At 46.0% G+C, this 72089-nt stretch overlaps 1 protein-coding gene across 1 annotated transcript; it reads right to left on the bottom strand.

Moving 5' to 3' along the window:
* Window positions 1-32389: 32389 nt before the first annotated feature.
* RDH10 (retinol dehydrogenase 10) lies at window positions 32390-48838 on the bottom strand. The gene is made up of 6 exons (XM_073679447.1): window positions 48223-48838; window positions 46781-47019; window positions 36759-36857; window positions 36227-36372; window positions 35632-35763; window positions 32390-34421 (listed from the first exon to the last, which is right to left on the bottom strand). Exons 1-6 carry the CDS (start codon window positions 48503-48505, stop codon window positions 34298-34300), a joined length of 1023 nt encoding a protein of 340 aa, XP_073535548.1. The 5' UTR covers window positions 48506-48838; the 3' UTR covers window positions 32390-34297.
* Window positions 48839-72089: the final 23251 nt, after the last annotated feature.

Genomic DNA, 72089 nt, shown 5'->3' with positions numbered 1-72089 from the left:
CATGCACTACACACTTTTAGGATTCTCCCTTGCACAAGTATGTGATTTGTATACTTCTGGCCACATTCCGACTAGACTTGTCCGGCCTCGCTCAATTCATTTTCATTGAGTGAGGCCATGCATGTCTATTCAGCATGTGACCGCATGTATGCAAATCACCGGAACGAGAGAATCCTGACCGCGTGCAGTGGGCACTGTGAGAATTCAGAAGTCTGCAGTTACATAGAATGACTGCAGGCTCATCACAAACCTGGACAACCCCTTTAATGCTCTTAACATAGATAAAAATATGAGAATTAGTATCACAAATTTTTTTTACATCCAGGTACCTGATGGATGATGTTGTCTCAGGAGTCATTCTCTTTCTTTTCTTCATCTTGTCCAGACACCATGATGACTTTTCTCATCCACAGGTTGTCTCTGCAGATTTCCATCTTCTCCGGTCTTCTGCAGCACATCCCCACACGATGCCCTTAAAGATAGCAGAGTCATTATAATGCTCCCGAGTAAAAATATCTGCCCTAAATCTGAATAAATAATTGCCCCTCACTATATTCCCTGCACAAAATATGACCCTCACACTGTCCCTCTTATGGTACATGCCCTTCATACTGCCCTCTCCTTTCCATACTGGGCCCCCTCTTCACACTGTCCTCTCACACTGTGTCCCCCACCTATAAGGCCCAGTCTCTATACTGTGCCCCCTTACCACCCACCCCCCCTTAGCTTATTATCCCTTCCTGGCTGTGCCCTTACACTGTCCCCCATGCTACCCCACCACACTACTCAGTCTCTATTCTGTGCCCACTCACACTTTTCTCCCCCATACTGTCTCCTCGCACTATTCCCCTCAATAGTCTCCTGACACGTTTCCCCCTCCCACTTTCCATACTGCCTGCTCACACATCCCCCCGACTCCGCATACTGTGTCCGCACCCATCCCCCCACTCACCATACTGTGTCTGCATCGATCCCCCCATACATGCCCCCCTCTCACCCCTTGTTCCTCATATTGTGTCTTCAAATTTCTTCTACTCCCCATATTGTGTATGCACCAGTCCCTTGCTCCCCAAACTTGTGTCCTCAAATTATCCCCTCCCCCGTTACACTAAATCACCCCCACACACACAGTAAATCTCCCCCAGTCCCGTTACACTAAATCTCCCCCACATAGTAAATACCCCCCAGCCCCATTACACTATATCTCCCCCACACAGTAAATACCCCCCACACAGTAAACACCACCACACACACAGTAAATACCCCCCCACACAGTAAATATTTCCCCCACACAGTAAATATTCCCCCCAAAGTGTATTTACCCCCCCATACAAAATTGATCACTAGACTCTGGGAGCCATCGCGCTGCAGCTTCTGTGAGCTGGCTGTCAACTTGACAGCCAGCTTAGAGAACTGCTGACTCCCAGTCCGGGGGGGGGCGGCAGAATGCAGCCGCCCAGGGAGACACTTCGGACTGCCGCATTAGGCGGTCCCCCTGCGCCCCCCTGCCGGCTGTTCTCCTTCAATACGCCTCTGCCTATGGATGTTGTGTGCCCTCATTTTTTGGTAATGTTGTGCAACTTGTTTTCGCTATAGGGAAATATGGAGCCCTAGCCTACAGATTTCTTTTGAAATAAGTACTCTTTACTGTTTTCGAATTTGGATGACACCTTCTTTCCTCTACACGTAGAGGATAACCCCTTGTCCGTGTCGCAGGTCTAAGTGTAAATAGATCATTAGAAAGTTCTCTGTACTGTCCCCTCATATATTTGTACATTATAATAAGATCACCCCTAAGCCTTCATTTTTCCAAACTGAATAACCACAAATTTATTAACCTATCTTGGTACGGCAGCCAACCCATTCCCTTAATAACCTTGGTCACTCTTCTCTGCACCCGCTCCATTTCATCTATTTCCTTCTTGTTACACTGGAGACCAAAATTATACACAGTATTTTAAGTATAGCTGCACTAGTGACTTGTATAGAGGCAAAACTGTGTTCTCATCATGAGCATCTATGCCTCTTTTAATGTATCCCATGATTTTTTTTTAGCCTTGACAGCAGCTGCCTGGCACTGATCACTAAAACAGAGTTTGCAGTCCACCCATACATCCAAGTGTTTTTCAGCGACAGTTTTACTTTGTGTTTTACAGTTTAGTACATAATTATACATTTTATTTCTTCTGCCCAAGTGCATAACCTTATATTTAACCACATTAAATTTCATTTGATATTTCTCAGCCCAAGCTTCCAGCTTCCATAAGTCCTTCTATAATACTAAATTATTCTTCTCTATATTGATTACCCTGCAGAGTTTAATGTTATCTGCAAATATTGTAATTCTGCTCTGTATGCCCTCTACAAGGTCATTAATAAATATGTTGAAAAGAAGAGGGCCCAATACTGACCCCTGTGGTACCCCACTGTTAACTGTAATCCAATCCGAGTGTGTTCCATTAATAACCACCCTTTTGTTTCCTATCACAGAGCCAGTTGTTAACCCAGTTACACATATTTTCCCCTAGTCCAATTTTTTTCATTTTATTTACCAACCTTTTATGTGGCACCATATCAAATGCCTTTGAGAAGTCCATATAGACACATTCAATGCATTTCCCTGGTCCAGTCTGGGACTTAGCTTCTCATAGAAGCTGATCAGATTAGTTTGACATGACCAATCCCTCATAAAACAATAAAACCATGTTGATGCTGGGTCAAGAGGTTATTCCTATTGAGATACTCCAGGATGGCATCTCTTAGGAAATCCTCAAGGATTTTACCCATAGTAGAGGTTAGATTTACCGGCCTATAATTTCCAGGCCCAGATTTTGTCCCCTTTTTGAATATTGGCACACATTTGCTATGCGCTAGTCCTGTGGTAAAGACCCTGTAATTATGGAATCTGTCAATATTAAAAATAACGGTCAGTCTATCACTGTACTTAATTCCTGCAGTAGCCGGGGTGTAATTGACTACATTACATTACCCATTCTGGGGGCACAGCTAGTGTTCTTCGGCTGAGCATGATGGATTTGTGTATTTTTCAAGATGCTATGTAACTAATTCTTAAGAGGTCTAAGAAGTTGGGTAGATCATGGCGTTCTGAATAGAACAGAGTTTGTTCTTTTTTATTTGTTGTGCTGGAATGTCTTGTACTCAGCATGTATTGTGCCTGTATAACGGACATGTCCAATAATGGGAGTCTGTTGTGGGTTATCGTAACGCATCGCTAATATTATATAGATGTAATAGGCTGGAAAAGGACAAATGTTCACACAAAGAACCTTGAAGTCACTTTCCTCCTGTGAATGTTACTGGATGATTTAGTATCTGGAGAATTACATATTGCTTATGGATTTAATTTCCTCACTTTCACCATGTTTTCCTGTGAGTTATTATTCATAATTACATAGTCGTTTATAATATCCAGCACACTCATCAACTGAACGCCATAAATATACTTCAAAAGACGTGACCGGCATAGAAGGAAACATGAAAGGAAATTGCTCTCATTCACAATTTAAATCTCTCCTAGCAAAGTGTGCGCCGCTCGCCTGAACACTTCTGAAGTCATAGATGGGAAATAGCATCTTAAATTTTCTGGGGTCAAGTTGCAAAAATTAGTAATCAGTAGTATAGAATTACAAAACCCAACGCTTTAGAGTAATATGATAGTGAATGAGATTTCTAAAATCTCATTCACATGATGGGTTTCAACTGCATTTTTTGCATTGAAATAAAAAATGGCTTAGCACCAAAAATGACATTAAAAATGCACACAAAATGAGTGTAATTTACGCTGCCATTTTCTCATCATAGCCTGCGTTTTTTATGCAGGAAGAAAAGCATAAAAAAGCTACATGTGAACCTTCCCTAAATGTTTCGCAACCTTCCTAGAACTATTTATCGCAATATTTATTATTACTTGTCAGTGGGAAAACCCAACCAGATTCCTAAATTCATCCAGACTCTATATCAGACTTCCAAAATTAATTCATCCCCTAGATTAGTCCCCTATGATTAAGTCAGAATCTAAACCAGACCCTAAATTCAGATCCTGGACCAAACACCTAAGCTTCATTTAGATCCCAAAGTCCAACAGTTGAGATTTGTAATTTCATATATTGGTTCTATATAGAGTAAAAAAACAACTTAAAATGATATGCCCTTTATTTCTTGAATAGGAGCTGTTCTGCAGCGCTCAGCAAGGGCTGCAACTGATTGAACGGAGCTGTTCAATGTTTATATCCAATCGCCAACAGCTGATCATGGAGATGTCGGGTGTCGGATCCCCACTGATCTGATATTAATGATCATCAATATCATATGCCAGACAACTCTATCAACTCTTTGCCCTTAAAGCTACTTTTTGCTATGCACCATTTAAATATCCTTTCCAGCTTGATGCCATCCACAGTATATAGTCCTTGTACTCTAGTTTATTACAGAAGTGCTTAAAGGGAATGTGTCATAAGAAAATGACCAGTTGTTTAAATCAAGTTTTAAAGAGAACCTTTCAGGTGATACATGCTGCCTGATGTAGGGGCAACATGTATTAGGCACTGGCGGTATGATCTCAGCCATGTCTGTTTGACTCTGAAATTTTGTGGCGTTATAGAGAAAAACATACCATATTTTTCGGACTTTAAGACACTTTTTCCCCAAAAATTTTGGAGGAAAATGGGGATGCGTCTTATAGTCCGAATGTAGCTTATTGGGGATGGGGCAGTAGAGCGGGGCGATACTGCGGGCTCTGGGCTGGGAGGAGGGGGAGTCACCGCGGTCCATGGCAGGAGCCATCGATCTCCTGGCGGTGGGTTTCAGGAAAATGTCGGCAGTGCGAGGCAGGAGCCATTAATCTCCCGGTGGTGGGCTTCAGGAAAATGTCGGCGGTGCGAGACAGGAGCGGATTCTCCGCTGCGCACATTGATCTCCCAGAGGTTGGCTCCAGGGAAACGGTGCTGGCTCATGCGCAGAATGAGATCTTGGTTCGCCAGTGAGTGTCAGCTCAGCCGTCCAGTCTGGGACAGGGGCAGGCTAAGCTTTCAGTATTGCAATAGACAGCTCAGCAGTCCAATCTGAGACTTGGGCATGCTGAGCTGTCAGTGAGGTGAGTGACAGTCCAGTCACCCAATCAGGGCCAGGGCGTGTTGGTTCCCCTACAGGTGTCTCCTGTTCGGAGTGATTCCCAGGTTATTTATCTGGCTGTATGCCTCTAATCTCTGCTAGTTGTAACTCTGCTCAAGTGGTGTGTAGGTCTGCACTGTGCTTTAAGTTCTAGAATTCTGATCTTTGTTGCCCGACCTTGTATTTGTCTTTGATTATCCGTTTGCCTAGCCCTTTCGTCTTCATCTGCTACTTTCTTGGAATTTTGACCCCAGATTGTGAGCTGACTACACCTTTGCCTCACCTCTCTGTTTATGACGTACTCTCCTGGCTTTCAACCTTGGACTCCTTGACTTCCCCACCTCTCAGCTTGTCCTGCTGCCGTCGCTGGCGAGAGTATAATATAAGAGCAAAAATTGCCCACTGTTGACCTGGTAATAGGTCCTCTGAATTAAACAATATTTCAGTTTCTGATTATAAATTCCCTTTAAAGATTCTCATTAAAAATGGTACATTCTGGTATGGAGAAAAAAAAACAAGACTGCTGTTTACAGGTCAAGAAGAGCCTAATTTGTTGTGGGCTCTGGGAAGTAAAGAGTTAAAACATTTTACCAATAAAGTCATCTTGCCATCTTATAGCTCTACCTGTCTGCAGGATGTAGAATTTTTTTTTAGAGGGAATATTGGTCAGTGTTATTTTGCCTTACGTATGCACTGTACATTTACACATTCCTGGTTTTCTCTGATAGTAGTAGACCTTTGGAGATTGATTAATAATACATCTGAATAAACTAAGGTAGTGAATTACACACACGGCAGGTTCACTGTCATTTCTTAGCTTCTGGGAAATGTGGTGTCTTTTTATTCCTGTGCGTCCTTTGATGTGAGAGCCAAGACTGTGGGGAGATTCATGTGGAACCGAAACTGGTAACCAGCACTTAAATGCAGGTACTCCACTGTAGTGTATAGGTTCCTGTACTCATTCTAGCCCTCTATACAAGGACATTCACTGCAGAGAGGACAGAGATGATATAAACTAAAACAAGTGACCCCCACAGCAAGCCTAAGGACTGATCCAAAGTCTTTAAAGACCTGGTTTTCTATATTAAAAGCTAAGTTTATGGACAGACGATGAAAATGTAAAAGGCTGAATTTTTACAAAACAATTTCATTGCGGTTTTGACTTATTACAGCTTTTCACGAGGCAGAAATGTGCAGAAAATCTGTATATTGTAAAAAGCGATGCATTTTATGATCTCCCACTGTGTTACATTTTATTTTATGAATGTTATAAATATTTTTTTTTTTATTTCTCATCTTTTTCCTCTTATCTACCGGCCATGCACCTGTTAAAGGCTTATTCCCAGAATCACATTATATTTCACAAGGCACAGTACATGCATACTTATTGTTACTATATAGACTAAGCCCAACAGAATGCTTCTTTCTTGTCCATTTGTGCCTCTTTTCATCTCTATCTGCCCCTCGGTGCATCCAGCTCCACATAGCTGAATGGGCATCCAGTTTTTATCTGCTAAAACTATATTTCTCAGCGGAACTTGCTTCTCCTCCGTTCTGCAGACCCCTTCCCTCTCTCTTTTGTGTTCCCGACTATCCCTATCCTGAGTTGACATCAAGCTAATCTAAGTGTACAATTCTCCTTACGCTTCTGGGCACCCTCTGCTCCTGTACAGTCCCGGACTGCATATATCTTCTTCCATCTACAACAGTATAGCTGCTTGTGTTTTCACATCATTACTTGGTTCTAGGAGAGCCCTACTCTCCTGCAGTTCTCAGCAAATTTGCAGTGCTGAAATGTTACCTGCTGCTGACAGATTAGTTTCATGTTGCAATCTGTTTCCTGTTGATGCATATGTAGCACCCCGAGGACTCGGCTGCTACAGGGGTATTGCACCTCGAACCAGAGGTGTGGTATTCCACTCCCGGGTAAGGATGGAGCGTGGAACAGAGCTCAGTTAGCTGCATGCACTACACTCACCCCATTTCCGGGGACAGACCAACGGTACTCCCACCAGATAGATGTGCAGGTACGACAGCTTCTGTCCCCGGCTGGAATGGGGGGGGGGAGGAACATCCCAGTGGTGTAGGAGCAGAGAGGGGAGGGACTCTGGGCATAGGTAGGAGCCCATTGGGTGCTAGTCACCTGGGCTCGGGTGTCAGAGGGGAGTATAAAAGGTGGGCACCACCTTGGATAGTGAGTCAGTTCAGAGGAGAGTGAGTTCAGAGAGGAGCTCAGCCAGAGAGGGCTGACAGGGAGCGGTGGCTCAGTCTGGGCCCAGCTCCAGAGCCAGGCCTGGAGAGGAGGCCGGAGAGAGAGAGAGAGAGAAAGAAGAAGAAGGAGAAACAGGAACACCAGGAAAGGCCCAGAGACGCAAGAAGAGAGGGAACCCTGAGATCCCACGAGTTAACGGGTGAAGGGTTGGCAGAACAGGGTACCGGATCCCGAACTGGTGGAGGCCAATTATCCTTAGCCAGGAACCGGAGGTCGTGGTCAAGTTTTGGCGCGACCCCTCGCCACATCCACCAGGAAGGCAAACCACGTATAGGGTCAGGGAAGCCGGGAAAGGTTTCACCACCAGAAGGCCCGAGGGAGCCGGACAAAGGTGGATCCCTGGTGGGGACGGCCAGTAGGAAGGAGGAGAGGGGAGCTCAGGACCACGCTCTGGAACTGCCTGGGAGTTGGCCGAGTCCCGCACCTGGTGGACGCAGCACGGCTCGGGTGGTCACTCTTGGCCGAAGTGATCTGAACACCAACTGTGAGTAAAGCTTTAAACCTGCACTACAAGTCTCTGCGATTCCTTGTCACACCACCACTACCACTATCATCATTCCCTGCTTCACCAGCTGCCCTGAGGCTATACCCCTCCCGTTGGGGGTTATATCAACATTGCTGCACACCTATACCACCGGCCTCAGCGGTCTGCCCTGCAGCGGCGGTTTCATAACCGCATTCAACGGGTGGCGTAGTCGGACACTAATACCATCATACCAATAACTGCCACTTGGTTTGACCACCCTGGGCACGGACCGGGTCCCCGCCACTCGGAGACTACAACCCCCATCGGATCCGGCTCCGGGTATTCCCCCGCGCACACGTGCTCCGCACTGCAACATGGCCCAGGGGGTGAGTCAACTTTGGCGTAGTCGGCAGGATTACGTGCCCGCAACCACCGGGTACTGCGTGCCTGAAGAAAAGTGCATATATACCTCAAAAAGGAGTCTCCCGCCAATTCCGGAGGATTCCCGCCATCGGACGCCGTCCGGAGTCGTTTCCCGCCGTTTGCCCGCCATTTGCAGCCTTTACCCGCCATCCGCGGAGTTTCCCGCCATCAGGAGACGATTCCCGCCATCTGAGAAGGTTTCCCGCCCTGGCAGAGCGGACGCCATTATGGGCGTGCCAGAGGGTGGCAAGAGACCACCTCCCATCGTGGGCATGGCCCCAGAGTGGCGCCAAAGGAAGAGACCGCCCCCACCAGTCGAGACTACAATAATGGAGATGTCCATCAGAGTGGGGGGTCTGCCCCTGAAACTGACTGTCACTAAGATGCCCCGGGACCACTCCCAATGGGGGCGGATAGGGAATAAAGCTGAGAAGATGGGTGCGGCCTGGAGGAGTCTGGACAGATCGCACCCGGGGATGGAGGAAGAGTCGAGCAGCACCGACCCTGTGGTTCGGAGCCTGTTGCAGGCCGCCACCCCAGAAGGCCTGGTGGAGATCCTGGCACAACTCCCCAGAGATCGGGAGCATGCACAGACCGCGCTGGAGGCCTTGGCCCGGAAGATGGCCCGAGTACAGCAGGAAGCACTGGCCGAATGGAGAAGGGAGATGGCCCAGCAGGCTGGAACCCGCCAGCAGAGGACGCCACCCGCAACGTGGGGCATGTCCGCCCCTGAGGATGGTGCAGGAGGGACGAAGGCCGGAGACGACGCCGCGGAGGGAGCTGCAAGGAAGGAAGCAGGTAATGGGGACGTCATCACCCCGTGCCCAGTAGTCGTAAGCCTGCCCCAGCTCCCCGTTGCAGAGCCCGAAGTCATACTCCCCGTGCCCGTTGCCGCACCGCCGACGCTCCCAACTAGGCCTCAAGCGGCAGGAGCCGCGGTCGCGCCCTCTGTTACGCCACGCCCCTTGACCCTGAGCGCGGCGAAGCAGGAAGTGCCACCGGCCTGGTCGCAAGGCCTGGTGAACCCGGGCGCTGATGCCCCTCCAGCGCCCTCTTCCTCAACAGTGCCATCCTTTGACCCAAATAGGATTCCCCCGGCCTGGTCGCAGGACCGAGTACCCCCGGGCGCCGCGGTCTCCACAGCGCCCCCTACCTCCACTGTGCCGCCGGCCTGGTCGCAAGGCCTGGTGCATCCGGGCGCCGCTGCTCCCACAGTGCCCTTGACCTCCACAGTGCTGCCCCTGGGCGAAGATCTCTTCGCGCAGCATACTAGCCCGGACGGGCTGCCCTTCGTGTGGCCACCGGAGTACATCAACCCCCGACTCCGGAGGGAACGGCCCCTGTGTGAGCCTCTGATCCCGGCACCGGCACCCGCCAAAATTGTCCCGCTCCCGTTGGAAGACGCCCAATTCGCATGGGATCCGACCGGTGAGGACCTCATGGGGTTCACCAAGGAGACCCGGGCGGCCGCAGCCCGGCGGGAGGAGTGCTGCCGTCAACAGCTGGAGGTCTTTGGGAGAGAACGGCGAGAGAGGCGGATCCGCGAGGAACAGCTGCAGGCCCAAAGCGCGGAGCAGAAACGCTGGGCCCGACGAAACCCCCGTACGGCCCACGGTCCCCGCGCCACCGGGACCGTAATAAAGTTTCAACTGGAGAACGGCTGGGGCTTTATCCGGGATCACCGAACCCCCGGCGACGTCTTTGTCACCCGCAGGGATGTCGAGAGCCACCTGCCGGAGGGACACCGCGGACGTGACCTCTACCCGGGTGATGTGGTCGCCTTCACCCGGCATCAGTGTGCTAAAGGACCGTACGCCCTTCACGTACACCGGCTGACTGAGGAGGAGTTGCAGTATGAGGAAGACCAAGAGGACCCGGACGGGTCTGAAGACTACCCTCAGGAAGGAGCAGGAGGACGTCGTTACTAATGAACGGTAACTGAAACTGTACATAGTTACCCGTCGGGGTACCTGTCATGCTGCTAATTGGAGTGTGGTCCCCATTGGGACTAGCGTGGAACTGTTTCCTGTGTGCCCCTATCCCTAATCAGGCTGAGGACTGTGAGCAGCCACTCCCTTATCCCCACTGGCCGAGGACTGAGAGCGGCCACATCCTGTAAATAGTTGCGCTTCCTTAAGCGCCCCTTACTGGTTTTATAAGAACTGTTTTTTTTTCTCTATCACGAAATTAGTGACTGTTGCACTTTACCTGGTCGCAAGTTGCACCGTGGCCAGAGATCAAGAATATATTTTGAAAATGTTTTATAATGGAAAGTTAAATATGCTGCTAAAATAATAATGCCAAAAGTTGTATATAGTGTTTTGCAAAAGAGTTCCGGTGGCATTAGTAGAATGTCTTAGAAAAATGTTTTATACCCGTAACGTTAAAAGAGAAAAGTACCTCCCATAAAGGGATGAGTTTTCAGTTAATGTTTTATATATGAGTTGCACTTTCAAAAATTTGTATGTTTTATATTGTTTTATTCTATTCCAGCCCGAGGACGTGCTGTGATTTACCAGGGGGGAATGTAGCACCCCGAGGACTCGGCTGCTACAGGGGTATTGCACCTTGAACCAGAGGTGTGGTATTCCACTCCCGGGTAAGGATGGAGTGTGGAACAGAGCTCAGTTAGCTGCATGCACTACACTCACCCCATTTCCGGGGGAGAGACCAACGGTACTCCCACCAGATAGATGTGCAGGTACGACAGCTTCTGTCCCCGGCTGGAGTGGGGGGGGGGAGGAACATCCCAGTGGTGTAGGAGCAGAGAGGGGAGGGACTCTGGGCATAGGTAGGAGCCCATTGGGTGCTAGTCACCTGGGCTCGGGTGTCAGAGGGGAGTATAAAAGGTGGGCACCACCTTGGATAGTGAGTCAGTTCAGAGGAGAGTGAGTTCAGAGAGGAGCTCAGCCAGAGAGGGCTGACAGGGAGCGGTGGCTCAGTCTGGGCCCAGCTCCAGAGCCAGGCCTGGAGAGGAGGCCTGAGAGAGAGAGAGAGAAAGAAGAAGAAGGAGAAACAGGAACACCAGGAAAGGCCCAGAGACGCAAGAAGAGAGGGAACCCTGAGATCCCACGAGTTAACGGGTGAAGGGTTGGCAGAACAGGGTACCGGATCCCGAACTGGTGGAGGCCAATTATCCTTAGCCAGGAACCGGAGGTCGTGGTCAAGTTTTGGCGCGACCCCTCGCCACATCCACCAGGAAGGCAAACCACGTATAGGGTCAGGGAAGCCGGGAAAGGTTTCACCACCAGAAGGCCCGAGGGAGCCGGACAAAGGTGGATCCCTGGTGGGGACGGCCAGTAGGAAGGAGGAGAGGGGAGCTCAGGACCACGCTCTGGAACTGCCTGGGAGTTGGCCGAGTCCCGCACCTGGTGGACGCAGCACGGCTCGGGTGGTCACTCTTGGCCGAAGTGATCTGAACACCAACTGTGAGTAAAGCTTTAAACCTGCACTACAAGTCTCTGCGATTCCTTGTCACACCACCACTACCACTATCATCATTCCCTGCTTCACCAGCTGCCCTGAGGCTATACCCCTCCCGTTGGGGGTTATATCAACATTGCTGCACACCTATACCACCGGCCTCAGCGGTCTGCCCTGCAGCGGCGGTTTCATAACCGCATTCAACGGGTGGCGTAGTCGGACACTAATACCATCATACCAATAACTGCCACTTGGTTTGACCACCCTGGGCACGGACCGGGTCCCCGCCACTCGGAGACTACAACCCCCATCGGATCCGGCTCCGGGTATTCCCCCGCGCACACGTGCGCCGCACTGCAACATGGCCCAGGGGGTGAGTCACATATAGGAAAAGATAATCCTCTGTCATATGCATCAATAGTGTCACTTGCAGTTCCACATCAGTGATCTCTCAGCAACAGATAACAACCACAGCTCAAGAAATGTCTGCCCCTCTATGTAGATCCCCTTCCTACGGTATATCTGTCCTCTCAGTCTCTCCATACAGAGCCCCATCCTGCAGTATATCTTTCCTCTCAGTCCTCTCTCTATATATGTATATATATCCCATCGTACAGTATATCTCTTCTCTCTTCTCCCTGTATACAGCGCCACCCTGGATTATGTTGCTCCTCTTAGTTACCAGCACGCAGGACTGCTGCATCCTGGCATGAGCTTCAGCCAGTAGCTTAGCTACCGGGGGGGACAGGGGTGGGGTTGCCCCCGGGCCCCGCGCTCTCAGGGGCCCACCCAGAGCCACGCTAGTGCAACTGTATGGGCGTATGCAGCACGCTGATACAGTTACACACTGGGGCAGAACAGGGAGACTTGATGTCCCTGCACTGCCAGGCCACCACTATTGGGCCCTTGAGCAGGAGGGGGTCCCCTGGTGCCAGCATCAGGGCCCTTGCCAGTCACCCCAAGTTCAATGATGAGAGAGGGAGCACGACGCTCCCTCTCCCATCAGTCCCCTGATACAGACACTGACCGGGCGCGATGACGTCATCACTTGGCGCCCACTGTTCTGAGATGTGCGGGAGCTCAGAGCAGCGAGGGAACGAGGAGAGGCGAGTATTGTATTTATTTATTTTTATGGGGGTGCATTATACTATGTACTGCCTATAGGGGTGCATTATACCATATACTCTGCCTATGGGGGTGCATTATACTATATGGAGGTACATTATGCTATAGAGGACTATGGGGTGTATTATACTATATAGAGTCTGCCTATTGGGAGTGTATTATACTATAAATGGCTATGGGGAGTGCATTATACTTTACTGGGGACTATCTGGTGCATTATACTATATGTAGGCTATTTAGGGGGCTATCATACAGTGTGTGAGATAATGTGGGGTCTTTGCACAGTGTGGGGGCCATCATACAGTGTTGGAGCCATCAGTTTGGAGGCTACTAAGGGGTCAGTATACTGTATGGGGGGTACTATTCAGTGAGGTGGCATTATACTATGTATAGGAGAGCATCATACTGTGTAGAGGGGAGCTGTACATGGGGGGAGACTCAGGACATTATTAAATGTTAAGTGGGCACTTATTGTTGTAGAGGAACTCAGGTTATTGTGACAGTCAAAGGAGCAAACAGAGGGCACTATTACTTTCTAGGGGGCAAAATGTGGGCTTTGTTTTCTAGGGCATTTCTATAGTCTAGAGGTTTGTTTTACCATTTAGAGGGCACACAGTACCATACAGCAGGTGCATTAATAGGGACATGGCAGCAGTGGCTCAGCATTGGGGTATCAGCAGGATGAGGAGTTTGTGCAGGTTGGGAATAGATGGGGACGGTGTCTGAAATGTAAGGAGTCAAATGTGTCTGTGTTGTAATCTCTGTAGACGAGTCCTGGATGGAGAAGTTGTCGTGTTGGTCTGGGCCAGGTGGAAAAGATGGGAAAAGTGAACAATTCCATTATAAAGAACGTTACCTGTCAGGTACTATATATAACTGTACTGTAATCTTTTTAGTGTTCCACAGGACTGGTATCTACCACTATATGGTCACCATATAGCAGTAATATCAGTGTTGTTCTTTGTATAGAGATTTTTTTTTTAGTAACAGCGCAGTCATCCTACATCCATTATTAGGGTGCTCCACCATAGTTGTAATCAGGGTTACCTGGTTATGGGCCCACTCAGAAGTTTTGCCCCCCCCTGAACCAAAACCCTAGCTACGCCTCTGACTTCAGCAGTGTAATGAAGGAGGTTCCTCCCTTTATGTGACATTATCCCCCACAGTAGAAGCTCCATTTTACACATAACACAGATGGCAGCTGAGAGAGACTGCACTGTGCATGACCAATCATGAACTGGAACTACTCCAAGATGGTTCTAATGGAAACGGAAGGGTAAATAGATCCTGTAGGATCATCCTTATGGGAGAGTTATATGTGAAAATTTCAAAAAAAGAGTTCAATTGGCAAAAATGATAAGTGTATGTGTACATTATTATAACACATTAATGTGATTTTGGGAATACCCCTTTTAATACTCACATCAGCGATCTCCTTCGTTGCATGTATATGTTCAACATGTTCTTTGTTGAATGTATTAAGGTATGTTTAAATGGAGTCCTTTTGATGTGATCAAAAATTACAAGTTTTCTTTGGGAGGTTTTTGGAGTTTATAATCTTTTGAAGTATTTCCTGAAGAGGATTTGAAGAGTTTTTGAAGGGTCTTGAAAGAGTTTTCTCACACAAGGCATTTTTCAGAACCTAAGGTGGAAAAAAAAATACTCAAAAGGCTTAACAGCCAGCTGGTTTTACAACAGAAATGAATAGGTAGAGCGTTTCAATAGTTTTTGTGGTGAGTTTTCAGATTTGTTTGTAGTGGACCAAGCTATTTATACCTACTTCCCCATACACATGAATGCTTGGCTGAGCAAATCATTCATATGTTTTCTACAGGGAGAGAGACAACAGATCTGTCCAGTCCATCTCTTCCTTGGTATCATTTGTGTGGGGAAAGTCAAAAGGTTCTAGTGAAATAGGCCAACTTTCATCTCCTAACTTTCGAGGTCTTGCACTTTTTAGGAATTGGATTTTTTTATCTATGTATTAATAAAAGTTGAATGTTACCAGATTATTTTGGTGCTGAGTACTCTTTACAAGTCTGACTTCCTTGAATGATTACCTGGAATCTGGCCCAGCTACTCTGCGCTTCGCACCCAATTCACCTGCCACTGCATTACCATCAGGGTGATGAGCTGATCTCACCAGCTTTCATCATTTCTTTGTTACATCCAAGAATTGGCATATAAAATGAAACTTACTGTAATATGCACAAAAGATGTGCCAAATCTATCAAAGTGCACCACCGTGATAAATTTGGCGCATCTTCTGTCACTGTTTATGCTGTCAGACAGCAAAAGTAACTCTGCCCCATCACAGTATATACATATTTATATGTCGTATATATTCAACACTTACAAGAAAATGTCCATAAAAAGTTATCTTAAAGGGATCTAATGTTTACTTCTATTACTTCACCTATTTTTATATATGCAGCATAAGGAGCAGGGTAATGGAGGTTGGAAGCTTACCATGTTGAAGACCGAATAACCTCAGCCGGAGTCCATCCTGTGAGTGCCGCACCCATTGGTGATCGCAGACACAATGTAGAAAGGAGGAGTTGAACCGGCACATCCAACCAGGAAAATGTTAAAAAATCAAAAATTTTATTGAGATCCTATGACTAAGGGTGCGTTCTGCACCTGAAACGCGTCAGGTTCTCACGAGTTTTCTGTTTTATCATCATGTTTTAAAAAAATTAATAACATTTTCTATTTTTTAACATTTTCCTGGTTGGATGTGCCTGTTCAACTGCTTCTTTCTACCTCTTTTTATATAGTTTAGATTTAATCCAATAATTAACCTGTGTTTAAGATGTTAAGACTGTTGCTAAGAGGGTTAATTTCTTGAATCTCCTCTTCAATTCATCATCGATAATTTCACTTTATGTTTATCTTTGCTCAAAGTACGCATGTTGTTTCTATGGTCGAAATCACATTAGTGAGCTATCCACCCACTGCTAATTGGTGGAGAAAGGTTGATCGGCAATATATCAAATACTTATTTTCCCCACTGTAGATCCGTCAAGGACCTAAAGTGGGGAAAATAAGTATTTGATACACAGCAGATTTTGCAAGTTTTCCCACCTACAAACAATGGAGAGGTCTGTAATTTTTATCGCAGGTACACTTCAACTGTGAGAGACAGAATCTTCAAAAAACTCCAGAAAATCACATCGTATGATTTATAAATAATTAATTTGCTGTTTATTACATGAAATAAGTATTTGATCACCTACCAACCAGCAAGAATTCTGGCTCTCACAGACGTATTAGTTTTTTTTAAGAAGCCCTCCTACTCTGCACTCATTACCTGTATTAATTGCACCTGTTGGAACTCATTACCCGTATAAAAGACACCTGTCCACACACTCAATCACACTCCAACCTCTCCACCATGGCCAAGACCAAAGAGCTGTCTAAGGACACCAGGGACAAAATTGTAGACCTGCACAAGGCTGGGATGGGCTACAGGACAACAGGCAAGCAGCTTGGTGAGAAGGCAACAACTGTTTGTTGGCACAATTATTAGAAAATGGAAGAAACACAAGACGACTGTCAATCTTCCTCAGTCTGGGGATTCATGCAAGATCTTGCCTCGTGAGGTAAGGATGATTCTGAAAAAGGTCAGTAATCAGCCCAGAACTACACGGGAGGACCTGGTCAATGACCTGAAGAGAGCTGGGAGAACAGTCTCAAACATTAAAGTTAGTATAACACTACGCCACCATGGATTAAAATCCTGCAGGGCAAGCAAGGTCCCCCTGCTCACACCAACACATGTCCAGGCCTGTTTGAAGTTCGCCAATGTCCATCCAGAGGAGGCAGGGAAAAGGTTATGTGGTCATATGAGACCAAAATAGAACTTTTTTGTATCAACTCCACTCGCTGTGTTTGGAGGAAGAAGAAAGATGAGTACAACCCCAAGAACACTGTCCCTACCATGAAGCATGGTGGGGAAAACATCATACTTTGGGGGTGCTTTTCTGTAAAGGAAACAGGACGACTGCACCGTATTGAAGGGAGGATGGATGGAGTCATGTATCGCGAGATTTTGGCCAACAACCTCCTTCCCTCAGTAAGAGCATTGAAGATGGGTCGTGGCTGAGTCTTCCAACATGACAATGACCCGAAACACACAGCAAGGTCAACTAAGCAGTGGCTCTGCAAGAAGCATTTCAAGGTTCTCGAGTGGCCTAGCCAGTCTCCAGACCTGAATCCAATAGAAAATCTTTGGAGGGACCTGAAACTCAATGTTGTCCAGTGACAGCCTCGAAACCTGAAGGATCTGGAGAAGATCAGTATGGAGGAATGGGCCAAAATCCCTGCTGCAGTGTGTGCAAACTTGGTCAAGAACTACAGGAAATATCTGACCTCTGTAATTGCAAACAAAGGTTTCTGTACCAAATATTAAGTTCTGTTTTCCTACTGTATCAAATACTTATTTCATGCAATAAGTTCTATGCAATTAATTATGTAAAAATCATACAATGTGATTTTCTGGATATTTTTTTTAGATTCTGTCTCTCACAGTTGAAGTGTATCTACATTAAAAATTACAGACCTCTCCATTCTTTGTAGGTGGGAAAACTTTAAAAATTGTCAGTGTATCAAAACTTATTTTCCCCGCTGTAGGTCTTTGTTAAACCTATGTAATTATGTAACTCTGTGATATAATATCATACATATTGTGATTTTTTCCCTTTATTTCTTACATTTTCTGTTCTATTCTAGTATAGTTTTTTACATATTGAGGATTTATTTCTTTGTCTCATTTTTGTCAACTTTTCTATAACATTTCAATAAAAACTCTGAAATATCATGTGTATAAATTACTTAGCTCCCCCTAGAGGCAGCTGCAGGCAGACAGAATTTTGAAATTATCAATCTACAACTATGTTAAAGCAGGGAATTAATTCTAAACAGAAAGTTGAGCTCTAACTCTTAAAAAGATTATTTAATCTCCTCAAAGTATTGGATAAAAAAATAAATATGATGAATATGTAGGAAAAATTGTTCCCTCATTGGCACTAATTTAATGTCTCCTGCATGGTTTTGATAAGGGGAGATAAAATTATACATGGTGTAAAATACACTATGGCCTCATGTACACATTCCCAAATGGGGTCTGTAAGACAAAGATCTTGAATGTAGATTTATGCATTGCAACCATACATACCACTGTGCAGGGCCGGTTCCAGGTTTTTGTGGGCCCTGGGCGAAATAGTCTCAGTGGGCCCCTTTAACACATACACGATTCATGTTGCACAGATACCGTAGAAAAATATATATATATAGTACAATGCAAAGATTTCACTTCTTACATTACATGAGTGATATCTATTGTAAATTCTACAATAGCTCAGAAACCGGCGAATCCTTGCAGCGCACAGTGCAGACCGGACAGTATAGTCCTCCATACAGTATTATGGGAACCACATAGTCCTCCATACAGTATTATGGGCACAACATAGTCCTCCATACAGTACTATAGGCAAAACATAGTTCTCTATACAGTATTATGGGCCCCATATATTGTTCCATACAGAATAATGGACCCCATATAATGCTCCATACAGAATACTGGCCCCCATAAAATGCTCCATACAGAATGCTGGTCCCCATATAACGCTCCATACAGAATACTGGCCCCCATAAAATGCTCCATACAGAATACTGGCCCTCATAAAATGCTCCATACAGGATACTGGCCCCCATTTAACGCTCCATACAGGATACTGGCCCCCATATAACGCTCCATACAGGATACTGGCCCCCATATAACGCTCCATACAGGATACTGGCCCCCATTTAATGCTCCATACAGGATACTGGCCCCCATATAATGCTCCATACAGAATACTGGCCCCCATATAACACTCCATACAGAATACTGGCCCCCATATAACGCTCCATACAGAATACTGGCCCCCATATAACGTTCCATACAGAATACTGGCCCCCACGTAATGCCCCATGCAGGATGTCCCCCCCACATAATGCCCCATGCAGGATGTCCCCCCCCATATAATGCCTCATGCAGGATGTTACCCCCCCATATAATGCCCCATGCCTCCTGGGCCCTCATACAATGCCCCATGAAGGATGTCACCCCCCCCATATAATGCCCCATATAGGATGTCACCGCCCCATATAATGCCCCATGAAGGATGTCACCCCCCATATAATGCCCCATGCAGGATGTCTCCTCCCCCCCATATAATGCCCCATGCAAGAAGTCACCTCCCCCCTTCATATAATGGCCAATGCAGGATGTCACCTCCCCCTATATAATGCCCCACGCAGGATGTCACCTCCCCCCTCATATAATGCCCCATGCAGGATGTCACCTCCCCCTCCCCCCACATAATGCCCAATGCAGGATGTCACCTCCCACCCATATAATGCCACATGCAGGCTGCCCACACACCCCCACCATATAATGCCCCATGCAGGCTGTAAACCCCCCACCACCTTATAATGCTGAATGCAGGCTGTACACCCCCCCACCATTTAATGGCCCATGCAGGCTGTCCACACCACCCCCCCCCCCCCACTATAATGTCCCATGCCTTTATACATTTAAAAAAAAAAAAATCAAATACCTCACTTCTCCTCACCTGCTGCCGCTGCTCCGGACTCCTCAGCATCGCCGGCGTCTTCCCGCTCTGCGCTGTGACGGTTCAGGAGAGAGTGCGGTGGAAAGACGTCATCGCGCCCTCTGACCTGAGCGTCACAGTGCAGCAGCCGCGTAAGATGCCAGACCTGCTGAGGAGGCACGGGGAGAGGTAAGTATCGTGCCGGCTGCCGGGGCCCTACGCAAGCGGGGGGGCGCTGACACTGGCACCGCTCTCCTCCGCTCACGGGTCCCATAGTGCGCCGGGGTCCCCGACAGTGAGTGGGTCCCCCCGCCTGCTCAGGGCCCCGGCACTTGACCGGATGCGCCGGGCCTGCCGCTATGTATTAATGGAAAAGAAGTTGCAGCATCCTCCAATGGTTTCTGTATATTGGAACAGGCTCTAATCTAGAAGAAATGTTCTTCTGAGATATGGATCCAAACATGCCAGAAATGAGGTGGTCTCCCTGTGCAGATTCCGGAGCGCATGCACCACATTACATAGTGGCTTTAGTTTACTAATCATGAATGCAATATTTAAGAGGAATTAAGGAAAATTCAAATGAACTCCCCAGAGGAAGCTTGATGTGAAACACGTGTAGACGAGGACATCAAGTCATGGCAACTCTCCTAAACTATAGGTAAACACTCTAATGGAAGCTTTGGCTATAGATGCTGAGTGATTTCAACATTGCGTTAGCACTTTACTGAGGGTAATTTGACTCTTCATTGTTGGTTACTGGCTATTTTCACATCTCTTATATTTGAATTTAAGTATAAAAATAGTTTATAGTAAGTACTACCATCTTGTATGGGCATGATTATATTGTGATACTTATCTCATGTGGTCTTTTAAGGCGTAGTGCCTATCCCTATGCGCTCCTAATTGTGTAGACTTTCTATTTCAGACCCTGCTGAATTCTTTTTGTGCACTATTATGTGATTTTATTTGTTCATTAAAAATATATTTAGCATTTTTACAATACAGTAGTAACTTTGTAGACTGCACTGTATATATCTATCAAGAATACATACAGCACACACTGCGAATAATGAATACATTATCTCTAATATTGCAATATTGCTGTAAACGGTAAAAATGAAAAGTACTTAGCATTTTTTTTATCAAAGAGTGCAAAGGCCATCCAACGATGCCAAGGTGTACCTTTTAAGATGGATGGTAAATCAGACGTAGCTCGTAGTTAAAACCTTGTGTGGGAAAGATAGGTGGATAAGGGTGCTGGGCACTGGAGGGGGCTATACCCCCTGATATGTACTATACACAAAAAAAGAAAAAATAGCGCCCGCACACCTTTAGATAGGTACCATCCATATTAAAAGGTCACCTTGACGTGGTTGGATGGCTTTTGCACTCTTTGATCAAAAAAAACTAAGTAAGTTTACGCTTTTAACGTTTGCAGCAATATAGGAGTTCATGTATTCATTAGTCACAGTGTGCTGATGCAATGTATATGTATATATTCGTATATTGGCTACATTGCATATTTTAATACTAAAGGTGTGCAGACCGTATTTTTTCTTTTTCATGTATAGTACATCTATCAAGTATAAGATGAAAGTTACTATTATGTTTCACCAATCCTTCAAAAAACACTAAAAAATATAGTAAAAAAACACCCCAAGCTTTAGTGCATGGCAATCGAGACAGTGAATTATGGCCTGGGGAAACTCAGCTTTACAATGTTATGTTAGCACGGTGCAGTTTCCGGATGGCATGTAGAGGCGGGATGAGTCACGTAGACCTGTCTGTAAGCGTTGGCACATAGGCCGTATCATGGGCTGCTGCTTTAGAAGAAGCCATCAATTGTTACCAATACTCCGCAGCATTATGACCGCAGCAGAAAACGTCTGCAATCTCATCATCACACACACCGGCTTTTGTCTTCTCCTGAAAGATGAAGAAGGGATGCACACAGACAGACTTTCTGATATTCTCTCTTAGCTCCTTTTGATCTTTCCAATTACAGGAGGAGATTTCTCAAGCAATCCGCAGGCCTTTTTATCCTCTCCGGTGAAAAAATGCACAAATGATGCTCCCCAGAAACAAAGGTCTCTGGAGCTTAGTGTAACGGGATATATCCAAATCAGGGGCACAATTTGTAGACATAAAGAGCCTGAGTTACTGTTCTCAGAGATGAATCTCTGCTGGCTTTGATAGTCACGGGAGCTCCATTTCCCTTCCCATATGCTCAGGGACATTGTTGGATCTCCAAAGGGATAAGTTTTGGCTTTGTAGTAATGGATTGCTAAAGCCGGTGATAAAATATACAAAAGTATATTTTTTCATCTTATGTTTATTAAAGCATTAGCACATGTTTCCCATATTGCTTAAACTGCAAAAAGTTTAGTCATACTGCTGTGAAAACAGATCAGGGATTCCTTTCAAACTGAGCCAATACTTCATTTGTCACATCTGAGGGAAAAACAAACCATCTAAACAGTAATCTAAAATATCCCCCCCGCTGCACGGAGAACAATGTTCTTACCGCCACTAAGTAATGTACAACAACAAACCACCTTTGTTTATTTTCCTGGTTGGGCCGGTGGAATAATGATTTTACCTTCATATATTTGTGAGGCGGAAACCAAACTACCCAACCACTTCCCCAGGTTTGCAATTACTTTTCTTGCAATTTTTTTTGAATGGGGGGGTAGATTATTTTTTTTTTTAGCAGATTGTGGGCAACTAATGTCAAAAATGCACAAGTGTATGAATTCTGAAACCTTAGATGCGGCTGTCATTTGTGTCAGTGCATTTAATTTATGATGTCAACAAAACCAAAAAAGGAGCTAACAAAGCAGGTCCCAAATTGTGGGAATATCAGCTAATAAAAAAAAGACCCTTTGAATATTTGCAAAAAGGACCTAGATCTTACCCTGCCTCGCCGCGGAGGTTGACACCCCAAATTAGCGATGTGGCGCCCCCGCTCACCGTAGACTCACCCTTTATGGCACTCCATGCCATGATGTCTCTAAGGAGGAGCACTAAATGCATCAGACGATCTTTAAACCTCTCCCCTGATGAACTCCTAGGAAAAGAGGGGGGAAATGCTTTGGGAATTTGGGAATGCACATCTCCATGGAGTGACGCACTGAAAAGTGTACCAGGGCATCATTTATATGTTGTATACTAATGAATTGTGAGCTCCTAAGCTAAGTCATTTAAAGGGCTATTACCCCCACTGAAACTGAGAATATATACCTCAATGAAGGGACGTATTATACATATTGGTCATCATTAGGTTATGACTATTATCAAGGGCTATTATCTACCTACAGTACAGACCAAAAGTTTGGACACCTTCTCATTTAAAGATTTTTCTGTATTTTCATGACTATGAAAATTGTACATTCACACTGAAGGCATCAAAACTATGAATTAACACATGTGGAATTATATACTTAACAAAAAAGTGTGAAACAACTGAAAATATGTCTTATATTCTAGGTTCTTCAAAGTAGCCACCTTTTGTTTCGATGACTGCTTTGCACACTCTTGGCATTCTCTTGATGAGCTTCAAGAGGTAGTCACCGGAAATGGTCTTCCAACAATCTTGAAGGAGTTCCCAGATATGCTTAGCACTTGTTGGCCCTTTTGCCTTCACTCTGCGGTCTAGCTCACCCCAAACCATCTCGATTGGGTTCAGGTCTGGTGACTGTGGAGGCCAGGTCATCTGGCGTAGCACCCCATCACTCTCCTTCTTGGTCAAATAGCCCTTACACAGCCTGGAGGTGTGTTTGGGGTCATTGTCCTGTTGAAAAATAAATGATGGTCCAACTAAACGCGAACCGGATGGAATAGCATGCCGCTGCAAGATGCTGTGGTAACCATGCTGGTTCAGTATGCCTTCAATTTTGAATAAATCCCCAACAGTGTCACCAGCAAAGCACCCCCACACCATCACACCTCCTCCTCCATGCTTCACGGTGGGAACGAGGCATGTAGAGTCCATCCGTTCACCTTTTCTGCGTCGCACAAAGACACGGAGGTTGGAACCAAAGATCTCAAATTTGGACTCATCAGACCAAAGCACAGATTTCCACTGGTCTAATGTCCATTCATTGTGTTCTTTAGCCCAAACAAGTCTCTTCTGCTTGTTGCCTGTCCTTAGCAGTGGTTTCCTAGCAGCTATTTTACCATGAAGGCCTGCTGCACAAAGTCTCCTCTTAACAGTTGTTGAAGAGATGTGTCTGCTGCTAGAACTCTGTGTGGCATTGACCTGGTCTCTAATCTGAGCTGCTGTTAACCTGCGATTTCTGAGGCTGGTGACTCAGATAAACTTATCCTCAGAAGCAGAGGTGACTATTGGTCTTCCTTTCCTGGGGCGGTCCTCATGTGAGCCAGTTTCTTTGTAGCCCTTGATGGTTTTTGCAACTGCACTTGGGGACACTTTCAAATTTTCCCCATTTTTCGCACTGACTGACCTTCATTTCTTAAAGTAATGATGGCCACTCGTTTTTCTTTACTTAGCTGCTTTTTTCTTGCCATAATACAAATTCTGACAGTCTATTCAGTAGGACTATCAGCTGTGTATCCACCAGACTTGTGCACAACACAACTGATGGTCTCAACCCCATTTATAAGGCAATAAATCCCACTTATTAAACCTGACAGGGCACACCTGTGAAGTGAAAATCATTTCTGGTGACTACCTCTTGAAGCTCATCAAGAGAATGCCAAGAGTGTGCAAAGCAGTCATCAAAGCAAAAGGTGGCTACTTTGAAGAACCTAGAATATAAGACATATTTTCAGCTGTTTCACACTTTTTTGTTAAGTATATAATTCCACATGTGTTAATTCATAGTTTTAATGCCTTCATTCTGAATGTACAATTTTCATAGTCATGAAAATACAGAAAAATCTTTAAATGAGAAGGTGTGTCCAAACTTTTGGTCTGTACTGTATATATATATATCTATGATTGGATGAGTGTAACTGATTTACAATATTTTTTGAAAGTTTCCAAACCTGGAGACGGTGTGGGCGAGATTGATGTATTTGTATCGTGCTTTTTTTACTCTTCTTTTGTGCTAATGCTATCTGATTTGATAGCCCATTATTGTATATGTGAGTTAAAAGGAAATACAAATATATTGGGCTACCGTATATGTTTTAGGTCAAATTCTTGAATCGATGGTGGTCTGTATCACATATGCCTCCCTGTTTATTGCTGTTGTAACATGTTGTTTAGGTGATGGGGTATAATAGGGTCATAAAGGGTGAGTCTATGGTGAGTGGGGGCGCCACATCGCTACTTTAGGGTGCCAACCTCCACGGCGAGGCATGGTAACATCTAGGTCCTTATTAGGGTGAGGACCCTTGCCCCATCTGTAGCCCCCATTTTTATCTAATTAATAAAGTTTTCGTAAATATTAGGAGAGTATTTAAGCTGTTGGTCATCGCCAAAGGTATTGCCATGGCAGTCGGAGTCTACTGAAGGTCCTAGTGTCTGCCATGTTTGTGCATCATTAAAGCTCAGCACCTGGAAGTGAACAGTAATTATATAATTCACTGCTATATTGAAGTGTATCGTACAAGCGATTGCAGGTTCCTCTAGGGCATATGCGTCAAACTCTGGCCTGTGGGCCAAATCTGCCCCACAGGGTGATTATATTTGGCCGCGACACCAGAACCACCACCCCTATGTGGGTCCATTATAGTGTACGGAGGACTATGTGGGGTCCATTATAGTGTACGGAGGACTATGTGGGGTCCATTATTCTGTATGGAGGACTAAGTGGGACCCATTATTCTGTATGGAGCACTATGTGGGTCCCATTATACTGTATGGAGGACTAAGTGGGGCCCATTATTCTGTATGGAGAACTATGTGGTGCCAATTATTCTGTATGGAGGACTATGTGGGGCCCATTATTCTGTATGGAGGACTATGTAGGGCCCATTATTTTGTATGGAGGACTATGTGGGTCCCATTATACTGTATGGAGGACTATGTGGGGCCCATTATTCTGTATGGAGGACTATGTGGTGCCCATTATTCTGTATGGAGGACTATGTGGGACCCATTATTCTGTATGGAGGACTATGTGGTGCCCATTATTCTGTATGGAGGATTATGTGGGGCCCATTATTCTGTATGGAGGACTATGTGGTGCCCATTATTCTGTATGGAGGACTATGTGGGGCCATTATTCTGTATGGAGGACTATGTGGGGCCATTATTCTGTATGGAGGACTATGTGGGGTCCATTATAGTGTACGGAGGACTATGTGGGGTCCATTATAGTGTACGGAGGACTATGTGGGGTCCATTATTCTGTATGGAGGACTAAGTGGGACCCATTATTCTGTATGGAGGACTATGTGGTGCCCATTATTCTGTATGGAGGACTATGTGGGGCCCATTATTCTGTATGGAGGACTATGTGGGGCCCATTATTCTGTATGGAGCACTATGTGGGGCCCATTATTCTGTATGGAGCACTATGTGGGGCCCATTATTTTGTATGGAGGGCTATGTGGGTCCCATTATACTGTATGGAGGACTAAGTGGGGCCCATTATTCTGTATGGAGAACTATGTGGTGCCAATTATTCTGTATGGAGGACTATGTGGGGCCCATTATTCTGTATGGAGGACTATGTGGGGCCCATTATTTTGTATGGAGGACTATGTGGGTCCCATTATACTGTATGGAGGACTATGTGGGGCCCATTATTCTGTATGGAGGACTATGTGGTACCCATTATTCTGTATGGAGGACTATGTGTGACCCATTATTCTGTATGGAGGACTATGTGGTGCCCATTAATCTGTATGGAGGATTATGTGGGGCCCATTATTCTGTATGGAGGACTATGTGGTGCCCATTATTCTGTATGGAGGACTATGTGGGGCCATTATTCTGTATGGAGGACTATGTGGGGCCATTGTTCTGTATGGAGGACTATGTGGGGTCCATTATAGTGTACGGAGGACTATGTGGGGTCCATTATTCTGTATGGAGGACTAAGTGGGACCCATTATTCTGTATGGAGGACTATGTGGTGCCCATTATTCTGTATGGAGGACTATGTGGGGCCCATTATTCTGTATGGAGGACTATGTGCGGCCCATTATTCTGTATGGAGCACTATGTGGGGCCCATTATTTTGTATGGAGGACTATGTGGGTCCCATTATACTGTATGGAGGACTAAGTGGGGCCCATTATTCTGTATGGAGAACTATGTGGTGCCAATTATTCTGTATGGAGGACTATGTGGGGCCCATTATTCTGTATGGAGGACTATGTGGGGCCCATTATTTTGTATGGAGGACTATGTGGATCCCATTATACTGTATGGAGGACTATGTGGGGCCCATCATTCTGTATGGAGGACTATGTGGTGCCCATTATTCTGTATGGAGGACTATGTGTGACCCATTATTCTGTATGGAGGACTATGTGGTGCCCATTATTCTGTATGGAGGACTATGTGGGGCCCATTATTCTGTATGGAGGACTATGTGGTGCCCATTATTCTGTATGGAGGACTATGTGGGGCCATTAATCTGTATGGAGGACTATGTGGGGCCATTATTCTGTATGGAGGACTATGTGGGGCCATTATTCCGTATGGAGGACTATGTGGGGCCCATTATTTTGTATGGAGGACTATGTGGGTCCCATTATACTGTATGGAGGACTAGGTGGTGCCCATTATTCTGTATGGAGGACTATGTGGGGCCCATTATTCTGTATGGAGGACTATGTGGTGCCCATTATTCTGTATGGAGGACTATGTGGGGCCATTATTCCGTATGGAGGACTATGTGGGGCCCATTATTTTGTATGGAGGACTATGTGGGTCCCATTATACTGTATGGAGGACTATGTGGGGCCATTATTCTGTATGGAGGACTATGTGGGTCCCATTATTCTGTATGGAGCACTATGTGGGGCCCATTATCCTGTATGGAGGCCTATGTGGGGCCCATTATTCTGTATGGAGGACTATATGGAGCCCATTATTCTGTATGGAGGACTATGTGGGGCCCATTATTCTGTATGGAGGACTATGTGGTGCCCATTATTTTGTATGGAGGACTATGTGGGTCCCATTATACTGTATGGAGGACTATATGGGGCCCATTATTTTGTATGGAGGACTATGTGGGTCCCATTATACTGTATGGAGGACTATGTGGGGCCATTATTCTGTATGGAGGACTATGTGGGTCCCATTATTCTGTATGGAGCACTATGTGGGGCCCATTATTCTGTATGGAGGCCTATGTGGGGCCCATTATTCTGTATGGAGGACTATGTGGGGCCCATTATTTTGTATGGAGGACTATGTGGGTCCCATTATACTGTATGGAGGACTATGTGGGGCCATTATTCTGTATGGAGGACTATGTGGGTCCCATTATTCTGTATGGAGCACTATGTGGGGCCCATTATTCTGTATGGAGGCCTATGTGGGGCCTATTATTCTGTATGGAGGACTATGTGGGGCCATTATTCTGTATGGAGGACTATGTGGGGCCATTATTCTGTATGGAGGACTATGTGGGGCCCATTATTCTGTATGGAGGACTATGTGGTCCCCATTATTCTGTATGGAGGACTATGTGGGGCCATTATTCCGTATGGAGGACTATGTGGGGCCCATTATTTTGTATGGAGGCCTATGTGGGGCCCATTATTCTGTATGGAGGACTATATGGAGCCCATTATACTGTATGGAGGACTATGTGGGACCCATTATTCTGTATGGAGGACTAGGTGGTGCCCATTATTCTGTATGGAGGACTATGTGGGGCCCATTAATCTGTATGGAGGACTATGTGGTGCCCATTATTCATTATGGAGGACTATGTGGGGCCATTATTCCGTATGGAGGACTATGTGGGTCCCATTATACTGTATGGAGGACTATGTGGGTCCCATTATTCTGTATGGAGCACTATGTGGGGCCCATTATTCTGTATGGAGGACTATATGGAGCCCATTATACTGTATGGAGGACTATGTGGGTCCCATTATTCTGTATGGAGCACTATGTGGGGCCCATTATTCTGTATGGAGGCCTATGTGGGGCCCATTATTCTGTATGGAGGACTATGTGGGGCCCATTATACTGTATGGAGGACTATGTGGGGCCCATTATACTGTATGGTCCTCTGGGTGTTTGAGTTTGACATCCCTGCTCTAGGGGGACTAATAAATAATGTATAAAAAACTATGGAAAAAAAAAAAAAATATATATATATATATATATAGATAAATAGATATAGATATATTTATCGTTCAGCCACTACTTTTCCTGGAACATTAATAAAATCTAAAGGAATAAAAACAAAATGAAATATTTGGTTAATCATATATATTTATGTTTGTGTAACAGTCCAGACAAGTAAAATATAATAATTCTCTCATAAGGTGAATGCCAAAATGAAAAAAAATTATTTAAATGGCTGAATCGCTGGTTTAGGTCATTTTACTTCCCTCAAAAATATAAAAATATAATAAAAAGAGATCAGAAAGGTGTATGGAGACCAAAGTGGTACCAATAAAATCTCTCATACGACTCCATAGACCAAAAAAAATAATAAAAAGTTAGATGTCTTGAAAGGCAAAAAAAAAAGCATCAAAAGCAAAGAGGGGCCTATTAGGAGCCTGCTGCTGGCCCTGAATAAGACGTGACAATAAATAGCAGTTTATCAGTTCCGGGGTGTGGATACAGCCGCTGCTCACTATGTACTGAGCGGTGACTGAAGCCGCGGCGGCCGCACCTCTACGACTGAAAGCCCAAAGCTGCCAGGGAAGAATAAAGTTTAATTTACCCCCCACCAGCTGCCGGGCTTTCAGTGCAGCGGTAGAGTACTATTAACCTGCAGATTAACCCCATTATCTGTAGATTAATAGCTTTTTTTTTTTAAAGAACAGGTTCCATTTAAAACAACCACTGTGGATCTAGTTTCCTGACTGAAAATTAAATTTCTGCCTGCCCCTAAAATAATGACCTTGTTGGCCGTTCACAGAATAAAATACTCTTTTTTCCTGTTGCTCTATAGGAAAAACGATGTGCATGATCATGTATCCAGTAGGGAAAGACTCTCAGGACCAATGTGTCAGACATCATGGCTGCCATGACACTCCTGGAAAGAGGGTGCTCGGACCAGGATCACAGCCTCTCTTATTTTAATGGAAGGCAAGAACCTGTGAAGAGATTTGCTCACCACAGATGCTACAAAGGTGTACAAACCTATTTCAAATATCATGGAAAGGCGCTCAGGGGAAACTGGTAGTGTTACCAGACCTAAATGGGCTCATTTTCAAAGGCGCGCTCCAATCTAAATACATTGATGACCGTTCTAGAGGATTGTGAAGGGGTCACCAGGCACCCTCACCGATCAGCTGTTATTGTACCAGTGCCTACTGGTTCTACAATTTGAATGGACCCACCAAGCACAGATTCATTCAAAGGGCAGCGGCCGCTCAGGAGCTGTTCTGCAGTACCCGCCGTCATAGGCATGTCATCAATATGTTATGACCGAACAACCCCTGTAAACTTTGCTACGGGGATACCTTCACACTTGTGTTTCCTCCTGGTGAGTTCTGTAAAGGGACAGAAATGTCGTCTTTAATGGCATAATGCTACAGGTATAACTTTTTTTGCATGGAGCTTAGCCTGGAATAGTGGATCTCCTCCCTTGGCCCATCAGTACTTCCTAATACAAGATTTCCCTGGTGTGAACATCTTAAAGTGGTCGAACTGGCAAATGACAGGCCTCTTGCTACAGCTTTCGAGGCTCTATGGCCTGTTTTTTTTTTTTTTTTCGCCCTTGGGTCAATCTGTGTTTTTTGTGACTTGGATTAGCTGAGGGAATCTCCTTCAAAACAGGGTGAAGGAATCTCCACCATTCCAGGCCCAGCTCGGTTTTAGGTTTTGCTTAGGTGCGTTGCTAAATTTAGTTTTAGCTTTTATATATGATAAATATTCCAGGACTATTGTACGGATGATATGTATTTCAGGTCTATAGTTTGGATGGGAAGTATTCTTGGACTATGAAATGTTTGGGTTAATAAGGATTGGGTGGATGGATTTCAACTGACAGATCCTTTTACATGGGAGGCGATAAGCCACCAGCAGAAGTGTCGGTCAGCAGCTTACTCCACTCCTCCAGCTGAGAGCACACATGCACTTGGCCAAGGGACGCCATAAGGGATAGCGGCCAGCTATTTGTGTGCGGCTAGCCTTTGCGTGGAGCAGTAACCATATGATCGTCTGTGGCCAACAGAGACATAGGATGCAGATTCCAATAAGAAACAGCAGAATATTCACTTGCATCGCACAAAGTTGCTAAACCTTAGACTCCTGTGAAATCTGGTCTTTCAGGTGCTCTATCCATGGTGGAAAAGATTATGGAAACAAGTAGAAAATCACTAAAGACGTTCAGAAGAGGCTATAAAGGAGACACCGCTTCCATGAACTTGTGAATTTCTCCAGGATTTTGTAGAGGAGATTCCCATTTGCAGTACAGTAGCAGATACGATCATCAGGCATCTAACAACCATTTGTAATATCCATGGCTGGTTGACAAAGTGCTTAAATTATTATTTCTGCTTCTGATCTAAAAGGTTGTTGTGCACACTATTTTTTTTTTTTCGGTCGGACCTCAATGATCTATTTCACTTCAGCGCCATCACAGGCAAAATAAAGCGCTGCATGGTCCCCATAGAAAACAATGCTATCAGAATAATGCAGTAGGAAGTGTTTTTTTTTTTTGTTTTTGCAGCCACTCTGGACTGTGGCGAATACATGAAGGTCTGAGTAGGTGACCCCCATTGGAAGGGTATGTCAGAAATGTCTGATCGCTGTGGATCTAGCTTTCCTGATAACAAGGAAGCATCTCACAGATCGCGGAAGGGGAATCTGGCTATACAGCCAACAGTTAGGGCTCGTCCACACAAGTGTATAACACGGCCGAGTGCTATCTGAAGGTTTATCACATAACACTCGATCCAATGTTATACTATGGGGAAGTGCAGATCTGCGATTTTTTTTTTCCTCATGCCGCTTCAGCATGAGAACCCAATTGTAGCATGCTATGAGACTCTGCTTATGCACACCCTATGTGTGCACATGAAACATCAGACTGCATTCGGACGTCATCCAAGTGCAGAGACAATGGAGAGATTAAGAGCTCGGTCTTCTCTGCACCTAAGATGCGATTGACTCAGTTTGAGCAGAGTGGTCATTAGCATAATCAGCCAGATTCTATTGTAAGATTATACGTCACTGAATGTACCGTTATGGATATAAATGCTAGTGCTGAGAATACCCCCTTTTAACCTACGTGCTCACAATGTCCTTTTCAGGCAGATGGTGCTTGAAAAAGGTCTGCAAAATTTTATTTTTTAAGATATTATATATCATTTGTTACGTCTTGGGTTACTTCTTGTAATTGCTTCTGGTTTCAGAAATCTTGGAGTTTTTTTTTTTAAAAAAAAAAGTCACTTGTTCATTCTTCAGGTGGCTTATTTTGGACGTCACCCTCTCTATATACATGAACGCACACAGCAGAGCTACCCGAAAAAGGCATTTTGGGGAAGCAGCTTCACCTTGGTAAAATAAGTGCTTTTGCCAGAGTATAAAGATGCTTTGTGCACATAAAAAAAAAACCCATTGCAATACAAAAAAGGCAACATATTCCAAAGGGTTAATTTCAGGAGGACCAAAAGGTCTACGTGTTGGTACTCCTAAAGCCGCACTAGGTGCTAGGACACTCGCCCATAAGCCATTGCCTAATAGACCAACCCTGTTACCACCAGATAACGCTTAGTGGCACAGCACACCCCTGCCACTTCATGCTCACACAGGTTAGATACCGATGGCAGAGATAAATCCCTTCGCTTCATCTTCCAATAGACAGAGCCACTTTTTACCTGTCGTTGACACACCAGTTCCTCGAGTAAGATAATTTGCTTTAATAAAACCAGACACTGGTCAATATTTAAGACGTCAATGATAATAAAAATGTAAATCACAGAGGTTTGATCGTAATTTACAAGACAATTGAATACATTTAGATACAGAGGTAGAAATTCGCTATACAATGCTCTAACTAGATTTTAGTTCCTTCAAGGCACAACTGTAAAAGGATCTCTATACAAAACTTAAAAAAAAAAATAAAATTTGGTTTTATTTTGTATAACACACAAAATAAAAAATATCATTTTCTTTACACCTCTACGCATTTCACATGTACAAGTAAAGAGCAGAAATCGCCATCTGTACCTTTAACCGATGTGGTCCAGAAGCAGGTGGTTACTGTCCACCATCCTTGGGGCTCATGCAGATGCCCGAGCACAGACTGGCAGCATGGCTCCTGACCCAAGTGTGATCACCCCATAGAACGATATATAGACTGTCACGCTCAGGACTACCGTGGCCAGTCCACGCTCTGACTTCTGTATGAGCCCTTATAGAAGGGTTGCAAAATTCAGCACGCAGGGCAGGAAGCAATGTGCAGAAGAATCACATCTGACATTACATGTGCTCATACATTTAGGAAATTTTTTTTTTTTTTAATCTGGCACAACTTCCTTGTAAATTGGCCAACAGCATTTGTAAGATTACCGGCTCCACCTCTGAACGGTTGCCATTACTGGGATAAGACAATAAAGGGGATTTACACTTTTCTATTTTATATGAATTTGAAATACTGCAAAAAGTGAATCAACCAGAAACTATTAAACTATTGTCTTGTGTACTCTGATCCTGTAGTCTTATATATGGAGAAGAGTAATGGAGCTTTTATGGAACCTATTATACAGTATTATTGACTCTGTTCCCAAAAATATAAGATGGAGAAATCTAGAATTGACAGCATTTAAACAATGGTGGTAGCCAATGCAAGCTGAAACATGTATGCGAGTGTAAACAAGGTCCTAAAGAGCATCTCCATTTTAAAGGGAGGCATTTCATGCAAGCCTGACAGCCGATACTAGCGACATGGCTGCACTGCTGGCCCAAACTGAAAGTCTGACGACAAGCAATTGCAGCTTTACACAGGCGACCTGAAGCTAGCCAACATAGGGAGCAGCACTTACAAGCTCTGGCAAAAAGAGCAAGCAAGCACTTCTCTCCTTGGCTACGATTGAATATATTTAAAAAAAAAAAAAAAAAAAAAAAAAAAAGAAGAGAACAAGATAGATGAATATCAAAACATTCACTCCCCCCTGCCTTATTTGGGGTGGGTAGAGAAACAGACCGATCATTCATACAGATAATGGACGAGATCTGCAGAGATCCTATGTTGGGAATGAAATACATGGCTGGCCCTTACATACAAGTAGTTGAACAAAGTGTGAACGACGCTGTGATGAGACTGCAGAGGGTTTATATGGCTGTGTTCTTTGTTATTAACTCGTCTATAGATGCTGTGGCTGAGTACGGATGGTCAAGATACCATGGGCACCATGATTGATTAGAATGCATCTGTGCTTCTCTGCCACGTTGAGAGTTCGCACGTGAACAGCTTCTAATCAGTAGACTGACGATTCCTTGCCATTTACGACAGTGTAACAGTGCATTTAGCAAAACGGCTTTGCCTTGGTTTACTGTTGTAGAGAACTCTACAGAAACTTTATTGCTACATCTAAGTCTTCCATACGTGTTCAGGTGGTCACATTTACAGTAAGTCATCAGTTCCACCTATTAGTCTTTAAAAAGTTCACCCCGTGCAGCAGAGTATGGTGGAGGAAAAAACAAAAACCCAACAATGGAGATGCACACGTGCCTTTCCCAATTCAGGCTTTAAACGTGTTGACTGCTCAATGGGGTCAGTCTAATCACATGAGTGGCAAAAACTAAATCCCATTTTTAGCTTCATTGTTATTTGTGGCTTGTTTCCTTTGAGCAATGAAGGGGTACATGCACTTGTCTGCTCCCAAGAACCGGTACATACAGACCACGGCTTCAAACGGCAGAATGCTGCAAACAGAAGATGGCGAGAATTAACAAACAAGCATGGCTGAGTGATACCAGGATTAATGGCTTCCTATGGAAGAGAGGCTCATAGATAAGCAGTAGGTTTGTAGAGGGGCAGTCTGATTACTGATGGGAAGCCAGCCTATACATTTGTATGACAGAAGGTGGCTGGCTTAGCTATAAAAACCAGTCCCCTTTACAGTGTTCTGGATAGAAGATGACACCGGAAAATCCATCTTGTTTTTTTATGTGCAGCCCGACAAGCCAATTGGGACGGCTACTAGAGGATCGGAGCAGCTGCTTTACAAGGACACCTTTGGGGATATTTTTCCCCTTTTGTTGCCCAAAAATTCATGCATTTAAAAAAAAAGGGGGGGGGGGGGTTAATGAAAGTCTTGCAGCTTAGATTTTTTAAATGCTTTGTGTCCCTGTACATTGCTGATTGGGCTGTTGAACGAGTTAATTGTGATTCAGTCAGTGAGATGGTTCTGACGGTGTTTTTTTATTTTTTAAACTCTTAAGAAGTTCCTCCCGGCTGGTTTATGGACCAAAGTTCAGCTCAACTTGGATATGATCACAAACCAGCCTAGAGGTGCTCAGCAAAGCATCAAACAGTCCCATCAACAAGCGCACTGGACTCCGCAGCCAGCAATAAAACCGTGCAACACAAAAAGTATATAGAGACAAACTGAATATTTACTTTTTTTTAAAAATTAAAGCCCAATTGCAAAAAGACAGTTTTTTTTTTTTTTTAGCTCTAAATACATGCATTTAAGAGGGGAGCAGGTATAATACTCAGGAGGGTAGAAGTGGTAATAAAATAGAACTACCAATTTTGGCCTGGTGACAGGTTGTCTTTAAGCGCTTACATTTACAATAATACAGTCTGCCACAAGTCTTAATCTGATCTGAGCCGGGTCTTGAGGACCATGTGTACATGGTTACAATGTACTTCTGCCCCAATACAGTAGGGGGGAATGGTGGGGTATAGGGAAGGTGCACTACTTGCCTGAGGATGCAGTAAGGTGGGAGGTCAGACATGGGGAGCATGCCGCTGTTGTCAGCCTATAGGTTACACCTACAGGGCATTACTGTGTAGATACTGGTGGCCACTGCCTACATGAGCTGGTAACCAAAGAATACCCCTGAGCAAAGACTGGTTAACACATTACCCCCTCCCCAACAAGTAACAGGAAGCATTTAGGACAAGTACCTTTTCATGCAGGTGACGATGTACATGAGTCGAGGTGTACAGATCATTGGCTGGTCTGTAAGGATGGCTCTCATGGCCTGCTTCACACAGTAATCTGGTTTCAAGGGCGGGAGGAAGGGCTCAATTTCTTTTCTGAAAGATTAATGTTCCGGTGAGTTTTATTTACACATTCTAGCCCCATGTCTGTCTACCAGCCGCAGAATAACGGGGCGCACCGGCTGGAGCTGCACGGCTGCCCGCTAGGTAGTGGCTGCAGGGGCTCAGATGGCAGACCATGTACACCAAATTATGGAAATACCCGATAAACCGCCCCCAAAAGAGAACAAGCAGCAGGGTTACAGTAACAAGTGTTAGAGATAGTTTGGTAATTCAAGACCCCAGACAGGAGCAAAGTGCAGGAAATCTAGGAGAATCACTGGACCAGCCATGGACCTCCTGACCAGAGCTCAGCCTCCTATACACCTATGAAGCTGCTGAATTTGTGTCAGGAGACTTGAGCTGATGCGACTAGCTTGCATCAAGAATTTTAATGTCCTTGGCAGTCAGAATAATAGCTGTCCCAAGACATGGTTGTGGGATCCTACCGAGTACTAACCTGATTCTGCAGCCCCGGAACATGCCCGTGTCCACCAGATAGGGACAGACCAGAGTCGCTTTAATCCCATCTTTATCTGCAGCCTTTAGTTCATGGCTGAGAGACTCATGGAAACCCACAGCACCAAACTTACTTGCACAATAATCCTGTGACAAAGGAGAAAAAAAAAAAATATATATATTTGAGAACTATGAATTAAGTCATAAATGGTCATACAGGTAGCTTGCTGGACCCTCACTCCTGTAACTGAAGTGTCTTTAATTGTAAAGTTCTGCAAAATATAATTAATTACTACTACTCTGGTGGGCTCACTGACCAAGTACTGTAATGGTAAATGTCTGTACTACAAAGCAGCCTAACCCAACTAAAAAAAAAAAAAAAAAAAAAAACTTAGTGTGTGGGAACAGGAGTCCTACTTCTGAAAACCATGGTGATCACTGGGTCAGACATTATTTAAACAGTTTGACAAGATAATCCTTGGGAGGACAGTGATAAAATAGACTAAGCAACTATTAAAAACACTGGAACGTACCTCTACCCCTGCGGTGCTGAACAAACCTAGAGAACTGGCGACTGTAACAATGTGTCCGTGATTCATCTCCATCATTTTGGGAAGGAACGCCTTTGTGGTCTGTAAGAGGAGAGAAAGCCTCGGTTAGTGAACAATGCTGCATTTGCACTGTTATCCAAGACACCGCAGGCAGCCAAGTGCAGATTAGCTTCACAGCAGCCAGCAATGCCTTAACCATCTGCCATCCACGTAACAATAGCGCAGAAAATGACAATGCCAGACGGCATCAGCCAATGCTCCAGTTAAACCAATTTCCTGGCAGGGAACAAGCTCAAGCATGTCCCAGCACATTACAATGGAGAGCAAGATGTATCGTCTGTACAAGCAGATTCCTCCGGTATCTATAGTGCAGAGCTGGAGAAACCTCTACTGGTCAATGTCAGATTCACATGTGGCTTAGATCAAACACAAAAAATAATTATGTTTGTTTTAATTATATATTGTCACCTGCTATACAGAACACTTAGAGGGTCAAATTTACATTTACCCAAATATTATAGTGCCCAGGGTGACAGTTGGCACATAACTAGTGATGAGCGAGCATGCTAACCACTGCTCAGTACTCGAGATGCTCGGAGCTCGCCGAGTACTTTCGAGATGCTCGGGCGGGAGCTCGGGTCCCCGTCCTGCATGTTTGGCGCTATTTAGAGCGCCAATCATGCTGTCTGCCACTCACTGTAATGCCACAGCCATGGTGGTTGTGGCATTACAGTGATTGCCCAAATCGATGGGAACAGTGCTCACAGGGAAACATGAAAAGCCGGCAATTCACCAACGGCATACACCAGTACCCGACAATTTAGAACAGAAAGAATAGAGCATCACACAGATTAGATAGAGGTCTAAGGGGTACCTAGCCAAATCAGACCTCATACTTTGCACTGATGAGGGCCAAAAGCCCGAAACACCGTGTCTGCAAATTGAGATTCTGATTTGGCTTTTATCCCAAGTCATATTGCACGACTTGTTAAAGGGTTGATTGTGACTTGTAGGATTGCTGCTTCCAATAGGTGGCGCTATAGAGTACAAGTCCTTTTTTTCCTCTGAAGAGGCAATTTGCATGATAGATTTATAATATCTATGTGACTGACATGTTTCTAAGTACGGTGACAGTGTTGGTTAGTGTATTACACATTTAGTGTTAAAATAGAGGATTTATTAAAAAAAACAAAAAAACAAAAAAAAAACACCAGAATAAAGACCTTTAATTGAAATAAAGACACAATTCTTTAAGGTTCTAAATTAAAATCTACTTACCGTCACGCCCATTCCAGCTGAAGCCAACGATCTCCTGCAATAAAAGTGAAATAATAAACCGACCTCATCCTTACCTTTCCATGGTTCCCAGGACAGCTTCAGCTCTGCTACATTGACATGACAGGCTGGACCGCAGCAGAACGCTGCCATCCAGCTTGCCATGCCGCACACACTGAGAAGCTCCTCTGTCTGGCTGTGACGGCATCCAGATGAGCAGAGTTCATGTCCAATGAAGCATGAGGTGAGCTGAATTCATTGGACATGAACTCTGCTCATCTGGATGCCGTCACAGCCAGACAGAGGAGCTTCTCAGTGTCTGCGGGATGAGAGGCGGGATGACAGCGTTCTGCTGCGGTCCAGCCTGTCATCTCGATGTCGCAGAGCTGAAGCTATCCTGGGAACCATGGAAAGTTAAGGATGAGGTTGGTTTATTATTTCACTTTTATTGCAGGAGATCGTTGGCTTCAGCTGGAATGGGCGTGACGGTAAGTAGATTTTAATTTAGAACATTAAAGAATTGTGTCTTTATTTCAATTAAAGGACTTTATTCTGGGTGTGTTTTTTTTTTTTTTTTTTTTTTTTTTTTTAAAAACTTTCACTATGGGGGTGTCTTATAGACGCCTCTCCATTACTAACCTGTGCTTGATGTCAGCTGGCATTATAAGCGGACATCAACTCCAACCCTATTACCCCACTGCCACCGCTACAGGGCAGTGGGAAGAGCGAGGCTAAGTGCCAGAATTGGCGCATCCTATGAATGCACCATTTCTGGGGCGGCTGACGGCTGGTGTTTCTAGCCTGAGAGGGGGCCAATATTCATGGCACCCTTCCTGTGCTATTAAGATCAGCCCCCAGCTGTCTGCCTAGCCTTTGCTAGCTATTAAAATAGGGGGGGACCCCCACTTTTTTTTTTGTAAATCATTTATTTTAAACACTAAACAACAAGTACAGTAACCAACACTATCACTGTGCATATATGTGACTGACATGTTTCTATCTAATCTATGTGTGATGTTCTATTCTCTGTTCTAAATTGTCAGGTACCGGTGTATGCAGCTGATGAATTGCCGGCTTTTTTAAAGAGATGGGTGAATGAAAAATCGGAGGGCACTAGTGTGTTCCAAGTGCCCTGCTATGTTTTTATACCCTGCCTATATATTCTGCCTGATGTTTGAGCACCGTTCCCATCGATTTCGGCAATTTTTGACCTTCTGCAGACCGCCCAGGGAGGGGGGCCCCCGCCAGAAAAATGCTCGAGTTTCCCATAGACTTACATCGGGCTTGTTGCTCGGGTCGAGCACCCGAGTATTCCGATGTGCTCGACCCGAGCATTTTAGTGCTCGCTCATCACTACACATAACCCATTGCGTTTTCACATGCAAAGGCAGTGTCAGACTGAGCAACATTGGGCCACCAGAGACTTGATTCTGAGGTCCCATCTTCCATCTATACAAAACCAATTCATTACCAATAAAAGGTTTTTCAAACCAGGGCTAATTTGTCAGGCACTGTATCTCACGGTATAGCCATAAGACACACAATGTTAGGATTCGGCTGGTTTATCACAAATCCCTGAAATACTGTTTAAATCCAGATGGTGGCACTAGATTCTCTCAGACTCAAGGTCCCCATAGTGACTGTGAAGTCTGCTGTTATGGATGCCCCTGAAGGAGAAGCCAGGGCCCACCAGAGAATTCTCCAGTTCTCTTGTGGGCCAGTCCAACCATGTGCAATGGTAAAACATGCTTGTAAACCAACCATGCCATACAATCCCTGAGTAACTAAATACGTCTTGGAGAGAACGAATATACCATCCCTATGAAGTCAGGATGCATGTGGTAGCACCCCAAAACTTCTAAAAATACCATATTACCACTCAGTACAGTGAAGAAATTGCACAGAGCCACAGTAGGGTAGGTTGTACAAAGCCAAGAACAGCAAGATGGGAAGCAGATTGTCACTAAGGCGCTGACTAATTGCGTACTAAAAATAAAGATGCAACATGGGTGAGAAGTCATGAGCTTAAGCAGTGCAACAAATGCCATCTACCCCCAAAAGCCTTAATCCCCCCCCCCCTCCAATCTCCAAAAAAAAAAAAAAAAAAAAAAAAGTTTACATTATACATTTCCTTACTATTCTATGCCAATTAAAGCAAATTCAACCCTTTCTAGTCTTACACACAGGCCAGGAATCTGTAGTGCTTGCTACAATCTGTATATAGAAGACAATCCTCCACTTTATTTTCTTATTCCAGACCCTTTAAAGACTTGGCCTGGTCAGCCGAACATTCAATAAAACCTATTTAGGCCAAGAAAAACAGGTAGTTTTCAGATCTCCTTGCACTTTTAAAGATTTCCAAGTAATTCTTTGAAGCATACTTAATTTCTGACTAACAAGATTATCACTGTGTCCCCTGAAATCAAATCTGCTGTAATTTCCAACTCTACTGGTGCCAAGTGCTGAGCACAGAGTAATCATTGTAACTTAATCAACAAACTCCTGAGAACCATCTTGAGTTTGTTTAAGATCTAACAAAGTTCTGTGATCAGCCATGTCCTTCCTTCCAACACCGCTTTGTTACGACACTTGCCAATTCAAAGACAAAAAGATGGGAGGTGGGGGGTACCAGAGAATAAAGGAAAAAAAGTGCTATAGGAAAGTACAGATTTATTAATATTATTCCTGATGTTAAACATTAGATTCGGGCCCAGTACATAGTCCAAAGCAAGCTTACCCTACCCCCTATGCCTTCTCTAGACATCTCAGCAGGTCCCTTCACAGTGCAGGCGTTCGGTGCCCAATCCCATACACAAGGAGAAAAGAGGTTATGAAGACAGAACTGCCAAGAAGTCAGGATTAGTAGGATCTCCAGACACTCGCATTTCCTATGGTAAAGTTTTAACTATGTTAAAACTTTTTTTTTTTTTTTTTATTTTAATTCTAAAAAAAAAAAAAAAAAAACCCCACACCACTCCTCTTTTTGTATGCGATTTACAATTTTAGATTTTTTTTTGCCATCCCAAACTGCTAGTCACAGGCAAATTTGTTTGCATCGGTCTCTTCTGCGCTACAGCAGTTAGTGGTTATCCTAGAATACAGGGCCCGCAATGCTTAGCCATAACTCTTACTACACACATTTGTGCTGTCCGAGCCCACCCACTGCGCCTTTTGGTAATATCCTTACCACTACCGATTAGGATGCCAATTTAGTGCATGCAAAGTAGAGACGCCCTCTGGATACAGTGATGCATGCACAGCAAGATCGGTGGACTGACTGTACAGGTATGGTCTACCAGGCAAAAGGGAAAGATTTTATTCATGCATTCATATCATAGAGCCCACATCTGTGCGAGCTTCAAGACAAAGCACAATTCGATAGAAGCGGAGGTAAGGCTATGGCCACAATATTAGTATTTGTAAGCCAAAACGAGGTGAGGAACAAGAGAAAAGGTATAATAGAAGTGGTGATGTGTTTCTATTACACCTTTTCTCTTATTGTTACTCACCTGGTTTTGGCTTACAAATACTGATGGTGGGGCCGTAGCCCAACGGTGCTACAGGGAACACCCCAGATTTGTAATTAAACCACACATTGAGGTTCTAGGAAACCCTTAACATAATGGGGGGGGGGGGGTGGGAAGCTATTCCAGGACTCTAACCCTAACCCATTCCCACCTCTGGGAGCCCCATGTTCCCGCATTGTGCCCAGACTCTTATTACATGTGCACACAAATCAGTAATTACTTATTAGACACAAACGTGTGAAACCGGACAAGTGTTTACATGTCACTTCATAGCTTTAGTAATTGGTTCTCAACGTTCTTGTTTCTGGCAAATTAACTTCTAACAACAGTCCAGTGCTTCTTCCCATCCCCAGAATTCTTCACCGCTTTTCATGAAACATAACAGGAAAGGTTTAGCCGCACAAAAGGCCGCCACAGCTGCGGTGTCAGGACAGATTAGGCAAAACAAGGAAATAACATTGAGAACTGAGGGGCAGATTCATAATTACGTTTTAGGATAATGACTTTTACAGGGAGATTAACTGGGGTATTGTCCCCCCCCTTCCAACTTAACCCTTTCAGACACTGTTAGGAGCAATGCTATTGACAGGAATTGTTGTCTTTAAACATGGAAGAGTTTTCCACCACTGTAACTATAAGACTGCGTTCACACATAGCGTGACACGTCCCAGGGTGGTCCATTCCCCACCCCGACAGCAGCGCACTGCAAACCTATGGATCAATTTTTAAAAAGGACCAGAGACACGGACACATGCTGCTCAGACCATGTCCTATTCTCATCTATCTTGCAGATCCGGCTCAGCCAGTAAACTATATGGAGATTGGTATAAACCAGAAGACACTTAGTGCTTTGGAGTTCTGTCCATTTTTTAAACGGAGCCAAACACATAATATATTGTGAATACAGCTGAGGAGCTGGACACTAGAACACAGGCAGTAGAAGACCTGACGTGGTCCATGTAGTAATCATGATTTCTTTAGCTTTGCTATCATATACAAATAGGTCATTTGTTCTAGAACGTGTTGAAATCAAAAGATAAAATTGTGACTGTAGCAGAAAATTCTCAGGTCTTCCTACCAGTAATGTAGTTTAAGAAACTTCACTTACAGTATTTGGGTGTTTTTTTGTTTTTTTATAGCAAATGGAGACAGACTGAGGCCCTAATACAACTGGCCAAATAAGTGTCAATTCCCAATGCAAGCATGGCCAGCAATCAATCAAGAGTAAACTGGGATGTGCTGCTGACAATAATGGAAGTGACTACTGGGAATGAACGAGTTCATGCAAACCCCGTCATGACCACTGATCAATGACTGAACAAGTGATGACTGATTCATATATTGCCGATCGGCTTCCATGGAAAAATGACCAACACATGAGGATTAGTGTAGTTTAGAATCTGTTTTAAAGGGAATGACTGTCAGTAAGGTAACCCCCATCCCCAATATATGGCCATGAAGGTCTTGAAATGGGCAGCACGATGGCTTTGCAGTGCTCTGGTCTTGGCTTCAAGTCTCACCAAGGATTTTGTATGTTCTCCCCATGTTTCCTCCAGGTTCTCCTGTTTCCTCCCACACTCCAGAGACATACTGATATTCCCTATCAATGGAGACAGCAATGACAATAGCTGTAAAGCACAGTAGAATATGATGGTGCTATACAAGCAAGCATAATATCTGACATAAAGGCATCTCTGGATTTGGATATCAATTGCAAGCCAAGTAATTAGCACTTTAATCCATATGCAAGTTAGGCTGGTTAGGGGCTCTGTCACACCGAGAGCACTCAATACCTGTCTGAGGAAGCCTTCCTTGCCTGGCATCACACAGTCTGTGAAGGAAACAAGCTGTGGAGGCAGAGACTGGTTAAGGCTCTGGGTTGAGGGCACCCAACACCTCACCGGCATAGGAATTAACACCAAACAGATGATCTAAAAGGTGTAGATGGATTTACATTTCAAAGCCCTGAATGCAGATGTGTGGTTTGGAGGGGAGGTTAATCTTAATGACAGTCACTTTAAAGGGGTCTATAGCCCACCAACACTGACTATTCCTGGAGGTTAGGAGGCTGTGAGCCAGCAGTTACACATGGAGGCCGCTGTACTGCAGACATTGCTGCGAGACACTGCCCATTTAGTATTTTCATCTGTTAAACTGCAAAGAAGTACATGGTGGCTATAGATAAGCAAGCCCACCCGAGTGTGGACCACCAGCCAGTTTATCTGATGCTAATGACCAAAACCAGTAAGACAGGAGAAGGGAAGGTTTCAGTCGCCACAGTCCAAGGGAAAGTTTCTTAGTCACTACTTGGCATCGTAACAACACTCGTACTAAGATGGCCGCTCGGCCAAGAGGTTACAAACAAGCCGAAGCCTGACGACATACAGGAACTATGGAATAATCAGAGCGGCTGGAGGGAATCGCATCCATGAGGCAGTGAGGATGTGTGCTCACAACACCGAGTGGCTCATGGAGTTACTACAAGGGGAAATCATTTCCTCATCGAGTGGCATGCTAATAATGCAGCCGCCATTTCTCACACTGTCAATGAGGCAAAAAACAGTCTTCCCCTCAGTCCAGCACTGCCTTTCTGCCGCTGCTTCAGTCTTTGCTGATAGACTAGTAATGATGTCACTCCTGTAACTTAATCAGAGACAGGAGCAGCAGCGGAGAGGCGGTGCAGCTTACATTCACATTACATGATTTTTAGAAGTAATAACTAGTAGTGCAAGGAACTATAGCAGCAGTGACAGGTTCCAGACCATGCCAAGATAATGCACCATTTACCTCACATTTCCAGAAGCAGCGCCACTCTGGTATATGAGCCATGACTGGCATTTCAGAGAGGCCATTTCTGGCACAGGATTTTCTGTGAGCACAGCGCACCCAGCAGTCTCTGCACCTGCTCGGAGTGACGTGAGCGTTCTCCATGTTGCTCAGTAGATGTGAGCTAGTGTCTGCCTTACAGAACACAGCTGCTGGGGTGGAAACAACTCGTGATACCAAGAAATTACCACTGAAATTGGCTGCACCCATTCTACAGATGGCTCCAGTCACTGGAGGTGCAAGATGACATCAAGAGATGCTTGTAGACATCTGCTCGTCGCCCAGTGGAGCATGTTCATTACATTTCATAAATTTACGTCAATCTCCTCTCATATGGGTGTATGCAACCCCCAAAAGGCCAGTGCTTAACTCACATGGTTTGCAGACACAGGACTAGACCTGGGAAGTGATCACTAATGGCAGAGCAACTTTCAATTGAGAGAAATTCAGCCAAAAAAAAAATAAAAATCTGCTCAATGATAAGTATTAGCTGTGAGACCCTTATTCACAAGACTCCAGAACTAAAGAATCAGGCTGTTACACAAGAGCCGTACTGGCTTATTAAGTGCTCAGTAGTGCAGACTTGAGGAGGCCAACTTCAGGAGGAGGTCACAATTTCAATACAGTGTACTCAACCATTTTAGGTTTTCACGTAGTGCCCTGGTAAGGACATTTCCAACAATAGCAGGGTTGCAAAAAGGTCGGGGCTGGGCAGTAACAACTTAAACTCCATGGACACAAATGCATAGTCTTCAACCCCCCCCCCCCCCTCGAGTAACTAGTCCTGGTGGTCTCTTCTGGGCCTCCTTAGTGTGACTACACCCATGATAGTTACACCCCTGGGGCACAACACAGATCTGGGAGGTATTTAAATCTTCCTTTTATCCACACAAGTTGGGACCCCCCCCCCCCCAGCAGTTTTCTAGGTTCAGTTGCAGCTCTGAGTATAGAGAGCGGTGACTAACTGCACCCCTGGTCCTGACTGACAGCAGCTCAGCATTGGGGCCAGCTGTCAGTCAGGGCCAGGGGTGCAGTTACAGCGGCCACTCTGTATTCAGAGCCATGAATGGACCCAGCAAGCTGCCGGGGTGGAATAAAGTTCATTTTCTCCCCACAGTAGTTGGGTAGTTGAGAACACTATTAACCCAATATCTGCAGGTTAATAGCTTTTGTTTTCCCTGGTGACAGGTTCCCTTTAAATGTATACACTGGGAAGAGCTCCTGAAGTATGGTAATGTACCTGGACCACTAATAAAGCCATGTATACATAACCAATATTCGTGGCCAAAACCAAGTAGTAGAACCTGGATACCTTTGTAAGAGGCTTGTGACTCTAGATTTAATATCCAGTTTAAAAAAAAAAAAAAAAAAAAAAAAAAAAAAAATTGTCGCATTAGTAACAAAGTCAGCTCAAATATAAATTTCAACTCTAGAGGGTGCAGTAGCGGCCATATAAATCAGACAGATCGGAAAGCCGTGCATGAACTGGTGACTCTCCCAACTCAAGTTTAACAGCTTCAGGTATCTATGAAGCAGTCACGCTCGGTAGAGCCGCCGGCCAGTCCATCCATGCACTGCGTTCAGATTTATACGGCCATCACACTGCGCCTGAAGGATGAAATTCTGTGTGGCAAGGAGTTACCAGTCAGATTGTAGATATACAGAAACTCACTCGATTAGGTAATAAAAGGGAAAAACTAATGAGTATTAAAAGGAGACCCCATCAGAGGCTTCATGCTGCCCTAACCACAGACGCAGCATGAAACTGCAACAGACACCCAGTTGCTGTGAACCATGTCTGACTCTAAAAAGCAACAGCTATTCTAAGAAAACAAGGTTTAAGAAAGCAACTCTTCCGGTGTGCCTGACATGTCCCTTCCTATATGGCAAATAATGCGAGACTTGTTGATAGGTCTGACAAGGATGCAGAGGCGAGCAGCTTTCCTTCCTGTACCTGAGGCTAATTGAGAAAGTTTGTCTGCAAAAATGGGTATCCAAGTCATCAATGGTCCTTGTAGGGGGACCGTGCACCAGGGGAAGCCATTACTTTAGTGAAAGAGTCCACTGAACAGGTTTTGGAGCAAACACGTTTACGTACATGTGCAGATGAGGCGCTCAGCACCTTGGCCACCATTGCACTGACTGCTCAGCTAGGTGTACAGCTGTGCCAGGAGCTGCTCTTGCCTGTGCATACAAGGTTTTCTTCAAGCCTATGCAGAGGAGTTTACACTATAGATTTGGCTTCTCTTTACTATAAAGTCTGCTACAAGTATACCACAGGTAACATAAGAAGCCACTTACTACATGGGACAGATTTCATAATCTCCAAGGACTAAGAGGGGGAGACTTTACACAAGGGTGGGGTGCAAGCCTTACCCAGAAGTGTGCATGGCAGTTCACCATCATAGTCCTTTCAATCAGCTCATCTGGGCACTCGAGGAGATGGTGTCCAGACACCACACCGGCATTATTGAGCAGAAGGAAGACGTCTCCGACCTCGCGGCGGACCTTTTCGGCGGTGCTGTAGACACTGTCTCGCTTGCCCACGTCACACGTGTATGTATACACCTGCAGGTTGGAGCTCGGCAGCACTTCTTCCTCCACCGGGTTTCCAGCTGTTCAGAGCAAAACGAGAAAGAAAAGCAACAGGAACATTGAGTTAGACGATGAAAGGTTCTGCAAGACTGATTAAGCCCTGGCAGGAGTCAGGGGCCATCCATCACTACTGGAGTATTTACTTCAGCACACGGCCATTCATTGCCCTTACGTCAGTGGGAGTCGGGCGCACGGCCGTATACTGGGAGCAGATGTGGAGCACTTATACAACAGGCAGCGGGAGCGCGGCCAATGCAAACTGTGCTGCACTTTGATCAGCACGACGCTCGGCCAGACATCTCACAGGCTTTGGGACAAATCTGCTCCAGGGATTGGAGAATGGATGCAGCCGAATGATTGTGTGATGCAGGCAACTGTCAGATACAAGCACTCCAGCTGTGCCAGCACTACAACTCCTAACATGCTCTGACAGGGGCCGCACCAGTCCTGATGGGTCTACACACAGCTGAGCAGCAGTCATGGCCGGGAGAGAGATGGCTACAGGATGCGTTTTAGGTCAACGGTTTATTTTTAAGTCATAATGAGAAAACTGAATATATTAGTGAGGGGGGGAGAAATTACATTTAGGCCTTTAAAGTTGATCATGAAGTGCAGGTACAGTTCTTCTGAGAAAGTGACCGGACCCTCAATAGTCTGCCCCATACAGAGGGCTAAAAGGTGATCCGTGCACGGCCACAGTGCCATCACTGGTCACTTTAGGACTATATAGATACAAGAACACTTGTGGGGTCTGTTCACACACACAGCCATCACTGTGGTGGGATCTCCAGCCATCCTGTACATGGCACAGGGCCCCAAATCCCCTACACTGGCCCCCCTCCTGTACATGGCACTGGGTCCCACATCCCCTATACATGGCACCGGGCCACACATACTAAACTTAAAAGGATCACTCTGGAAATATTGACTAGTACCACAGCCATCAATTACACCCATTTCACAGTTGTGACCTACAGGATCAACCTTTGCACCATTTCCAAAACCGAAATACATTGCATTAGGGGGGCAATGATGCGCACCCCCAATAATAAGAGATAATGGTCAGATCAGGGTAGCTCTGGATTATCCAGAGCACAGAGGATTTAAGTGCAGCGGTCTGGGAAGGTTAGAGCAGGAGCTCCAGTACAGCGATCGTCCGATCAGGGTCGGACGTGTGTGGCACCATCACCCACCAGCACCATCACCCAGCCCGCAGCACTCACCCCGCGTCGCGGCGGCCGCCTCCAGCTCCCGGTACACCTCCCGCACCAGGCCCGCCGTCTCCTCGTTGCTTTGCGTGTTGATGTCCCAGAGCACCAGCTGCGCGCGGCGCCGGGCAAACTCCAGGGCGAAGAGGCGGCCCATGCCGCTGCCGGCCCCGGTGATCAGGCACACCTGCCCCGCCACGCTCTTCTCCTTGGGGCGCACCAGCCACTTGGCCGCCGCCAGCACGAAGGCCCAGAGGACCTTAAAAGTGACCACGAACAGCTCCAGCACGATGTTCATGTTGCGGGGTAAGAAGTGTCCGCGCTCCGGCTCTGGGGCTGCGGGGACGGCGGTGCGGTCTGCGATCTCTGCCCGGGACAGTGCAGTTAGTGGCGGCTGCTCGGCGCGGTGCTCCTGCCCATGTCCCGCCGATCGCACAAGTCACTCGGAAACTTGCAGCAAGCGCGTCCCGTCCTGGAGCCGCTCACACCGCGGGCTGTGCTGCGCCACACCGGGATGCTGCCTGCAGAGCTGCGGCCCGTACACTGCATGTTGTGCCCCGGCAGCGCGATATATACCCGGGCACCGGCCAGGAGGTAACCCCGCGTCACATGGACGGGAGGGGGCGGGGCAAACAGTAACTGTTCCCTGCCCGGCTGTGACCCACCTGCTGCCGCTGCTGGAGCCTGCACTGGTCTGCCCGGCGAGAAGGGAAGACCTCAACTGCCCCCATAATACTGCCGGCCACAGTAACCCCCATAATACTGCCGGCCACAGCGCCCCCATAATACTGCCGGCCACAGTAACCCCCATAATACTGCCGGCCACAGCGCCCCCATAATACTGCCGGCCACAGTAACCCCCATAATACTGCGGGCCACAGCGCCCCCATAATACTGCCGGCCACATCGCCCCCATAATACTGCCGGCCACATCGCCCCCATAATACTGCCGGCCACAGCGCCCCCATAATACTGCCGGCCACATCACCCCCATAATACTGCCGGCCACAGCGCCCCCATAATACTGCCGGCCACAGCGCCCCCATAATACTGCCGGCCACAGCGCCCCCATAATACTGCCGGCCACATCACCCCCATAATACTGCCGGCCACAGCGCCCCCATAATACTGCCGGCCTCATTGCCCCCATAATACTGCCGGCCACAGCGCCCCCATAATACTGCCGGCCACATCACCCCCATAATACTGCCGGCCACAGCGCCCCCATAATACTGCCGGCCACAGCGCCCCCATAATACTGCCGGCCACAGCGCCTCCATAATACTGCCGGCCTCATTGCCCCCATAATACTGCCGGCCACAGCGCCCCCATAATACTGCCGGCCACATCGCCCCCATAATACTGCCGGCCACAGTGCCCCCATAATACTGCCGGCCACAGCGCCCCCATAATACTGCCGGCCACAGCGCCTCCATAATACTGCCGGCCTCATTGCCCCCATAATACTGCCGGCCACAGCGCCCCCATAATACTGCCGGCCACATCGCCCCCATAATACTGCCGGCCACAGCGCCCCCATAATACTGCTGGCCACAGCACCCCCATAATACTGCCGGCCACAGCGCCCCCATAATACTGCCGGCCACAGCACCCCCATAATACTGCCGGCCACATCGCCCCCATAATACTGCCGGCCACAGCACCCCCATAATACTGCCGGCCGGAGCGCCCCCATAATACTGCCGGCCACAGCGCCCCCATAATACTGCCGGCCACATCGCCCCCATAATACTGCCGGCCACAGCGCCCCCATAATACTGCCGGCCACAGCGCCCCCATAATACTGCCGGCCACAGCGCCTCCATAATACTGCCGGCCGGAGCGCCCCCATAATACTGCCGGCCACAGCGCCCCCATAATACTGCCGGCCACATCGCCCCCATAATACTGCCGGCCACAGCGCCCCCATAATACTGCCGGCCGGAGCGCCCCCATAATACTGCCGGCCACAGCGCCCCCATAATACTGCCGGCCACAGTAACCCCCATAATACTGCGGGCCACAGCGCCCCCATAATACTGCCGGCCACAGCGCCCCCATAATACTGCCAGCCACATCGCCCCCATAATACTGCCGGCCACAGCGCCCCCATAATACTGCCGGCCACAGCGCCCCCATAATACTGCCGGCCACAGGGCCCCCATAATACTGCCGGCCACAGCGCCCCCATAATACTGCCTGCCACAGCGCCCCCATAATACTGCCGGCCACAGCGCCCCCATAATACTGCCGGCCACAGCGCCCCCATAATACTGCCGGCCACAGCGCCTCCATAATACTGCCGGCCTCATTGCCCCCATAATACTGCCGGCCACAGCGCCCCCATAATACTGCCGGCCACATCGCCCCCATAATACTGCCGGCCACATCGCCCCCATAATACTGCCGGCCACAGCGCCCCCATAATACTGCCGGCCACAGTAACCCCCATAATACTGCGGGCCACAGCGCCCCCATAATACTGCCGGCCACAGCGCCCCCATAATACTGCCGGCCACATCGCCCCCATAATACTGCCGGCCACAGCGCCCCCATAATACTGCCGGCCACAGCGCCCCCATAATACTGCCGGCCACAGTGCCCCCATAATACTGCCGGCCACATCGCCCCCATAATACTGCCTGCCACAGCGCCCCCATAATACTGCCGGCCACAGCGCCCCCATAATACTGCCGGCCACAGCGCCTCCATAATACTGCCGGCCACATTGCCCCTATAATACTGCCGGCCACAGCGCCCCCATAATACTGCCGGCCACATCGCCCCCATAATACTGCCGGCCACATCGCCCCCATAATACTGCCGGCCACAGCGCCCCCATAATACTGCCGGTCACATTGCCCCCATAATACTGCCGGCCACATTGCCCCCATAATACTGCCGGCCACAGCGCCCCCATAATACTGCCGGCCACAGCGCCCCCATAATACTGCAGCCACAGCGTCCCCATAATACTGCAGCCACAGCGTCCCCATAATACTGCCGGCCACAGCGCCCCCATAATACTGCCGGCCACAGCGCCCCCATAATACTGCCGGCCACAGCGCCCCCATAATACTGCCGGCCACATCGCCCCCATAATACTGCCGGCCACAGCGCCCCCATAATACTGCCGGCCACAGTGCCCCCATAATACTGCCGGCCACATCGCCCCCATAATACTGCCGGCCACAGCGCCCCCATAATACTGCCGGCCACAGCGCCCCCATAATACTGCCGGCCACAGTGGCCCCATAATACTGCCGGCCACATCGCCCCCATAATACTGCCGGCCACAGCGCCCCCATAATACTGCCGGCCACAGCGCCTACATAATACTGCCGGCCACAGCGCCCCCATAATACTGCCGGCCACAGCGCCCCCATAATACTGCCGGCCACATCGCCCCCATAATACTGCCGGCCACATTGCCCCCATAATACTGCCGGCCACAGCGCCCCCATAATACTGCCGGCCACATCGCCCCCATAATACTGCCGGCCACAGCGCCCCCATAATACTGCCGGCCACAGCGCCCCCATAATACTTCCGGCCACATCGCCCCCATAATACTGCCGGCCACAGCGCCCCCATAATACTGCCGGCCACAGCGCCCCCATAATACTGCCTGCCACAGCGCCCCCATAATACTGCCTGCCACAGCGCCCCCATAATACTGCCGGCCACAGCGCCCCCATAATACTGCCGGCCACAGCGCCTCCATAATACTGCCTGCCACAGCGTCCCCATAATACTGCCGGCCACAGCGCCCCCATAACACTGCCGGCCACAGCGCCCCCATAATACTGCGGCTACAGCGCCCCCATAATACTGCGGGCCACAGCGCCCCCATAATACTGCCGGCCACAGCGCCCCCATAATACTGCCGGCCACAGCGCCCCATAATACTGCCGGCCACAGCGCCCCCATAATACTGCCTGCCACAGCGTCCCCATAATACTGCCGGCCACAGCGCCCCCATAACACTGCCGGCCACAGCGCCCCCATAATACTGCGGCTACAGCGCCCCCATAACACTGCCGGCCACAGCGCCCCCATAATACTGCCGGCCACAGCGCCCCCATAATACTGCCGGCCGGAGCGCCCCCATAATACTGCCGGGCACAGCGACCCCATAATACTGTCGGCCACAGCGTCCCCATAATACTGCCTGCCACTGCGCCCCCATAATACTGCCGGCCACATCGTCCCCATAATACTGTCGGCCACAGCGCCCCCATAATACTGCCGGCCACATCGTCCCCATAATACTGTCGGCCACAGCGCCCCCATAATACTGCCGGCCACAGCGCCCCCATAATACTGCCGGCCACATCGTCCCCATAATACTGCCGGCCACAGCGCCCCCATAATACTGCCGGCCACATCGTCCCCATAATACTGTCGGCCACAGCGCCCCCATAATACTGCCGGCCACATCGCCCCCATAATACTGCCGGCCACAGCGCCCCCATAATACTGCCGGCCACAGCGCCCCCATAATACTGCCGGCCACAGCGCCCCCATAACACTGGCAGCCTCAGCGCCCCCATAATACTGCCGGCCACATCGTCCCCATAATACTGCCGGCCACAGCGCCCCCATAATACTGCCGGCCACAGCGCCCCCATAATACTGCCGGCCACAGCGCCCCCATAACACTGGCAGCCTCAGCGCCCCCATAATACTGCCGGCCACAGTGCCCCCATAATACCCCAATATTGAACTGAGTTGGGAGAATTCATGACTTAAAGGGGTTTTCCCACTAACAAAGTTGATTTTAATCAATAGATGTTGGAATAATAATAAGTTCCACAATTGGATGTGTTTTAAATAAAATGTTCCTGTGCTGAGATAATCTTATAAATGTGCCCCTGCTGTGTACTGTGTAATGGCTGTGTCTGACCGTACATGGTCTGATCATACCACATCTCCTGGGGAGGGGAGGAAGCAAAGAGAGTATACAGACAGGACAGTATGGGATCACAGCGGATTCTTTCTTTGAAGTAAAAAATTTTTTAAAACAGGCAGTGAAATGTTTTATCTCACAGAAAAAAATCCTCTGTGACCCCCTGCTGTAATGTCTGTATACTCTTTTCCTTCCTCCCCTGCCCAGGAGATGTGGTATGATCAGACCATGTTCCTGTTGAACATATTATTGGTGACCTACCCTAACCATAAGTCATCAGTTCTAATAGGTTAAATATAAATTACTTATATTATTCCTAAATACTTCTAAAGGTTCCCAGACGTTGAGATGAAGGAGTGGTGATGAGACAGCAGGTTTCTGGATTTCCTGCCGGTATTCACATTGAGCAGCCTTACAGTCCATGTCCCAGGAGTAGGTGGCTGGGGAGTACAGAACGGTCCCTACACTGCACAGCAAGAGGGAATTAGATGAATAAGGGAAAACAATTCCAGAAGTGTGATCATTATGGAAATTGTATACAGTGGCTTTATGCAAAGCATTTTTGTAAAAGAAAAATATATTTTAATGAGTTTTTTTCTTGCATTTTTCTTTTGTTTGAAAATTCTTCGGACAGATCTTTGCTGGAAGTCAATATGGAAATATTAAACATTAGACATCCACTGCATTTATTGTGACGCTCTTTTCCATTTCCTTACGTTTATTGTTTTTCGATGCCTTTTATAAAATATTTAAACCTGGTGCAGGTACGGCCCTTTCCGGCTACTTTGTGGTGTTTTTCTCCCATAGACATTAATTGTTTTTTAATCTTGCACTGTTAGGCTTCGTTCACACGGCCATATTTTCGGTCTGTAAGAAAAAAACTGACACCATTTGTATGTTATTCCACATTGCTGTACAGATGACCAATTTTCTATATGGACCGAATGTCCGTGTGACAAAAATCTCAGTATGCCCTATTCTCTTCTGTATTTCTGCTGAGACTTGCCTACCCAAATGTATGAGTGCGCAAAAAAAGAAAAAAGGGACAACAAACAAATGAATCGTATAGCGTCCGATTTTTAGGAATACACTGTAATTCTTTAACTTGGGAAACTGTATTTGGTCTTGTAAATTTTAACAACTGCTGATGTATAAAAACGGCTGTACAGAAAATCTGCAACATCAAAAACGTACACAATGTTCATCATGGGAACTTGGATTTTTTATATTAAGTTTCTTGATTTTTTTTGTTGTTGCGTTATTTTTAAAGGGAACCTGTCACATGAAAAAATGCTATTAACCTGCCGGTATGGGGTTAATCTGCAGGTTGGTTAATAGCGTTCTTAACCTGCCCAGTGCCTGCACTTAGATCCCTCCTGCCGGGAGAAAATTAACTTTATTCCTCCCAGCAGCGTTCAGTGGGTGTTCTCTCTGGGAAGAAGGGGAGCAAAAAACGAGAATGCAAAAACGGAAAAACCCAAGGTGCTGAAGGGGTTAATAATAGCATTCTGAACCGGTTCAGTCACCGTTCTGTGTATATAGAGCGCCAGCTGTAACCGGCCCTGACTGACAGCAGGCTGTAACGCTGAGCTGGCTGTCAGTCAGTGACAGGGGCGCAGTTACAGCTGGCGCTCTATATACACAGAGCTGTGACTGAACCGGTTCAGAATGCTATTATTAACCCCTTCACCGCCTTGGGTTTTTCCGTTCTCGTTTTTTGCTCCCCTTCTTCCCAGAGCCATAACTTTTTTATTTTTCTGTCAATGTGGCCATGTCAGGGGTTATTTTTTGCGGGATGAGTTGCACTTTTGAACGACACCATTGATATTACCATATAGTGTAGTGGAAAATGGGGAAAAAAATTTCAAGCACAGTGAAATTACAAAGAAAGTGCAATTCCACATTAGTTTTTTTTTTTTTTTTTTTACCATGTTCACTAGATGCTAAAACTGACCATGTCATATGATTCTCCAGGTGATTACGAGCTCGTAGATACCAAACATGTATAGGTTCTTTTTTATTTAAGTGGTTAAAAAAAAATCCAAAGTTTGTAAAAAAAAAAAAAAAAAGTCGCTATTTTCCTAGACCCGTAGCGTCTCCATTTTTCAGAATCTGGGGCCAAACGAGCGCTTATTTTTTGCACGTTGACGTTTTTATTTATACTATTTTGGGGTACATACGATCTTTTTGATCGACTGTTATTGCATTTTATTGCAATGTTGTGGTGACCAAAAAGTGTTATTCTGGCGTTTTGATTTCTTTCTTGTTATGCCGTTTACCAATCGGATTAATTCTTTTTATATTTTGATAGATTGGGTGATTCTGAACGCGGTGTTTTTTTATTGTTTTATTTTGAATGGGGTGAAAGGGGGGTGATTTGAAGTTTTTTTTTTATTTTTAAAAACTTTTTTTTTTACTTGCTTTAATAGTCTCCATGGGAGACTTGAAGCTGTGATCAGAAGATCGCTTATGTTGCACATAGCAGGGCTTCAATGACAACCAGACAGGTCTCCTGCAGACCCTGGGTTGTCATGCCAACCCATCGGTGCCCCGCGATCATGTGAGTGGGGCATTGATGGGCGGAGCTAATGGCACTCCTCCGCTGCGATCATGTTAAATGCCGCTGTCAGAGTTTGATTTTTGTTTGCTCCACTTAAATAAAAAATAACCTATACATGTTTGGTATCTACGAACTTGTAATCACCTGGGGAATGATAATGGCAGGTTAGTTTTAGCATTTAGTGAACTTGGTAAAAAAATAATAATTGTGGAATTGCACTTTTTTTGTAATTTCACCTCACTTGGATTTTTTTCCCATTTTCCAGTACACCATATGGTAAAACCAATGGTGTTGTTCAAAAGTACAACTTGACCTACAAAAAATAAGCCCCTCACATGGCCATAATGACGGGAAAAATAAAAAAGTTAGGGCTCTGGGAAGAAGGGGAGCTAAAAATGAAAATGGAAAACCCAAGGTGGTGAAGGGGTTAACGTGCGCTTTTATCGTGTTTTTGATGCTGCTTTTTTCCTCTCTCTTTGCTATGTCATGCTTTAAATATGGCTGCTTTGTTTTTGATACTTCTTGGTATGTGACTGTGACAAAACTTTAAACTTAAAATGCATGTGGGTTTTTCACTTGCAGAATTTCCGCATCTCATGTAAGTCTATGGGGAAATTCCACACAGCGTACCCGCAAGAGAGATTGACATGCTGCAGATGTGAAACACGCACCGCTGGTCATCAGTTGACACTGCGTTAAAAAGAAGCCCAGTGGGCACGAGGTTCTATAAATCCCACCAACTTTGAGAAGCCCAGTGGGCACGAGGTTCTATGAATCCCATCCACTTTGAGAAGCCCAGTGGGCACAGGGTTCTATAAATTCCATCCACTTTGAGAAGCCCAGTGGGCACGAGGTTCTATAAATTCCATCCACTTTGAGAAGCCCAGTGGGCACAGGGTTCTATAAATTCCATCCACTTTGAGAAGTCCAGTGGGCACAGGGTTCTATAAATCCCATCCACTTTGAGAAGCCCAGTGGGCACAGGGTTCTATAAATCCCATCCACTTTGAGAAGCCCAGTGGGCACAGGGTTCTATAAATCCCATCCACTTTGAGAAGCCCAGTGGGCACGGGGTTCTATAAATTCCATCCACTTTGAGAAGCCCAGTGGGCACAGGGTTCTATAAATCCCATCCACTTTGAGAAGCCCAGTGGGCACAGGGTTCTATAAATCCCATCCACTTTGAGAAGCCCAGTGGGCACAGGGTTCTATAAATCCCATCCACTTTGAGAAGCCCAGTGGGCACAGGGTTCTATAAATCCCATCCACTTTGAGAAGCCCACTGGGCACGAGGTTCTATAAACCCCATCCACTTTGAGAAGCCCAGTGGGCACGAGGTTCTATAAATCCCATTCACTTTGAGAAGCCCAGTGGGCACAGGGTTCTATAAATCCCATCCACTTTGAGAAGCACAGTGGGCACGGGGTTCTATAAATTCCATCCACTTTGAGAAGTCCAGTGGGCACAGGGTTCTATAAATCCCATCCACTTTGAGAAGCCCAGTGGGCACAGGGTTCTATAAATCCCATCCACTTTGAGAAACCCAGTGGGCACAGGGTTCTATAAATCCCATCCACTTTGAGAAGCCCAGTGGGCACAGGGTTCTGTAAATTCCATCCACTTTGAGAAGCCCAGTGGGCACAGAGTTCTATAAATCCCACCCACTTTGAGAAGCCCAGTGGGCACAGGGTTCTATAAATCCCATCCACTTTGAGAAGCCCAGTGGGCACAGGGTTCTATAAATCCCATCCACTTTGAGATGCCCAGTGGGCACGAGGTTCTATAAATCCCATCCACTTTGAGAAGCCCAGTGGGCACGAGGTTCTATAAATCCCATCCACTTTGAGAAGCCCAGTGGGCACAGGGTTCTATAAATCCCATCCACTTTGAGAAGCCCAGTGGGCACGAGGTTCTATAAATCCCATCCACTTTGAGAAGCCCAGTGGGCACAGGGTTCTATAAATCCCATCCACTTTGAGAAGCCCAGTGGGCACGGGGTTCTATAAATCCCATCCACTTTGAGAAGTCCAGTGGGCACAGGGTTCTATAAATCCCATCCACTTTGAGAAGCCCAGTGGGCACAGGGTTCTATAAATCCCATCCACTTTGAGAAGCCCAGTGGGCACAGGGTTCTATAAATCCCATCCACTTTGAGAAGCCCAGTGGGCACGGGGTTCTGTAAATTCCATCCACTTTGAGAAGCCCAGTGGGCACAGAGTTCTATAAATCCCACCCACTTTGAGAAGCCCAGTGGGCACAGGGTTCTATAAATCCCATCCACTTTGAGAAGCCCAGTGGGCACAGGGTTCTATAAATCCCATCTACTTTGAGAAGCCCAGTGGGCACGAGGTTCTATAAATCCCATCCACTTTGAGAAGCCCAGTGGGCACGAGGTTCTATAAATCCCATCCACTTTGAGAAGCCCAGTGGGCACAGGGTTCTATAAATCCCATCCACTTAGAGAAGCCCAGTGGGCACGAGGTTCTATAAATCCCATCCACTTTGAGAAGCCCAGTGGGCACGGGGTTCTATAAATTCCATCCACTTTGAGAAGCCCAGTCGGCACGAGGTTCTATAAACCCCATCCACTTTGAGAAGCCCAGTGGGCACGAGGTTCTATAAATCCCATTCACTTTGAGAAGCCCAGTGGGCACAGGGTTCTATAAATCCCATCCACTTTGAGAAGCCCAGTGGGCACAGGGTTCTATAAATCCCATCCACTTTGAGAAGCCCAGTGGGCACAGGGTTCTATAAATCCCATCCACTTTGAGAAGCCCAGTGGGCACGGGGTTCTGTAAATTCCATCCACTTTGAGAAGCCCAGTGGGCACAGAGTTCTATAAATCCCACCCACTTTGAGAAGCCCAGTGGGCACAGGGTTCTATAAATCCCATCCACTTTGAGAAGCCCAGTGGGCACAGGGTTCTATAAATCCCATCCACTTTGAGAAGCCCAGTGGGCACGAGGTTCTATAAATCCCATCCACTTTGAGAAGCCCAGTGGGCACGAGGTTCTATAAATCCCATCCACTTTGAGAAGCCCAGTGGGCACAGGGTTCTATAAATCCCATCCACTTTGAGAAGCCCAGTGGGCACGAGGTTCTATAAATCCCATCCACTTTGAGAAACCCAGTGGGCACGGGGTTCTATAAATTCCATCCACTTTGAGAAGCCCAGTCGGCACGAGGTTCTATAAACCCCATCCACTTTGAGAAGCCCAGTGGGCACGAGGTTCTATAAATCCCATTCACTTTGAGAAGCCCAGTGGGCACAGGGTTCTATAAATCCCATCCACTTTGAGAAGCCCAGTGGGCACGGGGTTCTATAAATTCCATCCACTTTGAGAAGTCCAGTGGGCACAGGGTTCTATAAATCCCATCCACTTTGAGAAGCCCAGTGGGCACAGGGTTCTATAAATCCCATCCACTTTGAGAAGCCCAGTGGGCACAGGGTTCTATAAATCCCATCCACTTTGAGAAGCCCAGTGGGCACGGGGTTCTGTAAATTCCATCCACTTTGAGAAGCCCAGTGGGCACAGAGTTCTATAAATCCCACCCACTTTGAGAAGCCCAGTGGGCACAGGGTTCTATAAATCCCATCCACTTTGAGAAGCCCAGTGGGCACAGGGTTCTATAAATCCCATCCACTTTGAGAAGCCCAGTGGGCACGAGGTTCTATAAATCCCATCCACTTTGAGAAGCCCAGTGGGCACGAGGTTCTATAAATCCCATCCACTTTGAGAAGCCCAGTGGGCACAGGGTTCTATAAATCCCATCCACTTTGAGAAGCCCAGTGGGCACAAGGTTCTATAAATCCCATCCACTTTGAGAAGCCCAGTGGGCACAGGGTTCTATAAATCCCATCCACTTTGAGAAGCCCAGTGGGCACGGGGTTCTATAAATTCCATCCACTTTGAGAAGTCCAGTGGGCACAGGGTTCTATAAATCCCATCCACTTTGAGAAGCCCAGTGGGCACAGGGTTCTATAAATCCCATCCACTTTGAGAAGCCCAGTGGGCACAGGGTTCTATAAATCCCATCCACTTTGAGAAGCCCAGTGGGCACGGGGTTCTGTAAATTCCATCCACTTTGAGAAGCCCAGTGGGAACAGAGTTCTATAAATCCCACCCACTTTGAGAAGCCCAGTGGGCACAGGGTTCTATAAATCCCATCCACTTTGAGAAGCCCAGTGGGCACAGGGTTCTATAAATCCCATCCACTTTGAGAAGCCCAGTGGGCACGAGGTTCTATAAATCCCATCCACTTTGAGAAGCCCAGTGGGCACGAGGTTCTATAAATCCCATCCACTTTGAGAAGCCCAGTGGGCACAGGGTTCTATAAATCCTATCCACTTTGAGAAGCCCAGTGGGCACGAGGTTCTATAAATCCCATCCACTTTGAGAAACCCAGTGGGCACGGGGTTCTATAAATTCCATCCACTTTGAGAAGCCCAGTGGGCACAGGGTTCTATAAATCCCATCCACTTTGAGAAGCCCAGTGGGCACAGGGTTCTATAAATCCCATCCACTTTGAGAAGCCCAGTGGGCACGGGGTTCTGTAAATTCCATCCACTTTGAGAAGCCCAGTGGGAACAGAGTTCTATAAATCCCACCCACTTTGAGAAGCCCAGTGGGCACAGGGTTCTATAAATCCCATCCACTTTGAGAAGCCCAGTGGGCACAGGGTTCTATAAATCCCATCCACTTTGAGAAGCCCAGTGGGCACGAGGTTCTATAAATCCCATCCACTTTGAGAAGCCCAGTGGGCACGAGGTTCTATAAATCCCATCCACTTTGAGAAGCCCAGTGGGCACAGGGTTCTATAAATCCCATCCACTTTGAGAAGCCCAGTGGGCACGAGGTTCTATAAATCCCATCCACTTTGAGAAACCCAGTGGGCACGGGGTTCTATAAATTCCATCCACTTTGAGAAGCCCAGTCGGCACGAGGTTCTATAAATCCCATCCACAACATATGTAATTTTCAATGAAATAGTATTGTGCACATAGGCTCCGCATACGTGTATGTATGTGACACACTGACCCAGATAATGTCACATACATAAATGTCACCCATCTGTGCGTGTATGAGCCTGGCTGCTGCCATTATGGCTGCAGACGTAACAGCGAGCTCTGACACAGCACTCCCTGCCCTGCTGACGCTCCAAGCTCTCCGCTTTCTGGGAGGATCCACACATTTAGGATCATGTTAGGATACCTGACACATTCTCCTTCTCAGGCATTTTCTCCACCTGCTAAATGTCCTTAGAGTCGGTCACAAACTGCACCTTTCCCAAATCCACCTGATGAAACCAGACAGAACTAGTTGTGGATATATTGATGTCGTTACTGTTGAATCAAAGGGTTAAATCAGCTTGGGGGGATAGAGATCTTTATCTGACGATGACACCACTAAGGCCACGTTCACATATGCAGAATTTGGTGCAGATTTTAATTGCAGATTTTCGGCTCATAAAATCTGCAGCGTTTTACAGAACCAGGAAAGAGGATGAGCTTTAACAGAATTTTATTCTTATGCTGCATTTTTTTTAATGCAGAAATTGTTTTTTGTTGATGTTTTTCATCCGCAGCATGTCAATTGCTGGTGTGGATAGGCCTCTGTATGGTGTCGATTTTTAACCTTTCATTTCCATATGATATTGTTCTGATGTTTGTTTTGGCGATTATTTATACCTACTGTATTTATGTACGATGGATGCTTTCCTCTGTAGGAAAAAAACATATTCTTGAGAAAAATATAACATTTTTACACAGAGAAAAATTCTTTCCTACATTCAGTCCTATTGTATAAGAGAGAGATCGTGAATGACCCGAAGGATATTTAATATAATCTTAACACTGGCATTTAGTGGTAGACAAACAACCAAGACCCAAAGGGCGTGTGCACACAGTCAGTATTTGCAGCAGTTTTTGCATCAAAAGCCAGAGTGTTCGCAGGAAATATAAGTAAAATAGGCATGGTTTTAACTCATTTTTTATGTGTTTTTTTTACATGCGGTTTGGTTTTATTTGTGTTTTTCCCCATTTATTGGAATTGGTGAAAAATGCTGCAAAAACACTGAAGGAATTGACATGCTGCAGATGGTTCAAATTCGCAAGGAAAAAATAAGCGATGTGTGCATGAGAGTTCAGAACTCTCATTCACTTTGCTGGAGCTTTTTTTTGACCCTTGAAAAACGCATTGAAAAAATGAGGCTAAAACGCATCGTGTGAACAAGCCCTTAAGCTGGCTATATATTTTTGATAGTTGTCAGCCAAATGCACCTAACTCCCCTTTATGTATGCTTGCTCACTGAATATGGATGGGTTTTTTTAATAGGTAGAGGGGAGTAAGTCACTACCACACCACTGTGGCTTACTTTCTGGGACATTTGTTATCAGGGATTTGGAAGACCCTCATACACACCAAATAGATGGTCACTTCCACCTAAATTATCTGGTAAGGGGTCTTCACTGAGACTTTTTATAGGACTTTTTATAGGACTGATTGATTTTAATGAAAGACAACTACAGTCTAAAAAAATCTTAAAATCAACTGATAGTGCTACAAAATGTCTCAGTGGAGACCAGACCTTGAGCTGGTCATAAACATTACATTAATACTACCCATCCGACAGTGTGTGAGGAAGCCTTCCGACTCTACCCCAACAGGAGACATCGAGGAACTCAGAGCCGGAGGATCGGGCACTTGGAATTCAACATGTCCAATCCTCTTCTTCACAGGGAACACGAACTGCTGCTAGGCTGTCTGATGTGAATTATATCAGTCCTCCAATTATTCCATGGCTCCACTATCAGTATTCGGTCAGTATTTTTTCTCAGGAGTGGGAGCCAAAACCAGGAGTGGGTGATAAATGCAGAATTGGTGACTTGTTTCTATTATACCTTTCCTCTGATTGTTCCTCACCTGGTTTTGGCTCCCACTCCTGAGAAAAAATACTGACCAAATACTGATAGTGGGGCCGTGGCCTTAGAGATCCCCTATATACATGCCGCGGGGCTAGGCAGAACATGCATATGTTTCTATTAGGGGTAGGGGAGTAAGCCGCTGCCAGACGCCCTTAGTAGCATCCCAAGAGAACAACAGAATGAGGTACTGAAATGTAGGTGAAGTAGAAGGAGAGTTGGTAGACCCCCCATGAAAATACATTTTTACCTACATACTTCATTCTATCTGGAATGAGGACATTTTAGAAGACCCCATTTCATGTACAACTTAAGACGGATCCATCTTAAACACTGGTTCCTTCAATAATAGGCTCTTAGCATTGGATCTTATGTGCACTTTGGATGAAATAATATCTCTCTTCCCCGTCTGATGATTAATAAGTGTAGACTCATTTTATCAACTTGCTGAGTGCGGCGATTTTCTTACATTTAGAAGTTTTACCCATAGCTATTCCGCCTGTTTACGGCTTCTTCTCCTCTACGCCCATTCCCCACCTGTAAATGAGCGTCCAACACAAGGAGCCTCTTGGAAGCACTGGCGTCTAGGAGGTTTCAGAGCGTTTTCCGCAGAGGCATTCTATAATTATTAGCCGTGTGACGCCGTACAACACTCTGCTACTAGTTCTGTACCGACATCTATCCGGTAATATTTATTTCTCTCCACTTCCATTATTAATCCATCCTGTGCGTGTTCCTGTTACTTTCTTGGCACTTTTCGGAAGAGTCTAGGGTTACAGTAAGGATTCCAATTGATAATCATCCATGTTAGGTGATGACTTGCTGATTGCTGGGATCCTCACTGATCCTATAAATGGGGCTTTCTACATACGATATTTTGGTGGTTTCTGCGAGTAATTCTGGTAAAGTTTGGTTTATCAAGTTCTAAACCTTTCTTGATGAATCCCAGCATACATAGCAGTTAAGTTTAGCTCTTATTTTTGATGTAAAGTTCTCTTTTACGATACTGAGAAGTAGAAAGTCATGTACAGTGCCACTATACAACACATTTCCAATAATATAATTTAAAGGAACCCATTACATAGGACTCAGAATTAACCCCCTCAATCTCCAAAAATCTACAGGGCTACCATCTCAACTATAGGTGCATCCACACTAGCTGATTATTGTGAATGAGCGTTCAGTTACCCGACCAATGAACTAAACATTTGTTCATCTGAAGAGATCATTTTTAAGCTTGCTAAAAAAAAAATCATTGTTCTCAGCAGCACATGTGCACAAGATATGTGCTGCCAAGGACAATGACAGACAATGCACAGAAAACCATCTATTACTGATCATTCTGTTCAGCCTCTCTAAACAGGCTATGAAACGACTGCCGAACGCAAACATGAAGCTGATCGGCAGTTGTGTTGGGTTGGAGGTCGCGTTGGGTTGCCGGCTCCAGGTTTTTCTGGGCCCCGGGCGAAAGAGTCTCAGTGGGCCCCTTTAACACATACCACGATTCATGATGCAGAGATACGGCGGAGAAGTATATATATATATATATATATATATATATATATATATATATATATATATAGTACAATGCAAAGATTTCACTTCTTACATTACATGAGTGATATCTATTGTAAATTCCACAATAGCTCAGAAACCGGTGAATCGCTCCACACAGAATACTGGCCCCCGTATAAGGCTCCATACGGAATACTGGCTCCCATATAAGGCCCCATACTGAATACTGGCCCCCATATAAGGCTCCATACGGAATACTGGCCCCCATATAAGGCTCCATACGGAATACTGGCCCCCATATAAGGCTCCATACGGAATACTGGCCCCCATATAAGGCTCCATACGGAATACTGGCCCCCATATAAGGCTCCATACGGAATACTGGCTCCCATATAAGGCTCCATACTGAATACTGGCCCCCATATAAGGCTCCATACGGAATACTGGCCCCCATATAAGGCTCCATACGGAATACTGGCCCCCATATAAGGCTCCATACGGAATACTGGCCCCCATATAAGGCTCCATACGGAATACTGGCCCCCATATAAGGCTCCATACGGAATACTGGCCCCCATATAAGGCCCCATACGGAATACTGGCCCCCATATAAGGCTCCATACGGAATACTGGCCCCCATATAAGGCTCCATACAGAATACTGGCCCCCATATAACGCTCCATACAGGATACTGGTCCTCTTATAAAGCTCCATACAGGATACTGGCCCCCATATAACGCTCCATACAGGATACTGGTCCCCTTATAAAACTCCATACAGGATACTGGCCCCCATATAACGCTCCATACAGGATACCGGTCCCCTTATAACGCTCCATACAGGATACTGGCCCCCATATAATGCTGCATGCAGGCTGTTACCCCCCACATAATGCCCCATACAGGCTGTCCCCCCCTTATAATGCTCCATGCAGGCTGTTACCCCCCACATAATGCCCCATACAGCCCACCCCCATTTTAATGCTCCATGCAGGCTGCCCCCCCCCTTTATAATGCCCCATGCAGGCTGTTCCCCACCTTATGATGCCCCATGCAGGATGTCACCACCCCCTCTTTATAATGCCCCATGCAGGATGTCCCCCCCCCTTCTCTTTATACTGCCCCATGCCTCCATACATTAAAAAAAAAAAAATCAAATACTCCCCTCACTCCTCCTCACCTGCTGCCGCTGCTCTGGTCTGGACTCCAGCGTCGCCGGTATCTTCCCGCTCTGCGCTCCCTGTGATGGCTCAGGGGAGGGCGCGGTGTAAAGACGTCTGACCTGAGAAATCACAGGGAGCGCAAAGCGGGAAGACAGCTGATCTGCGGAGGCACGGGGAGAGGTAAGTATCCAGCTGCCGGGGCCCTGAGAAAGCGGCGGAGAAGGGCGGGCGCTGACACCGCACTCCTCCGCCCATAGCCCAGCGGGGTGCGCGACCGCCAGTGGGCCCCTCTGCCTGCTCAGGGCCCCGGCATTTGCCCGGGTGCTGACGCCGGCCCTGGTTGCATGTCGCTTTGGGTTGCAGGTCGCTTTGGGCTGCAGGTCGCGTTGGGTTGCAGGTCACGTTGGGCTGGAGGTCGCGTTGGGCTACAGGTCGCATTGGGCTGCAGGTCGCATTGGGCTGCAGGTCGCGTTGGGCTGCAGGTCACATTGGGTTGCAGGTCGCGTTGGGCTGCAGGTCGCGTTGGGTTGCAGGTCGCTTTGGGCTGCAGGTCGCTTTGGGCTGCAGGTCGCGTTGTGCTGCTGGTCGCGTTGGGTTGCAGGTCGCGTTGGGCTGCACGTCGCGTTGGGCTGCACGTCGCGTTGGGTTGCAGGTCACGTCCGGCTGCAGGTCGCATTGGGTTGTAGGTCGCGTTGGGCTGCAGGTCGCGTTTGTTGCAGGTCGCATTTTGCACACCCAGTTTTATAGTGCTGTCATTTTGCATAGTTTTCTGGATGCAAGAGAACCATATCTCCAGACTGTTATTGCAGGGCACAACTTGTGATCTTGTTGACCTGCGCTCTTTCAGACAGGAAATCTTTCATTGTAAATGCGGCTAAAGTTGTAATCAATAGATTGTATAATCACCTCTCTATTAAAGGCCAGTACAGTCAGCCACATGCCTGTCAATGTGAAGTAGACCCTAGTGGTATGGTAATATGGAACCGTATTACGTTTGCATTAAGGCATATGTTCAGCTGGGCTACAGAACCATCACTAAGGCTGGGGGAGGGTAAGGCTGTATGGCACAACCAAAAAACCCACAAGGTTTGCTGCAGGCGTTCTCTGCATAAACATACATGCTTTATTACCCCGCATGTTGTTTAGCAGACTTTCCATGTTGATTAGAGGGTTATTCCCATCTTCAAAGATGAGGATTATATTGTTAAAACAAACATTTTTGCAATTTACTGTTTTTAAAATTTGCAGCCGTTCTTGAGATATCAACCCTTTTGTTTACAGTTTATTGCCTAGGTGACCGACCAACGCTGCAGTGTAGCTTGTAAGCGCTGCACTGAAGCTGGTCAGGATCAGGAGCTAATAAAGCTCTCAGCTTCAAAGCCGTGCTTACAGGCTCAATAGAAAAGAGTTTGTAAGCACTGTGCGTATTCGGCCACCTCTATCTCCTAGATAGCAGCTGAAAATTTCGTTCAAATTTTAAATTGCAAAAGTGCTTATTTCTAACAATACAATCCCATCTATGAAGACGAGAATATCACTTTTTTTTTTTGGAGCTTATAAAATTTGGGTCATGCATTCAAAAACCTTTTGGCCGTGTCACAAATGCACTGGCTGGCGTCACCCTATTAGCCCATAGTGTTTTTCGACATTAAACCCTTTGATGTAACAGTAGTATTGGAACTATTCCATTAATTGTAGCGTGCCGGTGACAAGTTTCCAGCGGACGTCAGTGAGACGCACGTCACATTAGTTTGATGTGTTCTCGATGACACGCAGAGATGAAGACGATCAGCAGCAGTTGTGAAACACATGGCAATGGCATGCTGGTACAGGTACTGTGGGATGTCTCTAATGCTACAGAAGCTGGACTACATACACGTCACACTGGAGACAATGAAAAAATAGATAAAACCACAAAGGCTGAGTATAGATGTCTACAGGGAAATTGGGAGAGAGCGGTCAGACAAATAAGTAATCTGCTGACCGCTGTCTTCTATGTTCAGCCATTACAATCGCCTTAGGCGCTTATCTGATGTCCAAAGTAGTAACAGAATTACAAAGTTTTTCATTCACCCAAAGTAACATTTGTAGCCCCAATAATCACTCCACTGACTGGCCACTACGTGTCTCCCTTCTGTTTAACTTGTTGTGCGCTGCCTGTTGTGAAGTGTGATCCACAGAAGCTAAAAGACAGATTATGAAGTGGTGACGGAGGTTGAGTGGGGGGTCTTTATCTCCTGCTCTTCTGTCTGTCAAGCTTCATACAGGCATGAAAAAGACACAGGCTTCAGTTTTAGGGCAGGTACACCTTTGGTCAATGGCAGGTGTAATACATGCTGGGAATTAAAGGGAAAGGATGTTCCAGCACCTGTAGTTCTGAAAGAATTTTAATGAGAATAAATAAACACTCAAGAGGAGTGATTGACAAGTTACAAAGTATGAGAATTGGGCCAGTTCCTGGACATATTAGACTGGTTTGCGAACCAACAGCAGTTTTTAACTATTGTGGAGGGTAAGGGTAGAAAGATCAAGCTTTTATTCTAGTTTTGGAAGAACATTTTCAATGAAAACAGTAGAAAAAAAACCTCTAACTTTCACTCTGAAAGGGGTATTCTTTATTTGAAAGTTCAGAGCCCAGGTTCTTCAGAGCTCAGGTTCTTGGGATCAATGGGGTCCTTAAAGACGTTGTCTGGTACTTTTTTTAAATTGCACAATGTATTCAGCATGTGGGCATAAGTATATTTGTAATTACCTTGTGTTGCTGATAATGCCTGTGAGAGGCGCTATCACAGGCATCACGTGACCCCGCGCTGATGTCACGACAACTGAGGCGTGACTCAGCGCTGGTGTCCCACGGTGGCTGCTGGGTTGTGGGCAGGGTTAACCCCCGTGTCACACCCGGCATCCACCGCACGCTTTCCCAATGAATGGGGAGAGGCAGAGCGCGCGGTGGATGCCGGGTGTGACGCAGGGGAATAACCCTCGGCTACAGCCTGGACTTGTCGTGACGTCAGCAGATGTCAGCGCCGGCTGCAGCCGGGGTTCACGTGATGACTGTGAGCGGCCAGTGATAGCGCCGCTCACAGGCATTATCTGCAACACAAGGTATTTACAGAGATACTTATGCCCACATGCTGAATACATTGGGCAACTTAAAAAAAAAGTACCGGACAACCCCTTTAACGATTGGGAAGTTATCCCTTACCCCAGGGATAATGGATAACTTTCAAACTTGAGAATACCCCTTTAAGACAAAGTATCCAACATATCTCACTGCAACAAAATTTAACAAAAACTTAAAGGGAATGTGTCAGTATACTTTTATGCAGCGGTCTAGGCCCTTGTCCCTCATTAAAAATGATTCATTTTTTTGTAGAAATCCAATGTGCCAGTCTAGGGACAGACACTGACAGCCAAAGCCCTGTGCAGAACTTGTGTTTGGGTCCCCCTGTGCCATGCCCCACCGCTGTATACACGCATGCACTATGGATATACCCATGCACATCCACTTTAGCTACACATATATAAAATATGCACAGGCATACACATTACACATGGATTTACACACTATGCACATACATGTTACACATATATACACATTACACACAAATATAGGGCATACATATATTTAATTTATGTAATTTCTAACAAAGAACGAAAAAACAAACAGACCCAAAACAGTAATAATTTAGATAGGCAGCCATAATTACAGCCAGAAGAATTTATAATTGTATTTTTAGAGCAGCATTGATTCCATGGTACTGTATATAAGGAGGGGTTACGTACTACAGGATAAAGTTTTATTAAAATGTTATTTTATTAAAGCAGAAAAAAGTCATCTTTTTATTTGTGATATTTACCAATAAGCTAAAGTCGTTTCTCAGGATCGCATAGATCCTATCTCCTGCTTGCCTTGGGGTGGTGGGCTCCTGGGGCAAGCACGCACTACTTATCAGACTTTTGAGGTAGCCGGTAACCTTGGCAACAAGCTGTAAACAATAAATGTAAAAATCACTTTTTTTTGTGAACGGAGAGAATTTTTAATAAGAAGTAAATTGCACAGTTGTTTGTTTTTACCAGGACTTTGCAATTTTACCCATTTCATAAGATGAGACAACCTCTTTGTGTTTACAGTATTGTATGATCACAGGGATACAAAGTATGCCTTATGTTATTAATTGTTGTCGTTTATGTAAAAAATACATGAAAAAATGTGATTAGTGGAAATGTGATTTATGGAAAATCAGCTTTATATATTTATTTTACTCTCTTATATAGCACCATTAATTTCCACAGGGCTTTACAGACATATACATATATAGAGCCTTGAAAAAGTATTCATACCCCGTGAACTTTTCCACATTTTTACATTACAGTCACCAACTTAATTTTTTGTGGGATTTTATGTGATTCACCAACACAAAGTAGAAGTGTTTGTGAAGTGTAAAGGAAATGATACAAGGTTTTCTAAATATGAAAATTGTGACGTGCATTTGTATTCAGCCCCCGAGTCAATACTTTGTAGGACCACCTTTCTCTGCTATTGCTGCGAGTCTTTTGGGGTACGTCGCTACCAGCTTTGCACATCTAGAGGTGACATTTTTGCCCCTTCTTCTGTGCACACTCGCTCTACCTCAGTGGGATTGGATGGAGGCGTCTGTGAACAAAAAGTCTTGTCACAGATTCTCTATGGGATTTAGGTCTGGACTGTGATTGCTTTGATTTCTTTGCCTGTGTGGATTGGATGAGTTGTTACCGACATCTGGTGAGAATTTCATGACAATAACACCTTTAGAAATAAATTTACTTAGAATATCGGTGACGCGTTCAATACTTATTTCACCCGCTGTGTCGGTTTGTAGGAAAAGATTCAGTATAACTTGTATCTTATTCAGTGAAATCCCTGGTGTTTGTGTGCATAGGAGTCCAGTGGGCGGTCCTGCTGCTATCTCTACATGCACAGGGACGACTGTCAATCACTGTATAGGACCGCCCACCGGACTCCTAAGCACACAAACACCAGAAATGTCACCAAGTATAATGGTTTTATTGAAATTTTCCCATAAAAATATATATCAATCTGATCAGCTCCACCTGCTCTAGAACATCGGCAGACACCATTTTTACCACAATGGTTTCCCTTAAAGTTGACGTTATACATAAGACATAAAAATTGGCCTCAACAGACGATTTCCATAGGTACTACGTGTGCGGCAATGTTCTGCTGAAAAGTTACTCAAAGTATTTTATCAATTTGTCGTTTGCAATGCTATGTGTATGATTTCTTTTTTTTTTCTAATTCTAGTTGGTAATTTATTATCAGAAAATGCTGTACTTATATTTAATTATTATTTTTTACCTCTGGCATGTTTTTTAAGTATCTTTTCAGAAGAGGGGGATTCATAAAACGGATTCAAGGTGACAAGAATTACCTTCTGTCCATGTGTATAGCTCCATGCAGTAAGCGGGGACGCCTTGCAGCAGTCACATGTGGCTGCTCGGCGCCATCTAGTGGCAAGGAAACAACTGTACACAATAAGAAGTCTATATTTTCTTTTCTCCTTGAGAAACAGTTCAATTTTTTGCTCTAAAATATTGGTCTGTGCCACTTCTTTGTATCCCTCTTTTCTTTTACTTCTATAGTGGCAGACTATTCTGACTAGTACAATATAAGGTGTCTACTCCCAATTCACACCTTAAAATGCGCATGCTGAAAGGCTGAGAAGTCATTACAGATTCCACCCCATTACCACCTTTGTCTTTATTCATTTACAGATTTCTTCCCAACTCCTGGGAGGTTTAGCTTCCTGAACGTCTCATACTGTGGTCATCTTCACACATCCCCATTATACAGCAGGGATTACAGACATGTAAGGCTATATGCACATGACGTCTTTATCAGGTAGATTCTGCCTGAAAAAAAAAAACGTTAAAAGAACGTACATAGGCACAAGAACGTCAAAAACACTTGCTGTGCACATGTTGCGTCTTCTGTAACTGCTCGAGGCTTTGAAAGCCATGGAGCGGCTATAAGTGACCGGTCTAGTCTAATGGCAGCTCCTGCTTGGAAGACGCTATTGCTTTATTTATAGAATAGGAAAAAAAAAAGACGCCAGGTGCAAAGTCACTGCAAAAGATGGTGTCCGAAAAGACATCAGAAACTACGCTTCAGGTAAAACATTGCCTGTGTTTTTCTACAGCAAGAACTAGAATAATAATAATTTTTATTTCTATAGTGCCAACATATTCCACAGCACTTTACAATTAAGCGGGGACAGATACAGACAATATAAACAATACAATGTATCACATATCAACAGTTACAGGAGGAGTGAGGGTCCTGCTCCAAGCTTACAATCTATATGGAAATGTGTGTGTGTGTGTGTGGGGGGGGGGACACAATAGGTAGAACATGGTCATCAGCCAGTATCTGTCTAAAGCCCCCGTCTCACATAGCGAGATCGCTGCTGTGTCACGGTTTTGTGACACTTTGCAACGATCAGGCCCCTGCTGTGAGGTCGCTGATCGCTGCAAAGTGTCCTGGACCATTTTTTGGTCGTTGCCCTCCCGCTGGTCAGCACACATCGCTGTGTGTGACCATCGGGAGCAGCGATCAGGCTGGTAACCATGATAAACATTGGGTTACTAGGGGCACACGCGCACCTAGTAACCCGCTGTTTATCATGGTTACGAGCCTGCTAAAGTGAGCGGTAACCTCCCGCTCACCGTAGCAGAGTGGTAACCATGATAAACAACGGGTTACTAGGTGCGCGTGTGCCCCTAGTAACCCGATGTTTACCATGGTTACCAGCCT

This window comes from Phyllobates terribilis, unplaced genomic scaffold (genome assembly GCF_046119375.1).
Source record: "Phyllobates terribilis strain yellow unplaced genomic scaffold, ASM4611937v1 Scaffold_4__5_contigs__length_816908805, whole genome shotgun sequence".
Lineage (NCBI taxonomy): Eukaryota > Metazoa > Chordata > Amphibia > Anura > Dendrobatidae > Phyllobates > Phyllobates terribilis.
This window is presented reverse-complemented; position numbering and strand designations above follow the sequence as displayed.

Coding starts and splice junctions, on each gene's coding strand:
- RDH10 (XM_073679447.1), bottom strand. CDS start 48,505: ATGAACATCGTGCTGGAGCTGTTCGTGGTCACTTTTAAGGTCCTCTGG. Junction 47,020..48,222: donor GGCGGCCGCCGCGACGCGGG/GTGAGTGCTGCG, acceptor TGCTCTGAACAG/CTGGAAACCCGGTGGAGGAA. Junction 34,422..35,631: donor ATCGTCACCTGCATGAAAAG/GTACTTGTCCTA, acceptor TTCTGTTTGCAG/CATTCTGCCGTTTGAAGCCG.